Source organism: Halichoerus grypus, chromosome 10 (assembly GCF_964656455.1).
Source record: "Halichoerus grypus chromosome 10, mHalGry1.hap1.1, whole genome shotgun sequence".
NCBI classification, from domain to species: domain Eukaryota; kingdom Metazoa; phylum Chordata; class Mammalia; order Carnivora; family Phocidae; genus Halichoerus; species Halichoerus grypus.
Window position 1 is genome coordinate 91,172,565 of NC_135721.1, and position 72,089 is coordinate 91,244,653.

The 72,089-nt window shown below is 43.0% G+C and overlaps 3 protein-coding genes and 1 pseudogene across 3 annotated transcripts in view; 2 read left to right on the forward strand and 2 right to left on the reverse strand.

The window, feature by feature from the left end:
* Positions 1 to 2,710, reverse strand: part of LOC118534879 (cystatin-9-like) — a 3,358-nt gene extending 648 nt beyond the window's left edge. The window contains exons 1-2 of the mRNA XM_036090957.2: positions 2,369 to 2,710; positions 497 to 610 (exon numbers count right to left, since the gene is read on the reverse strand). Of these exons, the coding sequence (XP_035946850.1) occupies positions 497 to 610; positions 2,369 to 2,632 (378 nt within the window). The 5' untranslated portion in view covers positions 2,633 to 2,710. The remainder of the gene's footprint in view (positions 1 to 496; positions 611 to 2,368) is intronic.
* Positions 2,711 to 5,499: 2,789 nt separating this feature from the next.
* Positions 5,500 to 8,579, forward strand: LOC118534878 (cystatin-9-like). The gene is given in 4 exon segments (XM_036090956.2): positions 5,500 to 5,692; positions 7,491 to 7,600; positions 8,492 to 8,520; positions 8,522 to 8,579. Coding segments are annotated over 4 exon segments (390 nt in total).
* Positions 8,580 to 21,606: 13,027 nt separating this feature from the next.
* Positions 21,607 to 30,979, reverse strand: LOC118534875 (cystatin-13-like). The gene is made up of 3 exons (XM_036090955.2): positions 30,752 to 30,979; positions 26,025 to 26,138; positions 21,607 to 21,690 (listed from the first exon to the last, which is right to left on the reverse strand). Exons 1-3 carry the CDS (start codon positions 30,977 to 30,979, stop codon positions 21,607 to 21,609), a joined length of 426 nt encoding a protein of 141 aa, XP_035946848.2.
* Positions 30,980 to 46,619: 15,640 nt separating this feature from the next.
* Positions 46,620 to 47,353, forward strand: LOC118534882 (small ribosomal subunit protein uS12 pseudogene; annotated as a pseudogene).
* The last annotated feature ends 24,736 nt before the right edge of the window (positions 47,354 to 72,089 follow it).

A 72,089-nucleotide genomic window follows, 5' to 3' on the forward strand; every position in this document is an offset into this window, starting at 1 on the left:
GGTCAGGACATAGGAGAAAGGGCAGTAAGCCCTTCCTTAAACCCCACCCCTTCAGACTGTTGACAGAACCAAGGGGAACTCCAAAATAGTCAGTGAGGCAAAGGTGCTGTAGGCCACCTTAACATGCCCCTATTCCTGGAGGTCAGGAAGGGAAGTGGATAAAGCTCAGAGAAGAGAATCCTGTCTCAGCCCCAGGAGACCTGGACGCTCATTGCCAGGACCAATCTGATACCAGTGTGGCCCAGGGCACAGGGAGCTGGAATGGAGTGAGTGGGCAGACTTGGTTCCCAGATTGGCCAGGAGACTGCAAGGGGAACTTGGGGCTGGCTGGCCCACTTGGGTTCCTACTGCAGCACCAGCAGTGGACATGGCAGTGTCTGCAGCTCCCTCACTCGTCTGTGTCCCTAAGAGTGACACTGTCATTTGCTTCACCTCCACATCTGTCCCAAGCTGCATCCTCAGCTGTGTGACCCAAGGGATCTGCTGTGTGTCTTACATTGTTCAGCTCTGGACTTTCTTGAAAGGGACAGTTGTCAATGTCTTCATCAAATTTCTCACATTCAGTTCTGCGAAGCTTTATCTCCATGGAGAATGTCAGGATGTCTTCTATCTGTGGTACATGGAGACGTTACAGTCTCAACCCACCTCTTGGTTTGCTTGAGCAACTACTAGTGTAGATCCATGCAATGTGGGGAGAGCCCCAAACACTCCTCCACACAGGGAGCTGCCTCTGGGCCTTGGTCAGCTTGCTGGGGGTAAAGCCAACTTGGGGAATTCAGAGCAAAGAAGCCTGAGGTTGTTGAGGCCAGGGATAGATGTCGGCTGAGTCACACACCATTCATATATCACACCTTGCAGCATTATGTCCCCAGATACGCCAGGGAGACCCAACCTGACTTCCATCACGTTTCTGAAGCTACAACGCACTCTCAGGAGACAGGTGCCAAGTGCCTGGGAAGGTGTTGGCTCTGCAAGAGTTTTGCTGAGTAATGTCAGCCCCAGAGTAGGAGACTCATTTATGACTCCACTGGCACACCTTTCACCTGCCTGAGAACAGGAAAATGTCCTGCATGTTGCTGGAACACTGAGCACATGAGCGCACACACACACACACACACACACACACACACACACACACAGACATACATACACCAACTATGGCTTCTGGATACCTCTTGTCCTATTACAAAGTGCAGCTGGAATTTTCTATACTCTTCTCCACTCTGTCTACTTCATTCCATTCTATATCCCCCACTCCACCCTCCATTACTCCCCACACCCTAACTCAGTGTGAGTGCAGATCTAGGAGCCCAGAGCAGAACTCAGAGAGAGCTTAGGCAGCAGAACCAGCCGGGATGTGACCCAGCAGTGGTCACAGAGTCTGGAGCTCTCTGCAGGGTGGAGCTCCCACTGCCCTTCCCTCAGGGTCTCGGGGCAGAGGTCCAGAGGGAGAGAAAGGAATGGCCCAGGCCCTAACACGTGCACACATGCACACACACTCACAGACATACACTCAGACACACATATACACACTTTCACACACTCACTCCTACACACTCACACTTGCACACATACTAACACAAACTCACTCACCCACTAACACACACTCACTCACATCCACATGTACATACAGACACACACAAAGAGACACACACTCACTCAACTCACACTTTCACATACACACACATACTCATTGACACAGTCATACCTACACCCTCTCACCGCCCAAACACACATGGCCATATATGCTCCTGATGCAGCCCACGTGAAAACAGCATTCTTGGCTGCATTCTGTAGACACTCCATTATAAGGACAATGCTCTAGGATATTGAGAACCATGGTCTGGGAAGAGTATAGAATAGCATCCATCCCCATAGGTGGAGACCACAGGGAGGAGCCCAGAGAAGAGGCCCAGAGGTCACAGAGGCTACTCTGGTTGAGGGAGAATCCTTACTGCCCTGACCCTCAAGCCCTGCTCCCTCCCTCTCTCTCAGTGTCTGCTCTCTGTTTTCTAATCATCTCCTTGTATTTGTTCCTTAGAATATTTCCTCAACAGATCTCATCTGTGGATCTTTTCCTTGGTCAGGATCTTTATCACTTCATAGGTTATATTTTGAGGTCATTCATCATTAATGTTATAAAATGATGAAGATTGAAAACACACCTTATATGAGAGTAGATGTTGTCTGAGGTATTTAAATTTCCAAATTTTTTATTTTATAAAACTGAATCTAACTGGACAGGTTGTATTTTCCCTGTTTTATGGACTTCAGATGGTGAACAAGATCCCTCAATAAGACCCCTCCTCCCACAACACTGACTTTATAGCAAGTGCAGGTCATCAGGCAGGAAGATGTGGTCACCTACCTGTTCCTTCCAGGAATTCAGGATGCGCACCAGCCTGTAGGCCATTGAGTCCTTGCTCTGTAGGTTGAATATGTGTAAGGCATACTCCACAGTGGCAGGGAAATGACGTTCTATGTCCCTTTGTTCATTATTGTCCCTCTTCTCTTGGGAACTCCAGCTGTGAGTCACCAGGAGTTGGGAACTTAGTAGTAGCAGGAGCAAGGCCCAGGGCAGAGCCCATCTGAACTGCCAGTGCAGCATGGCTGCAGGAATCTGGGCACCCATGGCCTTTGCCTTCCCAGCTCAGGCTCCTACCTGAGCCTCCCTGGGCATTGGTCCAGTATAATAGCTTCAGAACAACTCCTCCTCTGTATATCCTCCCTGCTATCACACATTGTCCCTTCCCACACGTCACCCTGCCTCCCCATTCCAAGCTGCATAATTGCCTCCTATCCAGAGACAGGAACAAGCCCAGGCAGGGTGGGTTGGAAAGAACCAGCAATGGGAGGGAGGGGTCCCCTGTAGCTGAGTCCCTGCCACAACATCCCTCTCAGCTCTTCGCTGGGCAGAGATATTATTTGGATGCCCCAGAATCAGAGGCTGAAACAAGGACACAAGAGCAAGAGGTGGAAGTGGAAGGTGACCCCAGGACTTAGCAGTAGGGGGAGGGCCACTGAGATAAGGACAGAGCCAAAAAGGACGAGTGATCAAGAGCCAAATTTGGGGGAGACAGAGGCAACCTGCACAGAGATAATGGGTATCTTTGGAAGAAAGAAGCACTGAGGTCTTGATGAGTACAAGTGTCTGTGTCCTCCTCAGCTCCCCAGCCCCCCTTGAGTAGTAGAGCAGAGAAGGCTCACTGGCTCCTGGGATGATGCCAGGCCAGGGGAATTCAGGGTCCTGGAACCAGAAGCTTCCAGCCGAGCTCACTGCATCTCCCTTTGCACTTCTTGGCCCCTGGATGTGCTGCCATGTGCTCAGCCTGGGGCCTGGCTGGATGATGCAAGCACATGTTCTCCAAAGGTGTTGCAGCAGGGGTGAGCCTTGACACACACTGGGCCTATAGATCCCTTTGTAGGAGTTTGCTCTAGAAGAGGGAGGGTGGAGTGAGGGAGAAACAGACACAGAACAAAGCCAGTGAGCTCCCAGGGATGGCTGAGCTGTGACCATTAGGTGAGCATCAGTGCCCTCTCGTGGTGAAGGTCCTCAAGGCTCAGTGGACACAATTCCTGTGTGCAGAGTCTGGGTTCTAGAGAGGGACCCTCACAGCCTCCATCTGGAGCAGCAGATGGGGCTCTGGAAGGACTAAAGAGCACATCTTTCCAAACGAGGCTTCAGCTCTGTGCTTGTGAAAGGCTTCAGCATTTGTCTGCCACTACTTGTGAACTCAGGGGGACCAGGATGCCCTGAAAGGCCTGTGGACACCCAGAGTCTTGGGCCTTTCCCCAGCCAGAATTCTGACCCAGTCAGTCAGGCAGCCCTGGAAAGTTTGCATCTTCACCTCCTCCCAGGGACTTCACCTGCTCCCAGGGGATGCTGATGGTCCTAGTCTCTGGACCACATGTTGAGGAGCACAGTTCAGAGTGAGTCCCTGAAGGTGGGGGTGGGGGATGCAGCTAAATCACCAGGAGAAGTCACTCAAGTGTAAGGCAAGGTCTGGGGCTGAGGATGGTGTGTGGGGGCCACACTGGATCAGGGAAGGGGTCAGAACTCCATGTCTAGTGCAGGGTTTGTAGACCTCCCAGGCATCAGTGACCAGATGAACCTACAGACAGAGAGAAGACTGCTTTGAAGCTGACAGCCTGTCCTCACTGCACAAAGGTCCTCAGAGCTGGCATCCTTCCCAGGAATGGGGCCTCTCAAAACTCATTCTCACATTTAATCAATGCCCAAGAATTGATTGATTCTTGTTTTTCTATTTTCAGTTATTGTGATAAGTGTTGTATTGTGTATTTCTTTTCTATGTATTTATTTTTATGCCTGATTATTCCTTCTTTGTAAGCAAATTTCCCAGGTATTAAATTGCTTCTTCTATATTGTTTCACTTAAGAATTTTGAATTCACATTGTGTAAATGTCCAATGTAATTGTTCTTAAAAATTGTTTTCAATTCTTATATTTATGATGATTCTATCTACGTTGGCTTCTCCAGACATTAAGCAATTGCTTTATCTTCTGATAAGCCCCAATCTCAATGACTCCCCTTTCCAGAAATGCTCTGTACCTGTTCACCCATCCTGGAAGCCCCTCTATCCTTGAAACAGGTCACTTGGTGTTATTTTCCCCCTTCAAAGTTATCCTATGGCTTTATGCTGCCATATATGTTTCTATGTCATGGAAGTATTCTTATTTTCTTCAGGAATGTGGGGGGGTCATGCTGAGGCTCCCCCACAGGGCAGGAACTTTGGGCAGCTGAGGTAGGTCCCTGTGTGCATCACTGGACAGTTCCCCTCCCAACCCTGGGCTCCCACCCCTGTACTCCCCTAACATGGTATCATCCCAAGAGTCAGTGAACCTGGTCTGCTCCACTACTCAAGGGGGCTGCGACCCAAGGGGGACAGAGTCACCTGGACCTGTCAAGTGTTCAAAACCTCTGGTCCTTCTGATGAGTATGCATTTTCCCTAGGGAGGTTGCTTTCCATCTCCCACAAGGCTGGCTCTTGGCAATTCTTCCTTTTCAACTCTGTCCTTATCTCAGTGGCCTTCACCCTACTGTTGTGTCCTGGAGTCACCTTCCACTTCTACCTCTTAGTCTTGTGTCCTTGTTTTAGCCTCTGATACTGGGGCCTCCAAATGATATATCTCACCAGTGAGGTGGTGATGGAGGGGTTGTGGCTGGGACTCAGCTACAGGGGACCCCCTCCCTCACATTGTGGTTCTTACCAACCCACCCTGCCTGGGGCTGGTCCTCTCCCTTGGAGAGCAGGCACATTTTGCAGATTTGGTGGAGAAGGCAGAGTAACAGATTGAAGGAACAGAGTGTAATAACAGAGAGGAGGCCTGGAAGCAAGAGTTATTTTGGAGCCAGTGAATTGGAACAATGCCTAAGGGACACTTGGGTAGGGCCCTGAGCTGGGAAGGGCAAAGGCCATGTGTGCCCAGACCCCTGCAATCATGACACACTGGCAGTGTAGGTGGGCCCTGCCCTGGACCATGCTCCTGCTTCTCTTAGTTTTCCAGCTCCTAGTTATTCACAGATGGAATTCCCAAGAGGAGAAAGACAGTGACATGGAAAGTCATTTCCCTGCCACTGTGGAGTATGCCTTACACATATTCAACCTGCAGAGCAAGGACACGAAGGCCTACAGACTGGTGCACATCCTAAATTCCTGGAAAGAGCAGGTAGGTAACCATATTTTTTGACATAATGACCTGCATTTGCTATAGTCAAGGCCAGGGGATCTTGTTCACCGTCTGAAGTCCATAAAATACAGTGAAAATACAACTGTCCAATTAGTGTTAGTTTTATAGAAGAAATAATTTGGAAATTAAACACCCTAGTCAGGGTCCATTCACATGTAAGACATATTTTCAATATTCATCATTTTATGACATTATTTAATGACTAATACCTCAAAATCTGGACTATGAGGTGATAAAGATCCTGAGTAAGAAAAGGCCCAAAGAGGAGATCAGTTGGGGAAATATTCTAAGAAAACAAATACAAAAAGATCATTAGCAAACAGAGAAACAGACATAGAGAGAGGTGGCTTGAGAATCCAGGGAGTGAGGATTCTTCTTCATCCAGAGCAGAGCTTCTCTGGTCTCTTCCCTATGGTCTCCACCTAAGGGAATAGATGTTACTCTACACTCTTCCCAGAGCATTGTCCTTGTAATGGGAGTGTCTACAGAATGCATCCAGGAATGCTATTTTCACATGGGCTACATCAGGAGCAGGTCTAGTCATTTGTGTATAGGTAGGTGTGTGTAAGTGTGTGTGTGTGTGTGTGTGTGTGTGTGTAAAGGTGTGTGTAAAGGTGAGTATGAGTAGTTATGAGTGGGTATATGTCCATGAATGAGTGTGTGTATGAGTGTGTTTGAGTGTACCAATGAGTGTGAGAGTGTATATTGTAAGTATGAGGTTTTGAGTGAGTATGTGTCCGTGAGTGGGTGTGGGTGTAGGTGAGGGTGTGTCAGTGAGCATGTATAGTATTGTGAAAGTGTGAGAACGTGTGTAAGCACACCCATTTTGTGTTAATGTGAATGTGTCTGTGAGTGTGTGTAGGTGTGGGTGTGAGTGTGAGTGTCAGTGAGCATGTGTATGTGTGTGTGTGAGTGTGTATATGTATGTCCTAGTGTGTATGTGTGAGTGTGCTTGTGTTGGGGGCCCAGGGCATTCCTCTCTCCCTTTGGACCTCTGCCCTGAGAGTCTGAGGAAAGGACAGTGGGAGCTCCATCCTGCACGGAACTCCAGCCTCTGTGAACACTGCCAGGCCAGGTCCTGTCTGGGTCTGCAGCCTGAGCTCTCTCAGGCTGGACCTCTGCTCTGGGCTCCCTAGATATGCACTCACACTGAGTTTGGGGTGGGGGAGTAGTGGAGGATGGAGTAGCGGTATGGATGGAATGAAGTAGAATGGGGTGGAGAAGAGTACAAAAAATTTTAGAAGGCACTTTGTAATAGGACAAGAGGTATCATTGTGTGTGTGTGTGCGCATGTGTGCACATGTGAGTGTTCCAGCAGCACTGCAGGGCATCTTCCTGTTCTCAGGCAGGTGAAAGGTGTCACAATGGGGTTGTAGAAGAGTCTCCCACTCTGGGGCTGGCACTACTCAGCAAAATCTTGCAGAGCAAACACCTTCCTAAGCACTCAGCACCTAACCCCGGGGAGTGCTGTTGTAGCTTCAGAGGCATGCTGGAAGTCAGGATGGGTCTCCCTGGGGCACTTGCGGACATGGGGCTTTAGGGTGTGATGTATGAATGGTGTGTTCCCAGGCCAGCATCTACCCTGGGTCTCACAGCAAACGCGGGCCTCTTTGCTTGAATTCCCCAAGCTTGGCTTTACCCCCAGGAAGCTGTTCCAGGTCCAGCTCCCTACGGGGAGGAGTGTTTGGGACTCTCCCTACACTGCATGGATCTACACTAGCAGCTCTTAATGGAACCAAGAAAGGTGTTCCCACTGTAATGTCTCCATGTACCACAGATAGAAGATGACCTGGCGTTCTCCATGGAGCTGGAGCTTCGCAGAACCAAATGTGGGAAATTTGACGAAGACATTGACAACTATCCCTTTCAAGAAAGCTCAGAGCTGAACGATGTAAGACACACAGCAGATCCCTCGGGTCACAGAGCTGAGGCTGCAGCTTGGGACAGACGGGGAGGTGAAGCCATTCCTAGGGACACAGATGAGTGAGGCTGCAGGCCCTACCTTGCTCGCTGCTGGTGCTGCAGTAGGAGCCCAGCCAGACAGGGACAGGCCATCTTCAGGGTGCACTTGTAGCCCCTGGTCAATCTGGGAACTAACTCTGCCCACTCACCTCATTCCAGCTGCCTGGCTCCCAGGCCACACCAGTGTCAGATTGCTCCTGGCCATGAGGGTCTAGGTCTCCTGAGGCTGAGACAGGATGCCCCTTCTCTGAGCTTTATCCACCTCTCTTCCTGCCTTCAGGAGAAGGAGCATGTTGGGGTGGACAACATCACCTTTGCCCCTGTGGCTCTTTTGAGGTTTTGCTGGCTCTGTTGAGAGCCTGAGGTTATGAGGGTTGAGGAGCAGCCCATTGCCCTCCCTCTCATGCCCTGACCTGGGTCCCACTGATTTATAAGCTGTTGCTCCAGGGGAAAAGGTCAAGGTGAACCCCAACTCTGGGCCACCCCACCTAGGGTGAGGGGTTCCTCTGAGTGAGATAGCACCCCCTGGGAAAGAGCACCCCAATGCTGTACTAGGGCATAGGTCACACTGGGTCAGCCTAAGTGTTGCCCTGGAAACCACAGGGCTAACGATGAGGAATTGGCACAGAAGCCCCTGAGGTCAGGACAAGGTCCCAGGTCCAGAACAAGCAGGATTCAGGTGGGGCTGCACCTGACGGCCACAGCCTGCCTTCCCAGGTGCTTACCCCAGGATGGGTGTTTGGGATGTGTGCTGTGTTCAGAGTTGGATTGTTTCCCACTACTCTCCACCCACCCTCCATCCCTGTGCTTGTCCCCTCAGACTTTCAACTGCTTCTATACCATTGGTACTGTGCTGGGAAACAACCTTCTATCTCCTGCACAAGACCTGCTTAGAGGGCTTCCACTGAATGATACCATACCCTGCCTGGCTCTGACTGTTCTCCTGGATCCAATGTTTCTCTGTAGGTGTCTCTTCAGTGGCTGTGCAACACCAGGCTCTGTTTGTTCTCTGTCTGGGTCTCTGTTCTCTGTCTGGGTCTCACTCCAAGGCATTATGGAAATTCTTCATTGTCCATTTTCATCCTGTAGAATAGATCATTAAACATTAGCATTTCAAGAAGCTTTGTGTGGCATTGGTTCCAGACAGAGGGGCTGGGTAAGTGAAGGACTCATCTTAACAGGGAAGTCAGGTGGGCCCAGGATGGGTTCTCTTCCCTCTCAGACCTCCGGGGTCATCTTCCAGGTGGCCCAACCTGGAAGCCCAGGTGCTTCTGTTTCTGGGCTCACAGAGGTACAATGACCATGACCCAGCAGAGTACTCAGAATGCAAGATAGACTCAGACAAGCCCTCATGCCCTCAGGACACATGTGGCCCTTGTCTTGGGAATCTTCTAAAAGAGGACTTGGGAATCTTCTAAAAGAGGACTTGGCAAACTTTTTCTGTAAGTGTAACTATTTTGGCCTTTTCGGGCCATATGGCCTGTTCTCAACTCCCTAATGTTGCCTTGAAAGTACCATAGACAATACGAACACAAATAAGAGTGTTGTGTTCCAGTCAGACTATATTTATACATACAGACAGGGGCAGCGCTTGGTCTGGGGTCATGGTTCCCCTCTTCCAACCAGCCATCCCTCTGGTGTCCATGCAGTTGGACCACCCAGTACCTAACACTTCCCATTCCTCCTCAAGATCTGCATCTCCCCCAAGTTCTGCTCAGGGCTTTCCATCTGCAGAGTCAGCACACCTCATTGGAGAGACATAGGGCTCAAGGACGACACTCCAACCCCAGGTAGGATGGCGACAGACTCCCAGCTCCACAGAGGTTGTCAGAGGGAAGATCCAGAGGGTTCTCACACATTCCAGTAGGACAAAACCTATGGCTGCTCAGTGACACATAACAACAGCCACGTTGACTTTCTCCCTCCTCTGTCTCCCTTCCCCTCTGTGCCTCTGTGACCATCTCCCAAATGAACTACTTGCACCCCCCAATTTGCATCGCAGGGTCTCCTTGGGGACTTAGAGCAGACATGTGGTGTTAGATATCTTTAGGGCTCATTCTCCATAGAGACCTGGATGGGCTTCCCAGGATTCCAGGCAGAGCCATGGGAAGACCCTAGGGGTGGGTATCCTCCCTGATAGCTGAGCATCACTAAGCATGGACATAGCTGTGCTCTTGTCCCATAGCCATCCTGCCTGGTCCCAAACTTCAGGAGATTTCTGAAGACCCTCCCACCAACCACCCTCCTGTCTACTCCCACACTGGTCTGTCCCAAGTTGTGCCTCAATCAGCAGAAGGAAGCATAAAGGGCGCTCTTTACCCAATGTGATCCCAGCATGTTTTCCATAGTCAATCCCACTAATTCTACTGAAGTCCCACAAGGTAGCTCCAGGAGAGGGTCTCCTGTGCGTTCAGCCCAATGGTGGGGGGACCTGTCCAGGCCCTTTTGTGGGCTCACCTTACTTCCTGGGGCTGGGGAAGCAGAGCCCACAAGGCGGGTATCAAATCATGGCTCCTGGTAAGGACTCACTAAATCCTGCCTCAGATCACACTTGTGGGGCTTTGTTAATGGTTCCACCCCTCCCCCTTCCCATGGAAATCTACAGAAAGTTGGGGTTTTGAGGGAGGGGGGAAAGATGGCGGAGGAGTAGGGGACCGTATTTCACCTGGTCCCCGGAATTGAGCTGGATATCTACCAGACCACTCTGAGCACCCACGAAACCAGCCTGAGATGTAAGAAGATCTGGATCTCTACAAACAGAATATCGCAGGCAGTTGGTTTTGAGGTACGAAGCGGAGAGCCGTGATTCTGCGGGCAGATATTGGAGGATAAACGGAGGCAGGAGGGTGCCTGGACGTGGGGATCCTACACCGCCGGTGAGTGACAGCCTCGCACGCTGCGGACGGGGCACAGACTCGCAGACCGGTAGCGTCGGGAAAGAACTTTAGGGCAGCCCCCGGGGTGGAAAACCAGACCGGAGGGGTCGCGCGCACGTGAACTGCAAGCCCCCCGGACAGAAACCGGAGAAACGGTCACGCGCATGCAAACTGCAGCCTCTAAGATGGAAACCCGGTGCGCCGGGGTCGCGCCGGTGAACTGCAACCCCCGGGAGTGGAAACCCCAAGCGGCGGAGTCGCGCATGCGCGAATTGGGAGCGGCTGGCGGTTTTAGAATGCACAAAGGGCAGAGACATGCCCCGAACTGGAGGCAGGACTGGGAGCGCTGCGGAGGGGCGCACAACCCAGGACGCTGCAGTTTATAGCAGCACAGACAGAAACGGAGACAGTGTGGCCTGGAGAGCTCACTGAAGAACAGACTGAGGTCTCTCTGCTCTGAGGCAGAGGGTTGGAAACGGTCTCTTCTGCTCTGACTTGAGGAAGAGATGCGGAAAACCGCCAGGGAAAGGTGCCAGAGAACAAAAGCCCCAAAGACTGATTCCCACTGAGCCCATCCCCCGCCACAGGGGCGCAGGGCAACTCCGCCCAAACAGGGTTGCCTGAGTAACAGCGCAACAGGCCCCTCCCGCAGAAGACAGGCTGGGAAAACAAGAGGCCAGCAACCCTAAGGTCCCAAGAAAACAGGTGCATCTTGCTTGGGTTCTGGTCAATAATTTCAACTCTATACATTCCCTCAAACACCCATCAACAGAATGACTAGGAGGAGGAGCCCCCAAAACAGAAAAGGCTCAGAGATTATGACTTATGCTGCAGATTTACAAATGGATGCAGATATAACCAAGATGTCGGAGATGGAATTCAGGCTAGCAATTGTGAAGACAATGGCTAGAATGGAGAAATCAATTAATGGCAACATAGAGTCTCTAAGGGCAGAAATGAAAGGGGAATTGGCAGGACTTAAAAATGCTATCAATGAGATCCAATCCAATCTAGATAATCTAACAGCTAGGGTAACTGAGACAGAAGAGAGAATAAGCGATCTGGAAGACAGTATAATAGATAAAAAGGGAGGGGCGCCTGGGTGGCTCAGTCGTTAAGCAACTGCCTTCGGCTCAGGTCATGATCCCAGGGTCCTGGGATCGAGCCCCACATCGGGCTCCCTGCTCCGCAGGAAGCCTGCTTCTCCCTCTCCCACTCCCCCTGCTTGTGTTCCCTCTCTAGCTGTGTCTCTCTCTTGTCAAATAAATAAATAAAATCTTTAAAAAAAAAAAAAAAAGGGAAAAGAGGAGGCCAGGGAAAAACAACTCAGAATCCATGAAAATAGAATCAGAGAAATAAGTGACACCATGAGGCGTTCCAATGTCAGAATAATTGGAATCCCGGAGGGAGTGGAGAGAGAGAGAGGGCTAGAAGATGTATTTGAGCAAATCGTAGCTGAGAACTTCCCTAATCTGGGGAATGAAACAAACATTCGAGTCCTAGAGGCAGAGAGGACCCCTCCTAAGATCAAGGAAAACAGGCCAACACCCCGGCATGTAATAGTAAAACTTGCAAATCTTAAAACCAAGGAAACCATCTTAAGGGCAGTTAGGGGGAAGAGATTCCTTACGTACAGAGGGAGGAACATCAGAATAACGTCAGACCTATCCACAGAGACCTGGCAAGCCAGAAAGGCCTGGCAAGACCTATTCAGGGTACTAAATGAGAAGAACATGCAGCCAAGAATACTTTATCTGGCAAGGCTTTCATTTAGAATGGATGGAGAGATGCAGAGCTTCCATGACCGGCAGAAGTTGAAAGAATATGTGACCACTAAGCGGGCCCTGCAAGAAATATTAAGGGTGGTTCTATAAAAGGAGAAGACCCCAAGAGTGATCTACAACAGAAATTTACAGGGACAATCTATAAAAACAATGTCTTCACAGGCAACATGATGACAATTAATTCATATCTTTCAATAATCACTCTCAACGTGAATGGCCTAAATGCTCCCATAAAACAGCACAGGGTTGCAGATTGGATAAAAAGACAGGACCCATCCATATGCTGTCTACAAGAGACTCATTTTGAACCTAAAGATACATCCAGACTGAAAGTGAAGGGATGGAGATCTATCTTCCATGCCAGCGGACCTCAAAAGAAAGCTGGGGTAGCAATTCTTATATCAGACAAATTAGATTTTAAACTAAAATCTGTAATAAGAGACACAGAAGGACACTATATCATTCTTAAAGGGTCTATCCAACAAGAAGATCTAACAATTGTAAATATCTATGTCCCCAACATGGGAACAGCCATCTACATAAGCCAACTGTTAACCAAAATAAAGAGTCGTATTGATAACAATACGTTAATTGTAGGAGACCTCAATACTCCACTCTCAGCAATGGACAGATCATCTAAGCAGAAAATCAACAAGGAAACAAGAGCTTTGAATGATACGTTGGCCCAGATGGACCTCATAGATATTTACAGAACATTCTACCCTAAAACAACAGAATACTCATTCTTCTCGAGCGCACATGGAACTTTCTCCAGAATAGACCATATACTGGGTCACAAATCAGGTCTCAACCGATACCAAAAGTTTGAGATTATTCCCTGCATATTCTCAGACCACAATGCTCTAAAACTGGAACTCGATCACAAGGAAAAATTTGGCAGAAATTCAAACACTTGGAAGCTAAAGACCACTCTGCTCAAGAATGTTTGGGTCAACCAAGAAATCAAAGAAGAACTTAAACAATTCATGGAAATCAATGAGAATGAAAGACATCTATAAAAGGAGAAGACCCCAAGAGTGATATACAACAGAAATTTACAGGGACAATCTATAAAAACAATGTCTTCACAGGCAACATGATGACAATTAATTCATATCTTTCAATAATCACTCTCAACGTGAATGGCCTAAACGCTCCCATAAAATGGCACAGGGTTGCAGATTGGATAAAAGATAGGACCCATCCATATGCTGTCTACAAGAGACTCATTTTGAACCTAAAGATACATCCAGACTGAAAGTGAAGGGATGGAGATCTATCTTCCATGCCAGCGGACCTCAAAAGAAAGCTGGGGTAGCAATTCTTATATCAGACAAATCAGATTTTAAACTAAAGTCTGTAATAAGAGACACAGAAGGACACTATATCATTCTTAAAGGGTCTATCCAACAAGAAGATCTAACAATTGTAAATATCTATGCCCCCAACATGGGAGCAGCCATCTACATAAGCCAACTGTTAACCAAAATAAAGTCGTATTGATAACAATACATTAATTGTAGGAGACCTCAGTACTCCACTCTCAGCAATGGACAGATCATCTAAGCAGAGAATCAACAAGGAAACAAGAGCTTTGAATGATACATTGGACCAGATGGACCTCATAGATATTTACAGAACATTCCACCCTAAAACAACAGAATACTCATTCTTCTCGAGCGCACATGGAACTTTCTCCAGAATAGACCATATACTGGGTCACAAATCAGGTCTCAACCGATACCAAAAGATTGAGATTGTTCCCTGCATATTCTCAGACCACAATGCTCTAAAACTGGAACTCGATCACAAGGAAAAATTTGGCAGAAATTCAAACACTTGGAAGCTAAAGACCACTCTGCTCAAGAATGTTTGGGTCAACCAAGAAATCAAAGAAGAACTTAAACAATTCATGGAAATCAATGAGAACGAAAACACATCGGTCCAAAACCTATGGGATACTGCAAAGGCGGTCCTAAGGGGGAAATACATAGCCATCCAAGCCTCACTCAAAAAAATAGAAAAATCCCGAATTCACCAACTAACTCTACACCTTAAAGAACTAGAGAAAAAGCAACAACGATGCCTAAGCCACGCATTAGAAGAGAATAATTAAAATTAGAGCAGAAATCAATGAATTGGAAACCAGAAACACAGTAGATCAGATCAATGAAACTGGAAGTTGGTTCTTTGAAAGAATTAATAAGATTGATAAACCACTGGCCAGACTTATCCAAAAGAAAAGAGAAAGGACTCAAATTAATAAATTTATGAATGAAAGGGGAGAGATCACGACTAACACCAAGGAAATAGAAACAATTATTAGAAATTATTATCAACAGCTATATGCCAATAAACTGAGCAATCTGGATGAAATGGAGGCCTTCCTGGAATCCTATAAGCTGCCAAGACTGAAACAGGAAGAAATTGACAACTGAATAGTCCAATAACAGTAACGAAATTGAAGCAGTGATCAAAAACAAGAGTCCAGGGCCTGATGGATTCCCTGGGGAATTCTACCAAACATTCAAAGAAGAAATAATACCTATTCTACTGAAGCTGTTTCAAAAAATAGAAACAGAAGGAAAACTTCCAAACTCATTCTATGAGGCCAGCATTACCTTAATCCCCAAACCAGGCAAAGACCCCATCAAAAAGGAGAATTTCAGACCCATATCCCTGATGAATATGGATTCCAAAATCCTCAACAAAATCCTAGCTAATAGGATCCAACAATACATTAAAAGGATCATCCACCACGACCAAGTGGGATTTATCCCCGGGATGCAAGGGTGGTTCAACATTCGCAAATCAATCAACGTGATAGAACACATTAATAAGAGGAGGGAGAAGAACCATATGGTCCTCTCAATTGATGCAGAAAAAGCATTTGACAAAATACAACATCCTTTCCTGATTAAAACTCTCCAGAGTATAGGGATAGAGGGAACATTCCTCAAGCTCATAAAATCCATCTATGAAAAACCCACAGCAAATATCATCTTCAATGGGGAAAAGCTGAGAGCCTTTCCCTTAAGATCAGGAACACGTCAAGGGTGCCCACTCTCACCACTGTTGTTCAACATAGTGCTAGAAGTCCTAGCAACAGCAATCAGACAACAAAAAGAAATAAAAGATATTCAAATTGGCAAAGAAGAAGTCAAACTCTCTCTTTTCACAGACAACATGATACTTTATGTGGAAAACCCAAAAGACCCCACCCCCAAATTACTAGAACTCATCCAGCAATTCAGTAATATGGCAGGATACAAAATCAATGCACAGAAATCAGTTGCTTTCTTATACACTAACAACGCAACTGTAGAAAGAGAAATTAGAGAAATGATTCCATTTACAATAGCACCAAAAACCATAAGATACCTCGGAATAAACCTAACCAAAGAGGTAAAGGATCTATACTCTAGGAACTACAAAACACTCATGAAAGAAATTGAAGAAGACACAAAAAGATGAAAAATATTCCATGCTCATGGATCGGAAGAATAAACATTGTTAAAATGTCTATGCTACCCAGAGCAATCTATACCTTCAGTGCCATCCCGATCAAAAGTCCAATGACATTTTTCAAAGTGCTGGAACAAACAATCCTAAAATTCGTATGGAATCAGAAAAGACCCCAAATCACCAAAGAAATGTTGAAAAAGAAAAACAAAGCTGGGGGCATCACGTTGCCCGATTTCAAGCTATATTACAAAGCTGTGATCACCAAGACAGCATGGTACTGGCACAAAAACAGACATACAGACCAATGGAACAGAATAGAGAACCCAGATATGGACCCTCAACTCTATGGTGAAATAATCTTTGACAAAGCAAGAAAAAACATGCAATGGAAAAAAGACAGTCTCTTCAATAAATGGTGCTGGGAAAATTAGACAGCCACATGCAGAAGAATGAAACTCGACCCTTCTCTAACACCATTCACAAAGATAAACTCAGAGTGGATGAAAGACCTCAATGTGAGACAGGAATCCATCAAAATCCTAGAGGAGAACATAGGCAGTAACCTCTTTGACATCGGCCACAGCAACTTCTTTCATGACACATCTCCAAAAGCTAGTGAAACAAAAGCAAAAATGAACTTTTGGGACTTCATCAAGATAAAAAGCTTCTGCACAGCAAAGGAAACTGTCAACAAAACAAAGAGGCAACCCATAGAATGGGAGAAGATATTTGCAAATGACACTACAGATAAAGGGCTGGTACCCAAAATCTATAAAGAACTTCTCAAACTCAACACCCAAAAAACAAATAATCAAGTCAAAAAGTGGGCAGAAGAGATGAACAGACACTTCTCTGAAGAAGACATACAAATGGCTAACAGACACATGAAAAAATGTTCATCATCATTAGCCATCAGGGAAATCCAAATCAAAACCACACTGAGATACCACCTTACACCAGTTAGAATGGCCAAAATGGGCAGGGAAAGAAACAACAAATGTTGGAGAGGTTGTGGAGAAAGGGGAACCCTCTTACACTGTTGGTGGGAATGAAAGTTGGTACAGCCACGTTGGAAAACAGTGTGGAGGTTCCTCAAAAATTTAAAAATAGAGCTACCCTATGACCCAGCAATTGCACTCCTGGGTATTTACCCCAAAGACACAGATGTAGTGAAAAGAAGGGCCCTATGCACCCCAATGTTCATAGCAGCAATGTCCACAATAGCCAAACTGTGGAGAGAGCCGAGATGCCCTTCAACAGATGAATGGATAAAGAAGATGTGGTCCATATATACAATGGAATATTACTCAGCCATCAGAAAAGATGAATACCCAACTTTTACATCAACATGGATGGGACTGGATGAGATTATGCTAAGTGAAATAAGTCAAGCAGAGAAAGTCAATTATCATATGGTTTCACTTATTTGTGGAACATAAGGAATAACATGGAGGACATTAGGAGAAGGAAAGGAAAAATGGGCAGGGGGAATTGGAGGGAGAGATGAACCATGAGAGACTATGCACCTGAGAAACAAAGAGGGTTTTAGAGGGGAGGGGGGAGGGGGGATTGGTTAGCCCGGTGATGGGTATTAAGGAGGGCACATACTGCATGGAGCACTGGGTGTTATACGAAAACAATGGATCGTGGATCACTACATCAAAAACTAATGATGTATTGTATGGTGACTAACATAACATAATAAAATTAAAAACTACAAAAAATAAAAATAAAAATAAAAAGAAAGTTGTGGTTTTAGGGGCACCTGGGTGGCTCAGTCGGTTAAGCGTCTGCTTTTGGCTCAGGTCGCAGGGTCCCCGATCCCAGAGTCCCAGGATCAAGCCCCATGTTGGGCTCCCTGCTCAGTGGGGAGCCTGCTTCTCCCTCTGCCCACAGCTCCCCCTGCTTGTTATATTTTTCTCTCCCCCACACACACAAATAAATAAATAAAATCTTTAAAAATAAAAAAAAAAGGAGAAAAAGAAAGTGGGGGTTTTGCCCCAGTTCCCACTGTGTCCCCAGGACCCTAAGGATGAGTACAAGTTTCAGGTGCTCCAGCTTTGTAACAGGTATAAGACTGAGGGACCAGTTCTTGTGGGAAGGCCCCTCTCCTTTGCCCTGTCCATCCTTGTTGGCTTGGGGTGGTCCTGCCTGCTTCTTTTCTGGAGTTTGTGTGTTGACGGAACAGGGAAGCGGTTTCTGGATACTCAGTGTCACCCTGAGGTAGGTCCCTGGGCAAAGCCCTGCCAGAGGCAGAGGCAAAAGCAGGGGCTTGCTAGAAACACACACCAGCTACCTGGCCAGGCCCCAATTCCCAGAGAGGAAAAGAGGCCCAGCTAGTGGCTCAATCTCAGGAGAGCTCCCTCTTCCCCCGAAATGTGAATCTAGTGTTAACTCTGCTGCCCTAGTACTGGCCTGTTGGCCTCAGTCTCTGGGTCAAGGCCTGCAACTGGGAAAATAGCTATGCTGGTTATCAAATGCTCTACCATGTTCTGCTTTGTGGCCACTTCCTCATCTGTCAGGAGACAGTGGACACTTTCCTCAACTTTCCCAAGGTGTCAGGGTCACGATATAGCCTGGGCTCAATAAATACAGGACTGAACACAAAGTAACAATGAAGTGGAAAACTTGGGATGGCATTGGTGGATGCCCAGGCCTCTCCCATGGAGGCCAGAGGAAGGAGGAAGGGGTCTGGGACCTGGGGTAGTTGGAGCTGGCAGGTGACATACACGGAGAGCTACCCCAGCAGCCTGCAGTCTGCCCTGTGAGTGAGCCTCAGCATGACCCCACACATTTCAGAGTGGTCCCTGATGTCCCTGATCCTCCAACTCCCCTCGGATCCCAATACCTGACGTGGGATGCAGACCTGGATTTCTCCCTGGCCCTAGTGTAGCCCAGTAAGGGAGTGTGTCTTGCTTGGAAGCTACATTTTTGAGTCTCTCTTTTTTTCAAAATTCTCATGATCAAAGGGAAAATGAGGACATGGTGACAAAGCCAATGCTTCTGTCATCCGTGTATCTTCTAAAAAGCACAATTTCTGCAGAGGAGGGTGGAGGCAGGATAACTTCTCACAGTCAGCTGGTCCCCCAGGTGGCCCAGGCTACAGACTTGGCCTTAATGACACTTTGAACTTTGGAAGGGAATGGGCCAATACTGAAGGTGCCTCAGAGTTCTCTTCAGGCTCGCATATGACACTGACAACTGTGGGCAAATAAAAACTCAGAAATCTGGAGCCCCTGGGTGGCTCAGTCAGTTAATCATCCGTGATTAAGCATCTGCCTTCGGCTCAGGTCATGATCTTAGGGTCCTGGGATGGAGCCCCACATCGGGCTCCCTGCTCAGCAGGGAGCCTGCTTCTCCTTCTCCCTCTGCCCCTCCCCCTGCTCATGCATGCTCTCTCTCTCTCTCCTAATAAGTAAAATCTAAAAAAAAAAAAAAAAAAAAAAAAACCCCTCAGAAATCTCATTAGTCAATATAACTGTTTTGATACTGATTCTTCATTCTGACTAACTCAGTGCATCAGAAGGGCCCAGATAGTTCTGGAGAGTTAAACCCAAAGCAATATCCCACTAATACTAGACAGCTGACCTTGGGTGTGGTCAGTAAAGTCTAGTTTGTCCCAGATGCTTGCAGGATTATGGATAAGATGGCAACAACCAGCCTAGGGTATGTCAATGTGTTAGGTCCCTCCAGGTGTGGAACCACATTGTCAGGGCTCAGAGGAGAAAGCCCTAGGGGCTGCTCATGGGACCAGATGGGGCTGGCCAACTCCAGCTATAGAACAAGAGAGCAAATGCCGTGGCCGTGGTTGGGGGCTGAAGGGCAGAGGTGGGCAGAAAAGTGAAAGCTACAGGTGCCGTTCGCATAGGGATCCCCATCCCAAGGTGGGGGAGCAATGTGACAAGAACTGGTCTGCCTCTGTTCCTGGAACTCCATGACTACATGGAGGAGGGAGGTCTGGGCATGCCTTCCCCAGAACATGGTTGCTGGCTGAGGTGAGAAAATGCAAGTGTGTCCTGTTGCCTGATCTCCCCCAGTTATGCCCCAGGTGGTCCCAGGCTGCCCTTCACAGTAGATCTGGGCTCCACTATGAGGTTGCTTCCTCCAGAAGCTCAGCTTGAGACAATAATTCAAGTGCAAGTGGTTTATTTGGAGGGGATTATAGAAAATACCAGAAGGGCAGTGAGGAAGTAAGAGTGGGAAGCAACATGTCAGAGAGAGCAGATGACAATGTGGGAGGTTAGGGCTCTGTCTTGCTGGGCACATCTCAAAAACTAGATAGGACACACCTCAGTGTTACTGTCCAAGGGTCTGGAGGCTGGGGCGTTCCCTCCCCAGCACTCTAGCCACGTCCCATAGGTGGAGAGAAAGGCTTCAGGCAGCAAGGCTCAGGTACAGGGAGTGTTTCCTTGTCAGCCAGGTGACACCCGAGCTTTACCGTCTCTTACATGTCGAAGATGGCATGCATGCCCTTGTTCCTGTGTTACTGTTGACACTGCCCTGGCTGGACTTGACCTGCACACCAGTGCTGTAACTTCCATATCCAGGTTTCAGAAAGTGCCTCTTTCTGGTCATGTTAACCATCTTCATCATCATATCCTACCTCTCCACACATGTACACATACACGCACACACAAACACATATGCACATGTGCGCACACACAGTGGTAGCCAGCCTCCAAGATGACATCCACTGATCCTCATCTCCTGGTCATCATACCCTTGTACAGTCCCTTCCCACACTGAGCCAGAGCTAATCTGGGGGACGATTAACACAAGGAAGAAGTGATGGTGTATGACATCTGAAGCTAAGTCACAAAGAGCAGTGTGGCTTCCATCTTAGTCTCTCAGAACATTCTATCTGGAGGAAGCCATACCAAGCACCCAGCGGCTCTGTGGAGAGGCCCACATGGAGAACAGAGATCTCCTGTCAATGGCCAACACCAACTTGTAGTCATAAGTGTGAGCCACCTGGGAAGTGGATTCTCCAGAGCCAAACTAACCCTCAGATGAGGGCAGTGTAGTCAATGTCTGAGTGTATCCTCAACAGACAATGACATCTGGAACCACCCCACCAAGCCACCCTCAGATCCCTGACCCACAGACACCATAAGAGATTTAAATTGCTTAAGCCATTAAGGGCAGAGTGATTAGTCATGCAGCATTAGATAACTGATATATCCCACTGTGCACACACGCACACTCATTCATGCACAAAGCAGCCTACTATCCATGAGCCATCAATCACCCCTACATTGTTTCTGCTTCACTTCAGAACCAAAAGTACACTGCAAATACACAAATAACCCAACTATCTTCCAGTTGGGTCAGTTGTCTAAAACTGTTTTTAAGCGAATGGGCTGTGTCTTCCCTGGAGTCCTAGGCAGGGAGATTTCTATGGAAATCCATGGAAGGAACACTCTCAAGGCAGCCAGACCCCTCAGAATCTTGCAGAAACAATCCATCAGCTCAAAACAGTTGAGGACTGCATCCTCCAGTTAGTTCTCCAGAAACAGCTGCCAGTGAAAAGTAATCTGTGCTCAGAGTTCAATGAGATAAGGAAACAGGTTTACAGTCTCTTCCATCTACTGGTAGCAGATTGTCCCACTAGTAGACGAGTGAGTCAACTAGAAGAGGCTGACCAACACTGTAAAAAGGTATCATGTTCTCAGTATCAGCCCCTGAAGGGCACACAAAAAAGCAAAAAGGCCACAAAAATGAAGTCAATGGGTCAGCTTATTTAAATGTTTTGCAGGTGTATTTCCTTCTTTAAAATGGAAGTGAAAACAGTCGAACATGCTAGAAGATAATTAGACCTCTTCGCATTGTTTCTTCAGCATAGTGAACTCAAATTTCCAAGGTTTGGTTGCAACAATAAAGGTGCAAAGAAACATCTAAAAGAGACAAAAAGAATAATCAGTTTGTAAGAAAGAAAAATGAAAAACAAACAGAAGTTTCTATTTCTGGGTGCTGGGATTTGGCTTCAGGGTGGCTAAAGGCAGCCTGAGCCAGTCTTGCCCCTGCAGTCCCTGAACTGTTAGACCTGAGACCGGATGGCAGGGGAGCTAGCCTCACTCACCAGGATGGACCCCTGCCAATTCACCTCTCTGTGATCTGAAGCCATCATGGATAGCAGGAGCCCAGAAACTGGTTATTCTCAGAAATCCTCATCTCCAGCTCTGGCCCTCATCCAGCCACGCTGACTCCCTTGCAGCCTACTGAGACTGCATGCTGCCTGAAGGGCCTGGTGAGTCCTTCCCAGAAGAGGCAGGAATACTACAGAGTCCTGCATGTCTTGGTGGGGCAGGTCAAGGTCTGGCCAGAGACAAGAAGCAAAACTTGCAGCCAGGGAACTGAGGGGACACATAGAGCTCTTTCCCAGGGCCTGCAGAATGAGCGAGAGTTTCAGGATCCTGGTGTGGGATGAGTTCACTTGTATCCCTCCTCTCACCCCTAAAATTTTTATTCAGTTAGAATAAAAATATAAATGAGGAATACCACTCCTACATCAATGGAAACATGAATGGCAACATCAAACAGAATTGAAGTTGTATAAGATACAAATACTGAGGGATCAGCTTGAGGAAGAAAATAAGACCAAGCTACCAGCAATCCAGACAGGCCATTGGAGAACTCTGGCCGGCCCAGAGATTCATCCTGGCTGGAGGGGCATCTGGGCCGGGCTCAGCTGTTTCTTGGCAGTAGTAGGAAGGGGAGGAAGTGGGCTTATCAGAGTCGACTAATAGCTTAACTTCTGGATCAGCCAAAGTAGACAGGAAAAAATCAGGAAACAGAGGAATTAAAAACCCAATTATCAGGATCAATCCTAGAGGACATATATTAAAAATCTTTAAGAAGTGAAAAAATACTGAGTAATTCAACTTCCAGGAACTTTGCCTACAAGGAAACAATAATCACACAAAGAGAAATAAAGAAGAATATTTATTAAAGCACTGTTCATAATAGCTAAAAGTTAGGAAAACTTAACCAATTCTCAGGGATCGGTTAAGTAAAATGTGGAACACAAGTAAATGAAATCACAGTTTCACTATATAATGCTCTCAAATAATTCTACAATTATACAATTATTTCTAGTAAGGTTGAAATATTTTAATATCCCTAGTAATCATCCATGTTTTCACTTCCAGGCCTTGCTTTTTAATGTCTTTTTTTTTTTCCCCCTGGAGCAACCAGAGGGCCCCTGTCAGGAGCCACAGTCAAGTCACTGGAAACCCCTAACCTCAACTCCTCAGCTTCCCACTTCCTGTCTGTCTCCCCTTGGCCAAACTCAACTGCAAGCCAGAGGGTGCCCATTGATGCGATCTCTAGAAGTCAGAGGGCATAAAGCACTGTTCATAATAGCTAAAAGTTAGGGCATGTTAATAGTTAGGGCAAAAAGCATGTTAAATACGCATTCCACTCCCCTCTCTCTAAGATAAACACTCAAATTGTTGAGAAGTGTTCCTACCCATTATAATAATATAAAAATATTTAGAAATCCTTATACTTTGTTATTAAATGAAAATCTAGGTTATAGAACAGTATACAGTATGATCCCAACTACACAAAAATACAAATATAAAATACAGAAAAGCAGGTATAAATAACGATATATTGACAGTGGTAAACTTTACATAAGGGTATTTATAGTTGATTTTAAGTGACTTTTGAAAGTTCCAAATTTTCCACATGAAATGAGTCAAGTTAATAACTATTTAAAATCATATCAAGTTTTAAATTTATATTCCAAGGAGCTCAGATGTTTGCCTTTTCTTCTTTTCTAAATCCCAATAAATAACTAAAGAAAGCAGATAAGGTCAAATCTATAGGAGCTCTGAAATGGGAAGCGACGCCATGCAAGGACAGAGACAGAGAAGACTCTCCTCATGATAAGAAGTGGATGCAATCAAGGTGACGAAGTCTACTGAATGCCAGATGTTCTATGTAGAAGATGAAAGCATGAGAGAAAACCAAGAGAGAGAACTGCCTCAAAACCCCACAAACCTTGAAGACATCCTCAGCTCTTCTCCTCTCACTGTCCATGGCCAATCCATCAGCAAATTTCAACCAAGCCTTTCAAAGACATCCAGAACTGAGTACCTCCACCATCCCAAACAGCATCATCTCTCATCTGAGCTAGTCCATTAGACTCCTAACAGACTCCTGTTGATCTTGCTGTCTCCACCCCCTGCCCCCATGCTGGCTTTTCTCCATGTGTCTCTCCATGTCTGCATTCCTTCTATTTTTACCTGGAGTGTCTTGAAAGACCAATGACTTCAGTGGGCTATGCCAACGGGCACACTTGCTCTATAGCTTCCACTGTCTGTGTCAATGGGCACTCTGCCCTCTGACTTCTAGAGAGGGCACCCTCTGGCTTGCAGTTGAGTTTGGCCAAGGGGAGACAGACAGGAAGTGGGAAGCTGAGGAGTTGAGGTTAGGGGTTTCCAGTGACTTGACTGTGGCTCCTGACAGGGGCCCTCTGGTTGCTCCAGGGGGAAAAGAAAAAAAGACATTAAAAAGCAAGGCCTGGAAGTGAAAACGTGGATGATTACTAGGGATATTAAAATATTTCAACCTTACTAGGAATCAGGGAGCAACCAAGTGAAATGGTGGGGAGATCACCTTTCACATATATCAGAATGAAAACATTTAAGATTCAACCCCAAGTGCTGAGGGAAAATGAACAACTGTGCACACCACTGAAGGAGGGTGTGCTGATTCAACCACTTTGGAGAGTAAAACGGAGATTGCGAGTCACGTGTGGTAGCCCCACCAGCGCTGAAGCCGCACGTGTGGCTAAATGGTGGACCCACTTCCCAGGGCACTCCAGAGGAAAGCTCCGAATCTGCTCAGTCTGCATGCACCCTGTCACTGCTGCATTATGGTTAAAAGTGAAATTTTAAGATGACCACAAATAGCAAGATGGTCAAATATGACATAATACAGCCATATAAGAGCTTAATATGCAATAATAAAAACAATTTTGCCTGATTTATATACACATTAAATGGCCCAAGAAATCATTTGGCATAAATAAATACTAACAGATTGTACCAACATAATAAATTTCAAAGCATACTGTTGAGTGGAAAAGAAAACAAGAGGAAGTTCCAAAATGTATGTACATTTTGAAAAACACACAAAACTCTGCACAGATTAATTTTTTTTAATGGGTAGGAACACTTCTCAACAATTTGAGTGTTTATCTTAGAGAGAGGGGAGTGGAATGCGTATTTAACATTTCACTGGTTGAAATAAGCGTTTTAAATTAATGTAATAAAATGACAACAGTTATAAAATCAAGCACATGGGTATTTGATATATCATTCTTAGTATCTACCAGAATTTTAAAAATGTTACTTAATTGAAAACTAGTTCCAGTAACTTATAGCTTGCTCCCTAGATGTAGCCATCCACTTGCATTTGGTGCTCTGCTGTGGTGCCCACTATTCATTCATTAGAATATGAAGATGTATTTTATTTGCACATGTCTGGGCAATTTTCAGGAACCACTAATCTGCCATTATTTTTGCTTAGCCATGTCTCATGCCAGCTTTAGGTATATACCAAATAGGTGAAGAAAATACATAAGACACAGACATATACATACTTGTGTATGCACCTTCAACTATGAAAGAGAAAAACTGGAAGTAACTTCTATGAAAAGATCACCAAGACAAATCTGCCCAGCCAAACCCAGCCCAGCTTTGCAGAATAGTGAGAAATAGTGAACGGGTGTTGCTTTAAGCTACTAAGTGTCTATGTATGTGTTGGCAGGAGTGAGGGGTATCAGCAAAAATTGATAGAAACAGTGCTCTATGTTTAGAACCTGGCTGTCCTTTGTCCTGAATATGATTAGAATATGGTTTAAAAAGGAAACTAGCATTAGGAGAAGGAAGGGAAAAATGAAGGGAGGGAAATAGGAGGGAGAGATGAACCATGAGAGACTATAGACTCTGAGAAACAAACAGAGTTTTAGAGGGGAGGGTGGTGTTGGATGGGTTAGCCCAGTGATGGGTATTAAGGAGGGCACGTATTGCATGGAGCACTGGGTGTTATATGACAATGGATCGTGGAACACTACATCAAAAACTAATGATGTATTGTATGGTGGCTAACATAACATAATAAAATTTAAAAAAATAAAAAATAAAAATAAAAAGGAAACTAGCAGGGTTGGTCCTATCGGTTTTTTCTGTCTGGTACACAGACCTGACCAAGGCCATACCTTTTGCATTTGGCGATCCTGTTGTAATAAGCAGTTTTCATTTTCTCCTGAAATTTTCTTGCACATTGTTCGGGCAATTTTGACTTCAAGAAAGTAGTCCAAACTCTCTGTGACCTGTCAAGGAGTAATTTAAAAATTAGATATCATAGGGGCACCTGGGTGGTTCAGTCGGTTGTCTGCCTTTGGCTCAGGTCATGATCCTGGGGTCCTGGGACTGAGCCCTGAATCGAGCCCTGCATCGGGCTCCCTGCTCAGCAGGGAGTCTGCTTCTCCTTCTCCCTTTGCCCCTTCCCCTCACTCGTGTTCTCTCTTTCTTTCTCTCTCAAAATAAATAAATAAAATCTTTAAGAAAATAAAAAATAAAAATTAGATATCATAAATGAATACATGATATCAATTGTCATCTCTGATAAATACACATGTCATTGACTGCTTAGGGCAAAGAACGTCTCCCCACCACCCTCCTTCCCGTCTATATTTTCCTTGCCAGAAATTTTGGGGTAACTGGAGGGGAAGAAATTCCTCCCTTGATCTCTCTTCCTCTGTCTATCTCTCATCATGGTATTGAATGTTAAATAATGACAACTGTCCCCAAGATAAAGCAAGAAAACTATTCCCCAAAGAATGTTTTCCTGGGAAAGGTAATGGTTTGCTTATTGGAGCTTGGGAAATAAACAGCAGAGTCTATAACAGCTTCATACCTAGTCAATATTGGGAGAAGAAGACATGCCAGAACTGAAATTTGCTTGGAAGGTATTGCTTTTCTAACTTCCTTCCTTGGCAATTTTAGCAATCCAACCCTATTCCACATGATACACCCTCCCAAGTCCCTGATTTCAGGGACTCTTCCTCTCCCATGAAGAGCCCCCCACCAGCCCTTGTATTCCAGAGGGCCCTATGGGGAAATGGAGATGCACAATGGCAAATGGAGACTTTTATTATTTAAAAATGAGAACAAGGTAAGATTTTACAAAACTTAAGGGAGAGAATGTATTAAAGAGAATGACCAAGTTAAACACAATAACTGACCCTAGAAGAGTAAGAGATCATTTTGAAAACATAGGAAACATTTTGGACATTCTCGAGAAGTTGCCTGGGCATTGAACAAAATGGTAGTGGTTGGCAGAATTCTAGGAACGGTTTCTTGAATATCATATATACTTTAAAATTTTCCAGTTATGTGTGTAAGTGTATATAAAGTGTCTGGAAGGACAGCCAACTGCTTCTGGGGGTGCCCTCAGGAAATGACGAGTCAGATTGGAAATGCAAGAAATTGGGTCATCGTTTCTATTTTTCAACTCAATGACTTCCAGACATACTCCTAGAACATTTTTTATGACTGGATAACAAGTTTCTCAACCTCAGCACTATTGACATTTGGTGCTGGATCAGTCTTTGTGGTAGGGGCTATCCTGGGCACTGTAGGGTGCTTAGCAGCGTCCTTGGCCTCTGCCTGCTAAGTGTCAGTTAGTGGCCCCCTCTGGTTGTAATAACGAAAAATCCCTCCAGGTATTGCCAAAAGTCCCCTGCCAAGCAAAATCCATGCCCACTTGAGAACCACTGCTTTATATTTGAGTAATATTTCCAAGTTAAAATTATCATAAAAACAAACTGCTCTGAATCATGCTCAACAACCACCAACTGACCATTAGCCCTAGCTTGACCCCTAATTGCCCAGAAAAGGGAAGAGGATAGGGGTCCTGGCTGCTGAGGCAGCCCTTCACTGTTTTCACAGACAGGGTTTCTGACTCTCCTGACCTTCCATGACCTCTTTCCTCTGGCTGCAATGTCCCACCACTTTACTCCATCCATATCACTCAGGCAGTAACATGTGCTCATTCACAACAGACAGCCTGGGTTTAAATCTTGGCTCTTCTACATAATAGCTGTGTGTCCCTGGACAAAATACTAAACCTCTCTGTGCCTATATCCTTTTCAAAGTGGAAGAAAACAGTTCCTACATAATGAGTTGTAAGATCTGAATGAGCATATGAAAAGCAACCAGGTCTGGCACAAAGTAGACTGTATATACAGTTGACCCTTGAACGACATGGGGCTTACAGGCACAATCAAAAATCCAAGTGGAACTTATAACTCCTCAAAAACTTAACTACTAATAGCCTACTGTTGACCAGAAGCTTTACCAATAACATAAACAGCCAACTAACACATATTTTGTGTGTCATATATATTATATACCGTATTCTTGAAATAAAGTAAGCTAGAGAAAAGAAAATTTTATTAAGAAAATTATAAGGAAGAGAAAATATATAAATATAGCACTGCACTATATTTCTTGAAAGAAATTAGCATATAATTGGACCCACGGTGCTTATTTTTACCATCATTCACCTCGCACAGAATCTGCAACAGAGTCTCAGTCAACTATGAACTAGAGCAGGTAGCTGCAAACTTTTTCTTTAAGGACTCAGAACACACAATCTTGTCAGTGCGGCACAAAAGTAGCCCTAGACTGCACTCAAATAATGCGGGTGGCAATGTTCTAATAAAACTTTATTTATAGACATGGAAATTTAAATTTTATGTAATTTTCATGTCACAAAATATCCTTTTTTAATTTCTTGTAACTATTCTTAGTTCAAGGGGCATACAAAATAAGCAGCAAGCCAGACTTGGCTGCAGGCTATAATTGTCCAGCTCCTGATAGAGAGCTTTGTACTTTTAAGTTACATCAACCAATAAGATATAGATAGTTGTTCTCTTTATATAGAGCCTGTGTGTGTGTTACTAAATTTAATCTGAATTATCACCAAGCATTTTTCTTCTTGCTTTTGTTTTGTTTTGAGTTAATTTTATTTGGGGGGGGGGTGTTTCATTCTTCCTTACCTTTTTCTTCAGTGTGTTTTCCAGTGGTATGTAGATGGAAGGTCAAGGAATTTTAAATACCTCTGTTCTAGACTCTTTTTGAACCTGTTTCTACCTGATTCTTTTGAATTCTTACCTGCATTCAAGAGTTTACAGTGAGCTGAGAAATAAAATGTACATTCCTGAAAAAACTAGCACACAGTACAAAATGATGTATAATTTTTGAGACATGAGAATTCGGTGTACTTTTGATTAAATAAAGCAGAACCATCTATTTTTGGAACTGAAAAAGCATAGATAAAGACAAGTCTGTGAAAGTGGAATAGTTCACTATTAATTAGTTTACTACATATAAATGAGCCCCCAGGGCAGTTGATGTTCCTGAGGCTTTAACTTGGCCACCCAGTGATGACAAACATCCTGGCCCCAGGTGTCCACTATCCAAGAAACACAAACAACATAACCAGGGTCACACAAAAGAAAAGGAGGAAGCCAAGACCCACTGAGTGTGGAGGACGGCCAAGGGGCCAAATGTCCCAGCCTCATAGGGACATGAACCTGCCAAATGAGCCTTCTCTCCTGACCCCATTAAGAAAACAGGAACCTCAGCAGATTACTGGTGACCTGGAGGGATGGACAGCAAAGGCTAGAGAGCAGAGGGTGGAGAGGAGACAGGGCTAGTGAAGGAGGAAGAGGAGCACAAAGACTGTCCCTGTACAGCATGTCACTCCGATGTTGCAGGGTAGCCCCCTTTTCCCATCAACCCCTCTCTCTTCCCTTCCTTAAACTCCAGCCAGACTGGCTGAACCTCCATTCCTTCTGTGCACCTACTGATTCCTCTCTGGGGTCCCCCCAAACCACAGTCCAATCAATTTTCTTGAGAAACATTGATGCAATGCTCTCTTCTATGATATGGTCCGTATTTCAATTCCCCCAACTACATCTTTTATAGGGTTTTTTTTTTTTTTTTAATCCAAGGGATAATACAAGACCACATATTGAATTTAGTTGTCATGTTTCTTATACCTCCTTTAATCAAGAAGTTTCCCTGTTTTTTCTCCTGGTCTCTCATGACCCTGATAGTTTTAAGAGGTCTTACAGAATGCCCCATAATATGGATTTGTTCCTCATGATTTCCTTCAGGGGGTGGATTTTAGACAAGCCTACCATGCACAGGTGATGCTATGTCTTTTCCATGACTTCACATCAGGGGCACATGATGTTAGTTTGTCCCAGTGTTGGTGACAAGCATTTGGTGAACAAGGCATTTGTCAGATTTTCTGATTGTAAGGGTATCTTTTCCCTATTGTAATTAATTAATGAAAGAATCCCTGCAGCAATTTGTCCTCCACCACTCTCCCACCCAGTGGGTGTAGGACTCATTGATGATGTTTGCCTGAAATAGTTATTGCCATGATGCCATGATGATTTCCTACTTACACAGTCTTATATCTACAGGTAGGTGTTTTTCTGTAAAGAAGAGCCTTCCCTTCCTTTTTTCAGTGAAAGGAGAGGATGCAAAAGCAGCAGGGCCAGGACTTGCACTTTCTTTGCCTTTTCACTGTGTTATAATTCATACCTATAATGACTCATTCGATGAAATCAGCCCAAATTGTCCCAGACTTGGCCCCCTCAACAGCCTTCTTAGACTCTCACCTATGCTTTCTGATATGACTGTAATCAATTTTAAGTTATTTTAATGGCTATTTTATAATAGAATAATAAAAGATGAAGTGTAACTAATTTTCCTCCAAAAACCCCTAAAATAAAATTAATATATATTTGGCTAAAGGCATCTCTCAGCTGTTTTCCACTCCCTGGGGTCTGTGCCCTCTGTGGATAATGGGCCCCCTCATGACCGCATCTTGGAGAGAAAAAGCAAAGAGAACATGCTCACCAACCTGCTCCTGGGATTTCAGGACCTTTACCACCTTGAAGGTGTACTTGTCTTTGCTGGTCTTGTTATACTCTTTCATGGCAAACCACAGGGCCTGCTGCACATAGACGTAAGTTTCCGGGATGTCTTGGAACTTCCTCACCACCTTCGACCTGCCCCAGGTGTGGACACCTCTGGACACAAGGGTCACAGTGGCCACCAGGAACAGCAGGCTCAGGCAGAGTCTGGCCATGGTACTTAGCCAAGGGGGTATAGGCTTTGTTCCTTCTATCCTTCCAGGACTGGGGCAGGACATGGGCTGGGCTGGCCCTGCTGCTTCTACACCCTCAGGTCTTCCTGGCACTGCTAGGGACAAAAGGGGGAGAACTTCTGTTAGTTTTGTGTCCTATGGTCTTCTCTTTCTCCTTCCTCAAAGAGAGGTAGAGTAAGAATTGGGCAGTCACAATTCAGACCATTTTCCCATCTTTCTGGAGGGAATGCTTGCCTCCATGCACTCACACTCCTTTCCTTCCCTACCAACTGACCCCTGCCTCTTTGCCTGCGAGGTTCCCACACATCTAGTGCAAGTGTCTCTCTGTATCCGGTCTCAGTGCACAAGAAGGCACAAGAACCTGAAACAGAAGCACTGCCACAGGAAGAACATGGGTCTCGAAACTCATCTTGTTTCCTCTTCAGGAGCATGTATGAAAATCCTCAGCTGAGCCTTTGTCTGGCCTCAAAACTGCCCCCACCATCTCTCCCATTTCCAGTTAGGCTCATTAGCCATCACTGGGATCTGTTTATGGAGTATTATTGAGTCTTGCCAGGCCCTATAATAAGGATATCACATGTTTCTCTTATTTAATTATCTCCCTTGGGGCCACATAATGAGTAGTCCCTTTTACACAGGAGGAAAGTAGGTCTCACAAAGAGGTCAAGTAAATGCCTCGGGCTACCTGTCAGAGCTTTACTTCATTGCCTGAAACACACCTTTAGACCTACCTCAATCTAACAGATGAGTAAGTGTAGATCACAGCTTGTGATGTGCATTTGCTCTTGAGGAGATTCCATTCTCCTATAAAAGGTGAATCAGGATGTAGTTCATGAGACAGAGGCACAACAGTTAATGTGTTAAGTATAGATAATGAAGAAGCAAATAGCCTGACAAGTGTAGGGGCCAGGGGCAGGCCACATCAAGGAAGCCACCTGGGCATGAAGATTATTTTGATTTAAAAAACAATCAAAACCCAGCAGATTCAGGGAAATTTCTTTACCTCCTCACCTCCTCCAGCCACCTAAAAAGAATTTAGAGGCCCTGCTCCAGGAAGAGAGCTATCACCACAGACAACTACATTATGATGTGAACATGGTATGGTAGACAGGGGGGAACCTAGTAAGGCCTGTTGGATCAAACTCCTCTCTTTGTCTCATTGTTTCCATGGGGCCAATAAGTATTTGTTTACCAAATATCAATTCTTTTTCTTTCTTCTTGAGGATTACATTTCTTCCCTTTGAAGTCCCAGACTCCACCCTCCTTTTCCTTAGTTCAGAATGACTTATATACATCAGTTTGCCTGACTGTCTTTGGAATTTCTATGTCTGTGTGGATTCCCCATATGTATGAAATTACATTTGATTTTTCTCCCGTTAATCTGTTGCATGTCAATTTGATTCTTAGTCTGGCTGGAAGGACCTTGAGGGAGACAGGAAATTTTTCCTCCCCGACAGAGACAAAGGCAGAATCCAAAGGTTGTGTTCACCACAGACAAGTGCTAAGTATAGCTTGCCTAAGTTGAGCAAGGAATGTGGCAGCAGAACCTAAGGACAACTGATATCCATCAGACACTAACTACACATGAGATACATGGAGCACAGAATATTCATAAGGTCTTATGTCAACCAACCAGCGATGATGCCATCATGGCCCCATGTGTCCTCACCCCAGGAACCACCAACCAAATCCTCAACATGTCCAGCTGTGCCAGGCAGACTTACCTGTGTCTCTCCTCAGGGCCAGTGGGTGTTTCCGACACGTTGCACAGGCTTTGCTCAAACCCCCGCTCTGGGTCCCGTAACCCCATCAGCAAGGAGACTGAAGCAGCAGAGAGTATCACAGGTCCAGGGTCTGGGCAACATGGCCTTTGTGTCTCCCCAGTTTGCACCCATATCTGAAGTGTGTTAAATTGCTTCATTTCCCCACCTAGCCTCTTGCCCGATGGTTTGATGGTTTGCACTTACTTGATATACATGGGATTTGCTTGAACGGCTAACTTTGGCCTGTGAGACTTTCTGCTCCATAATGTCTGAATATGTTGCCCAGGGCACACTTGGAGGCCATCCTGGCATTATAGGCCTTCCCCACCCAGTACAGCTATACCCCAGACCCACCTCAGAACCAAGTTCTTCACCACACTCCTGCTTGCTGAGACTTGAGCTGGCTGTGCTCACCCACAGGTGGTATCTTTCTCCTTCTGAGGACTTGAGCTTTGACCAGCTCCCCTCATGGGCCACTCTCTGTCCCAGCACACTTAGTTCTTGCCCCTACACCTGGTCAGAGTGTTAGTTAGGCCTGAGTCAGGGGTGCTTCTGCCCTCTGGCTACACTCTCTGGCCAGGTGGTCACATCTATGGGCCCTTTGTGAGGTAAGCCCAGCCCCTCTGATGCTGTTCAAGGGCAGGGCACCTCTAACAGGTCCCTCAGCTCTCAGAGCCCCACAGGCCCAGCAAGACCAGCAGTATCTGCCCCTAATGCAGAAACCTTGCTTGTTTCACACCTCTTGGCTTTCTAAATTCCTGGGCTTAGGACTGAAATCCTTGGAAATGAAAGCAACCTCCATGGTCATTTCTGTCAGGGTTCTGTTATATGACTCCATAGTCCTAGAGGCAGGATGAGGCACCAAATGGCCAGGTCAGGGAATCTGGGACTGAGAGGCACTTGGGGAGGTGGTGCCTATGGCTAGCAAGAGCTGCCCCCAGAAACACCAAGCAGAAGACATCATTTGGCAATGACAGTACTGGCATAACATACCTCTGTGGGATGAATGAATGAGCAGATCCCCACAGACCCATTAGCCATATGTACCTCCATTGTGAACCTTGTCCCAAGTAAACATTCCCCATTCTGCCTCCCTCTCCTTTGGGGGGGTTCCCTCTCCTGGTAGTGATTCTTAGGCCCAAACCAGGCTCCTCCCACTCTGCAGTTAGAGCCTAGCAGTAACAGGGAGCTCCTGGGAACTCAGAAACCTGGGGATTAATATTTGTCTTTCCAGAGAAAATATAGATCAGCATAAAGAGGATCTTACCTGAGATACATAAGATAAAACTCCAAACAGGAAGTCAGACTCTTGGGCTTGTAAAACCTGAGAGTGCCTGGCTGAGGGTTCAGATGTTTGAGACAAAATTGTGTGCTCGACCTGAGGAGCACTTTCTAAGCAGGTATAAAACACAATCACCAAAATGGGAAGTAATAATTAATTTGGCCACACATTTTGTTGCTCGCACACACATGCACATATAGGCAAAGTCAAGAGATGAATGGGAACACAGAATAAGTTATTTGGAAGATATTTGGTATTTGGCAAAGGACTAAATTCTCTTTTCTGGAAAACTCTTTTTAAATCCAAAAGAAAAAAGACAATTTCCTCCTTTGTCTTGATTCAAAGTGAGTCAAGAATTTGAGCAGACAACACATCCAAAATGAACCCATTTCCCCTCTTGGCCACACATCAACTGTTTGAAAACAACTGGCCTGTGGTAAGAACTCTCTCTAGCTGCCCCTGTTGATTCACTTTCTACCTGGTATCTGTGTCCAGAGGAAGTTGCACAATGTAAAGCAGAGAGACACCCACACCCTTCTCTGTGACTTCCACAGGTCTGGACAGGAGCCCATTTGTGATGCCACTTCCTCTCAAAGAAGGTGGTCCTGGGAAATAAAAGGGAGTGGGGGAGTTGCTGAATGCTGTGGTGGATGTGGACCCACAGATCTGAAGGGGAAGGGGCTCCATCAAGCCAGAGTCCTGGGGCCCATCCTCAGGTCTCCACCCCTCCCCCCAAAAACCCTCTCCTCCCAACAAATCACTCTATCTACTTTGGAGTCACCAGAAACCACAGATGCAGATTGTTCCAGAAGCTATTGCCATCCAAAAAGCCTTTCTTTTTGCTCATGACTGCAGGCATCAGGATTTCAAGAAGGGATCAACAGGGTGCTTGTCACTCAGGGTATCCCATGGATTTGGAGAGCAGCTGGGACGCACCTAGGCTCATTGCTCATGTTTAGGGTGATCTTTTAAGCAACTTTATTAAATCTAATTCCCATACCATTCGTCCATGTAAGTACACAGTTCAACGGCTGGTAATGTTTTCAAGGGTCATTCATGTTATAGCGTATCTTGCTACTTCATTTCTTTTTATTACCAAATAATATCCCATTGTATGTGTATACCACATTTCATTTATCTATTCACCAATTTGCGCACATTTGGGTTGTTTCCACTGTTGAAAAGAAAACCACAGGCCTAAATGGCATCACTTAGGTTAAGGCCCCAAGTCAGTAAACCAAGACTTAATAACTAACCTAACTACAGTGTCAACCCCCCAGAAATGTAATCTTTAACCAGTAAACATGGAATTTCCTGGTAAACACTAGGAAATTAACTGATAGACTCCTTTTACTCCCCTTAGAAGGGCAACTTTGCTTAAACAACGCATCTCTTGCTAATAAATTCCTTTCTTCCTCTTCTTCCTCTTTCTTCTCCCCTTTCTTCTCCCCTTTCTTCTTCTTCTTCTTCTTCTTCTTCTTCTTCTTCTTCTTCTTCTTCTTTCTTCTTTCTTCTTTCTTCTTCTCTCCTTCTCCTCTGCCTCCTCCTACCCCTTCCTCCTCCTCCTTCTTCTTGTAATGCCCTCTCTATGCTTTTAAAAACCCTTTTCTGTTTGTCTGTTTATTTAGCTCAGTGAATTTCCCTTCTACTTTTTAGATAGGATGCTGCCTAATTCACGAATCATTTAATAAAGCCAATTAGACCTTCAAATTTACTCATCAAATTTTGTTTTTTAACACCATTTTTTGGCTATTATGAATAATACTGTTAGAACCTTTATGTTCCAAGATTTGTGTAGACACTTAAGTATATACCTAAGAGTGGAATTATTGGGTTGCATGGTAACTCTATATTTAACATTTTGAGGAATTACTGGATGGTTTTCCAAAGTGGGTACACCATATTACATTCCCACCAGCAGTGTACGAGGGTTCTAATTTCTCTACATCCTTGCCAACACTGGTTATTATCTGTCTTTTTTGATTATAGTCATCCTAATGGGAACAAAGTAAGACAAGTGCTAAGAATTTGACAAATGTGACACAGTAAATTTTAATTTTCATAATACCAAAGTGCTTTTATGAGTAATTTTTTAAGACAAAAATCCAATAGGAAATTCAGAGAAAAGTCATGAACACACAAATCACAGAAAAAGAAATATACATGTCTATAATACTCATATGGAAATATGCTTAACATCCTCAACAATAAAAATTCAAGTTAACCCAAGAATGAAATGTCACTATTCTTCTACACACTGGGAAAAAAATTAAACACAATGATAATGCTCCATTGATAAGGAACTTTCATCAGCATTGACAGAGTAGGAATCGAACAGTCTTTGTTATAGCAATTTAGCAATCCCCGTTAAACATTTAAAAGTTACATATTCTTCAGCACAGTGTTCCACATCTAGGATTTTGTCTCACAGAAATGCTTGCCTACAGGCACAAAATTGACTGAAAATTATTCACTACACTACAGTTCCTAGTAGTTAAAAAAAAAAAGACATGAGGAAAACAGCCCAAATATGTATCTATAGTAGGTTATTAAATAAAATGTGTAATATTTTGTACCCACTGTGGAAAACAGTATGGAGATTCCTCAAAAAATTAAAAATAGAATGACCCTATGAGCCAATAATCACACTACTGGGTATTTGTCCAAAGAATACAAAAATACTAATTCAAAAGGATAAATGCACCCCTATGTTTATAGCAGCATTATTTACAAGAGCCAAATTATAGAAGCAGCCCGTGTCCATTGATAGATGAATGGATAAAGAAGATGTGGTGTATATATACAATGGAATATTACTCAGCCATAAAAAGAATGAGATCTTGCCATTTGCAACAACATGGATAGAGCTAGAGAGTATTATGCTAAGTGAAATAAGTCAGTCAGAGAAAGACACCATATGATTTCACAAATATGTGGAATTTAAGAAACAAAAGAAATGAGTAAAGGGAAAAAAGAGAGACAAACCAAGAAACAGACTCTTAACTATAGAGAACAACCTGATGGTTCCCAGAGGGGAGGTGGGTGGGGCAATGGGTGAAATAGGTGATGGGGATTAAGGATCACACTTGTCGTGATAAGCACCAGGTGATGTGGAGAATTGTCAAATCACTATATTGTACACCTGAAACTAATATAACACTGTATGTGAACTACACTGGAATTATAATAAAAAACTTAATAAAATTTTAAAAATATGTAATATCCATGGAATGAGATCTAAAAAATTAACCAAAGCATGTGCATGTACTGACAAGGAACAATATCTGCTCTGGATAAATAAGCAAGTTGTAAAATATTAAGCAGAAAAAGATCAGGATTTGTTAAGAATAAATAATGATTTGTTAAGCTCAAAAAAAGGAAACCTTGGGATTTTGAACCATTCATAGGCTTGTGCCTGAAGGATGGGATTACATAGGAATGTCACATTCTAAGTTAATTATTTCCATAATGCTCTAGCTCTTAATAATAAAATAGAACTAATAATAAAATAAAATAATTTCTATAAAAATTTGAAAGCTCCACAGTGAAAATTAAATGTAGAGAAGACCTTAAGATGATGAAAAGCAAGTGCCTACTCCACTCTTTACCTCTCGGTTCCATTCCACAGGACTCATAAAAGATATTGTGAATCCTTGATATGAAAGATGAGGATTTGGCTCACATGCTAACTCTTTATATTCCTCTTTCTTCTCACTATTTGGATGGATGGATGGATGGATGGGTGGATGGATAGACTGATGGATTGATCAATCAATAGATATTCTACTAGTTATTTGTATAAGTTTAAAAAATATAATTAAACCTCTTCTGATTCATCAACCTCCAGGATCTCCTTTTGAACCTATCTCTGTAGGATAAGGGCGTTAGTAGCCTCGTCTATTCCATTACCTCCTTTATCCCCATATCCCACTCTCTGTTGTGCAAATCCTCAGTCATCCTTCCTCCCACAACTGTGCTTTCCCCATTAGATGACTGAAGAACTTGCAAAACAAAACAACAAATGCTTAAACATGGGGGTCTAGCAGACTGGCATAAGATTTCTAATTTTCTAAATATGATTAACTGTATGATGACAGACTATTAATTGAAATAAGGCAAAAGTGGTGGAAGCTAGATTCTCAGTTAAAAGGCTGTTGGGATATTGCAAATGGGAGGAGGTGGCTGCTACTGGGGTATAAGCAAATGAAGGGGAAAGTAATGCCCAGAGTTATGAGCTGGTTGAGCTAACCAGTCCTAGAGATAGAAGAGTCAAAAGTCAAAGGTGACCCCAGATAATAAGTGGCTTAAGCAGTAGGCAGTGTGTCATGTGCTGGGGTGGAGAATGGAGGAGAAGGTTTCGGCAGGAAATGTGAAGAGTTGAACATGGGGCAAATGAAATGTTAAGTACCTGCATGATACACCTGTCTCAGGTAGTTCTCACCCTCCGCTTCCACCTGCCAATCAGTCTGTAGCCCACTAACCCATTCTATCAAATACTGGGAATATCTTTCAAATACTGGGAATAATCTTATTAATTTGCTCATTGGTCTATGATTTGCCCCCTCCTTCTTTCCCCATCATATAGACACCTGTAATGGCTGAATAATGTCTCAGGATTGATTTAGTCTAGACTCTATTTTGAACACATGTCATCTGCATCATTGCTGGTATTAGCAGCATAATAATTCTGTGCATATCTCTTTGTACATAACCAAATTCTTGCTTAAATGTGATTTTCTTGAAAAATCACATAGTCAACATGCATGCAAATGTAATAAGCTGAATCCCCCCCAAGCCCTGTAAAAGAATCTGTGTCTGTGTGTGTGTGTTTGTGTGTGTGTGTGTGTGTGTTTGAGAGAGAGATAGAGAGAACACAAATTTTCTATAATTAATTAAATTCCTAAAACCAGGAAGCAAAGATTCTGTACATAGACTTAGTGATTGACATATACCTCGTTCCCACATCAAGGCCCATGGAGAGATGAGAGGGAAGTGGAAAAAGAAATGAGAGAAGAGGAAAAGAGAAACCAGAAGGAAAGTATAAACCAAAGGGAAGCAAGCAGGAACAAGAGGCTGGTTCTGAGTTGAGGTGAGGTTCCAGTGAGGCCTGGGAGCTCTCAAAGGGCAGGACAGAGACCAAAGAACAGGCATGTGTCCTGTACCTTCCAAGGCTTTGGATGTTCCTCCTCCCCTCACTGACGTCAGGGAGGCTGGGCTCTGCTCTTGCTCCTTCTCCTGCTGCCCTGAGCCTATAATCAGTCCCCAACAATGGGCTGGAGCCTCCTGAAAAATGGGTCCTGGTCCCACAAACCCTCTCCAGGAGGCTCTACCTGGGTGCCTCCTTTTTTGGCCTTCCTGGCTCAGGGCCACGTGCTCTCATTCATTAGGACAGGTGACTGCAGAAATGTCCACGATCACTGGGGCTGTGTCTTTGCCACCTGGTGGTTCTGATGACTCCTGCTCTATTTTGAGGCATATATATATATAATTTGGGGTGCATTTGAGTTCAGAATTATTACGTTTTCAGAATGAATCATCTTTTATGACATTAAGTAGTGGCTTTATTTAAACTCCAAGAGATATTTTCTGAGGTCTTCTTTGTGGCCTCCACTGTTCTACACATGACAGCCAGGGCTGGGCTTCCACAGAGCATGGAAGGTGGGGAGCACACCTGCTCAGGTAATTTCTATGGGTACAGTGACTGAGTGTGCTTTTCACCCAACTCTCTTGGATTCTCCAGAAAAACAATCATAGAGAAAGAGATTGCTTCTTATCCTCTTTTCTAGTGTTTGCATCAATTCTTTCCTCATTACATTTTCTAAAACATTCTAGACCAGCATCATTTCTAGTTCCTGAGACCTATTTTCATCCATCTATTCACATATAATCTTATATTCGCATATATAAGGCCTTGTGTAGGCCCAGTGTAGCTAGAGCTAGCTAGAAGTTGTGTAGTGAGGCTCTGACAACACCCCAACAGGTTAGGCTCTTTTTAACTAGTTTCCCCTGAGGGTGGGACTCGTTAAGAACAGAGGGCTTGTATGGTGATTAACATAACATAATAAAATTAAAAAAAAAAAAAAAGAAAGCATCTTTCAATAAAATATTTTTTATTTAAAAAAAAAGAACAGAGGGCTTTGGGATATTTCAAAATGGTTCCTGCCCAAAACAGGAGGGGACTTTTCTCTGATATTTACTGTGGGAATATGGCTGAATTGCCAGTGGTAAATCTCACAATACTGTGGGGACATCTCCCCCACACTGCAATACCTGGGCTTCCCTGGAGTTTTTCTGAGTTGTCCTCACTGAGCCTCCTGCAATTTCTCAGTTGAAGTTTAGGCTTGCCTGCTCTGACAATGGTTCCCACAGTGGTTTCTGCTAGTCTCTGCTCTGGTAAACCATGACCCCTGTACTCGCCTCTGTGGCTCTCCAATCGTGGGGGCAGCAGTTTGCCCTGTGTCCTCCAATCTCTTATAAATCTATTGTCAGTCTATTCAGCTTGTTACTTGTTAGAATGGAAAGGTGACTTCCAAGCTCCCGGGACTTTTTAAAAACTTTTCTTTGGAGCGGGGAAAGATGGCGGAGGAGTAGGGGACCCTATTTCACCGGTCCCTGGAATTGAGCTGGATATCTACCAGACCACTCTGAGCACCCACGAAACCAGCCTGAGATGTAAGAAGATCTGGATCTCTACAAACAGAATATCGCAGGCGGTTGGTTTTGAGGTACGAAGCGGAGAGCCGTGATTCTGCAGGCAGATATTGGAGGATAAACGGCAGTGGGAGGGTGCCTGGCCGTGGGGATCCTACACCGCCGGTGAGCGACAGCCTTGCACCCTGTGGACGGGCACAGACTCGCAGACCGGTAGCAGCGGGGAAAGGACTTTAGGGCAGCCCCTGGAGCGGAAGCCCAGAGCAGCGGGGTCGCGCCTGCGAACTGCAGCCCCCAGGACAGAAACCCAGAGCAGTGGGGTTGCGCGCACGTGAACTGGGAGCGGCTGGTGGTTTTAGAAGCACAAAGGGCAGAGACGTGCCCGGACCTGGAGGCAGGACTTGGACCGCTGAGAAGGGGCGCACAACCCAGGATGCTGCAATTTATAGGAGCACAGACAGAAATGGAGACAGTGTGGCCTGGAGAGCTCACTGAAGAACAGACTGCGATCTCTCTGCTCTGAGGCAGAGGGTTGGAAATGGTCTCCTCTGCTCTGACTTGCGGAAGAGACGCGGAAAGCCGCCAGGGAAAGGCGCCAGAGAACAAAAGCGTCAAAAACTGATTCTCACTGAGCCCATCCCCCGCCACAGGGGCGCAGGGCAACTCCGCCCAAACAGGGTTGCCTGAATAACAGCGCAGCAGGCCCCTCCCACAGAAGACAGGCTGGGAAAACAAGAGGCCAGCAACCCTAAGGTCCCAAGAAAACAGATGCATCTTGCTTGGGTTCTGGTCAATAATTTCAACTCTATACATTCCCTCAAACACCCATCAATAGAATGACTAGGAGGAGGAGCCCCCAAAACAGAAAAGGCTCAGAGATTATGACTTATGCTGCAGATTTACAAATGGATGCAGATATAACCAAGATGTCGGAGATGGAATTCAGGCTAGCAATTGTGAAGACAATGGCTAGAATGGAGAAATCAATTAATGGCAACATAGAGTCTCTAAGGGCAGAAATGAAAGGTGAATTGGCAGAACTTAAAAATGCTATCAATGAGATCCAATCCAAACTAGATAATCTAACAGCTAGGGTAACTGAGGCAGAAGAGAGAATAAGCGATCTGGAAGACAGTATAATAGATAAAAAGGGAAAAGAGGAGGCCAGGGAAAAACAACTCAGAATCCATGAAAATAGAATCAGAGAAATAAGTGACACCATGAAGCGTTCCAATGTCAGAATCATTGGAATCCCGGAGGAGGTGGAGAGAGAGAGAGGGCTAGAAGATGTATTTGAGCAAATCGTAGCTGAGAACTTCCCTAATCTGGGGAATGAAACAAACATTCGAGTCCTAGAGGCAGAGAGGACCCCTCCTAAGATCAAGGAAAACAGGCCAACACCCCGGCATGTAATAGTAAAACTTGCAAATCTTAGAACCAAGGAAATCATCATAAGGGCAGTTAGGGGGAAGAGATTCCTTACGTACAGAGGGAGGAACATCAGAATAACGTCAGACCTATCCACGGAGACCTGGCAAGCCAGAAAGGCCTGGCAAGACCTATTCAGGGTACTAAATGAGAAGAACATGCAGCCAAGAATACTTTATCTGGCAAGGCTTTCATTTAGAATGGATGGAGAGATGCAGAGCTTCCACGACCGGCAGAAGTTGAAAGAATATGTGACCACTAAGCAGGCCCTGCAAGAAATATTAAGGGTGGTTCTATAAAAGGAGAAGACCCCAAGAGTGATCTACAACAGAAATTTACAGGGACAATCTATAAAAACAATGTCTTCACAGGCAACATGATGACAATTAATTCATATCTTTTAATAATCACTCTCAACGTGAATGGCCTAAACGCTCCCATAAAATGGCACAGGGTTGCAGATTGGATAAAAAGACAGGACCCATCCATGTGCTGTCTACAAGAGACTCATTTTGAACCTAAAGATACATCCAGACTGAAAGTGAAGGGATGGAGATCTATCTTCCATGCCAGCGGACCTCAAAAGAAAGCTGGGGTAGCAATTCTTATATCAGACAAATCAGATTTTAAACTAAAGTCTGTAATAAGAGACACAGAAGGACACTATATCATTCTTAAAGGGTCTATCCAACAAGAAGATCTAACAATTGTAAATATCTATGTCCCCAACATGGGAGCAGCCATCTACATAAGCCAACTGTTAACCAAAATAAAGAGTCATATTGAGAATAATACGTTAATTGTAGGAGACCTCAATACGCCACTCTCAGCAATGGACAGATCATCTAAGCAGAAAATCAACAAGGAAACAAGAGCTTTGAATGATACATTGGACCAGATGGACCTCATAGATATTTACAGAACATTCCACCCTAAAACAACAGAATACTCATTCTTCTCGAGCGCACATGGAACTTTCTCCAGAATAGACCATATACTGGGTCACAAATCAGGTCTCAACCGATACCAAAAGATTGAGATTGTTCCCTGCATATTCCAGACCACAATGCTCTAAAACTGGAACTCAATCACAAGAAAAAATTTGGCAGAAATTCAAACACTTGGAAGCTAAAGACCACTCTGCTCAAGAATGTTTGGGTCAACCAAGAAATCAAAGAAGAACTTAAACAATTCATGGAAATCAATGAGAACGAAAACACATCGGTCCAAAACCTATGGGATACTGCAAAGGTGGTCCTAAGGGGGAAATACATAGCCATCCAAGCCTCACTCAAAAAAATAGAAAAATCCCGAATTCACCAACTAACTCTACACCTTAAAGAACTAGAGAAAAAGCAACAAACGATGCCTAAGCCACGCATTAGAAGAGAAATAATTAAAATTAGAGCAGAAATCAATGAATTGGAAACCAGAAACACAGTAGATCAGATCAATGAAACTGGAAGTTGGTTCTTTGAAAGAATTAATAAGATTGATAAACCACTGGCCAGACTTATCCAAAAGAAAAGAGAAAGGACTCAAATTAATAAATTTATGAATGAAAGGGGAGAGATCACGACTAACACCAAGGAAATAGAAACAATTATTAGAAATTATTATCAACAGCTATATGCCAATAAACTGAGCAATCTGGATGAAATGGAGGCCTTCCTGGAATCCTATAAGCTGCCAAGACTGAAACAGGAAGAAATTGACAACCTGAATAGGCCAATAACAGTAACGAGATTGAAGCAGTGATCAAAAACCTCCCCAAAAACAAGAGTCCAGGGCCTGATGGATTCCCTGGGGAATTCTACCAAACATTCAAAGAAGAAATAATACCTATTCTACTGAAGCTGTTTCAAAAAATAGAAACAGAAGGAAAACTTCCAAACTCATTCTATGAGGCCAGCATTACCTTAATCCCCAAACCAGGCAAAGACCCCATCAAAAAGGAGAATTTCAGACCCATATCCCTGATGAATATGGATTCCAAAATCCTCAACAAAATCCTAGCTAATAGGATCCAACAATACATTAAAAGGATCATCCACCACGACCAAGTGGGATTTATCCCCGGGATGCAAGGGTGGTTCAACATTCGCAAATCAATCAACGTGATAGAACACATTAATAAGAGGAGGGAGAAGAACCATATGGTCCTCTCAATTGATGCAGAAAAAGCATTTGACAAAATACAACATCCTTTCCTGATTAAAACTCTCCAGAGTATAGGGATAGAGGGAACATTCCTCAAGCTCATAAAATCCATCTATGAAAAACCCACAGCAAATATCATCTTCAATGGGGAAAAGCTGAGAGCCTTTCCCTTAAGATCAGGAACACGTCAAGGGTGCCCACTCTCACCACTGTTGTTCAACATAGTACTAGAAGTCCTAGCAACAGCAATCAGACAACAAAAAGAAATAAAATATACTCAAATTGGCAAAGAAGAAGTCAAACTCTCTCTTTTCGCAGACGACATGATACTTTATGTGGAAAACCCAAAAGACTCCACCCCCAAATTACTAGAACTCATCCAGCAATTCAGTAATGTGGCAGGATACAAAATTAATGCACAGAAATCAGTTGCTTTCTTATACACCAACAATGCAACTGTAAAAAGAGAAGTTAGAGAAATGATTCCATTTACAATAGCACCAAAAACCATAAGATACCTTGGAATAAACCTAACCAAAGAGGTAAAGGATCTATACTCTAGGAACTACAAAACACTCATGAAAGAAATTGAAGAAGACACAAAAAGATGGAAAAATATTCCATGCTCATGGATCAGAAGAATAAAAATTGTTAAAATGTCTATGCTACCCAGAGCAAACTATACCTTCAATGCCATCCCGATCAAAAGTCCAATAACATTTTCAAAGTGCTGGAACAAACAATCCTAAAATTTGTATGGAATCAGAAAAGACCCCGAATCGCCAAGGAGATGTTGAAAAAGAAAAACAAAGCTGGGGGCATCACGTTGCCCGATTTCAAGCTATATTACAAAGCTGTGATCACCAAGACAGCATGGTACTGGCACAAAAACAGACATACAGACCAATGGAACAGAATAGAGAACCCAGATATAGACCCTCAACTCTATGGTCAAATAATCTTTGACAAAGCAGGAAAAAACATGCAATGGAAAAAAGACAGTCTCTTCAGTAAATGGTGCTGGGAAAATTGGACAGCCACATGCAGAAGAATGAAACTTGACCATTCTCTAACACCATTCACAAAGATAAACTCAGAGTGGATGAAAGACCTCAATGTGAGACAGGAATCCATCAAAATCTTAGAGGAGAACATAGGCAGTAACCTCTTTGACATCGCCCACAGCAACTTCTTTCAAGATACATCTCCAAAAGCTAGCGAAACAAAAGCAAAAATGAACTTTTGGGACTTCATCAAGATAAAAAGCTTCTGCACAGCAAAGGAAACTGTCAACAAAACAAAGAGGCAACCCACAGAATGGGAGAAGATATTTGCAAATGACACTACAGATAAAGGGCTGGTATCCAAGATCTATAAAGAACTTCTCAAACTCAACACCCAAAAAACAAATAATCAAGTCAAAAAGTGGGCAGAAGAGATGAACGGACACTTCTCTGAAGAAGACATACAAATGGCTAACAGACACATGAAAAAATGTTCATCATCATTAGCCATCATGGAAATTCAAATCAAAACCACACTGAGATACCACCTTACACCAGTTAGAATGGAAAAATTGGACAGGGAAAGAAACAACAAATGTTGGAGAGGTTGTGGAGAAAGGGGAACCCTCTTACACTGTTGGTGGGAATGAAAGTTGGTACAGCCACGTTGGAAAACAGTGTGGAGTTTCCTCAAAAATTTAAAAATAGAGCTACCCTATGACCCAGCAATTGCACTACTGGGTATTTACCCCAAAGACACAGATGTAGTGAAAAGAAGGGCCCTATGCACCCCAATGTTCATAGCAGCAATGTCCGCAATAGCCAAACCATGGAAAAAGCCGAGATGCCCTTCAACAGATGAATGGATAAAGAAGATGTGGTCCATATATACAATGGAATATTACTCAGCCATCAGAAAAGATGAATACCCAACTTTTACATCAACATGGATGGGACTGGATGAGATTATGCTAAGTGAAATAAGTCAAGCAGAGAAAGTCAATTATCATATGGTTTCACTTATTTGTGGAACATAGGAATAACATGGAAGACATTAGGAGAAGGAAGGGAAAAATGGGCGGGGGGAATTGGAGGGAGAGATGAACCATGAGAGACATGGACCTGAGAAACAAACAGGGTTTTAGAGGGGAGGGGGGAGGGGAGATTGGTTAGCCCGGTGATGGGTATTAAGGAGGGCACATACTGCATGGAGCACTGGGTGTTATACGAAAACAATGGATCGTGGATCACTACATCAAAAACTAATGATGTATTGTATGGTGACTAACATAACATAATAAAATTTAAAAAATAAATAAATAAAAAATAGGGGCGCCTGGGTGGCTCAGTCGTTAAGCGTCTGCCTTCGGCTCAGGTCATGATCTCAAGGTCCTGGGATCGAGCCTCACATCGGGCTCCCTGCTCGGCGGGAAGCCTGCTTCTCCCTCTCCCACTCCCCCTGCTTGTGTTCCCTCTCTCGCTGTGTCTCTCTCTGTCAAGGAAATAAATAAAATCTTTAAAAAAAAAAATAAATAAATAAATAAATAAAAAATAAATCACAAATCATCACCATCTCTAAAACTCTAAAAAAAAAAAAAAAAAAGATGAGCAGGTGTCGCGGTCTTTGTACTGCCAGGAGGTTCCATAGCCACCAAAGAGATCAGAAGTGGCATGATAAACAGTACAAGAACATCCATTTGGGCACAGCCCTGAAGGCCAGCCCTTTTAGAGGTGCTTCCCATGCAAAGGTAATTGTGCTCGAAAAAGGAGGGATTGAAGCCAAATGGCCAAATTCTGCCGTCAGGTCTTGTGTCAGGGTCCAGATGATCAAGAATGGCAAAAAAAGTCAAAGCCTTTGTACCCAATGATGGCTGTTTGAATTTTATGGAGGAAAATGATGAGGTTCTGGTTGCTGGATTTGGTCACAAATGTCATGCTGTCAGTGACATTCTTAGAGTTCGTTTTAAGGTTGTCAAAATAGCCAGTGTCTCTCTTTTGGCCTCTTACAAAGGCAAGAAGGAAAGACCAAGATCCTAAGTTTTGATGGTGAAAACATGACAATAAGTTCTGAAAAAATATGCCAAAAAATTACATCTTTATACATGTGTACCCATTAACACAGATTTGTTATTTTTAATGTATTTGTCTTTTAAATCCTATGGGAAATAAAAAGTGGAGTTATGAACCAAAAAATAAAAATAAAAATAAAAAAATAAAAACTTTTCTTTAAATTAATCTTATTTTGAGATAACTCCAAATCCACCTGCAGTTGTAAGAAATAATACACAAATTCTGTGTATCCTTTACCTAGTTTCCTCCAATGGTAACATCTTGCATGAGAGTCCAATATCATGACCAGGATATTAACAGTGATGCAGTCAAAATATGGAACATTTCCATCCACAGGGATTATGTTGCCTTTTTTTTTTTTAATATTTTATTTATTTGACAGAGAGAGACACAGCGAGAGAAGGAACAGAAGCAGGGGGAGTGGGAGAGGGAGAAGCAGGCTTCCCACAGAGCAGGGAACCCGATATGGGGCTCGATCCCAGGACCCTAGGATCATGATCTGAGCTGAAGGCAGACGCTTAATGGCTGAGCCACCCAGGCGCCCCATCCCTTCTGTTGACTTTTATAGCTGCATCATGCTTCCATCCCCACCTCCATCCCTGGAAGCCATTAATCTGTTCTTCCTTTCTATAATTTGTCACTTTAAGAATGTTATATAAGTGGAAACACTCGATAAATACCTTTGTTTGTTTGTTTCAATTATAATTCTCTGGAGATTCCTCCAGGTGGTTACCCATGTCAATAATTTGTTTCTTTTTATTCTTCGGTACCCATGGCATGGATGTACCACTCATTGAAAAATACCTGAATGGTTTCCACTTTGGGGCTATTATGAGTACAGCTGCCATAAACATTCATATTCAGGTCTTTGTGTGGATACAAGTGTTCATTTTCTGGGGTAAACACCAGGAGGGAAATTGTTGGGTCCTGTGGTAATTGCAGATCTAATTTTTGAAGAAACTGCCAAACAGTTTTCCAGAGGGGCTCTCCAGTTTTACCTTCCCACAAGCAATGTTTGAAAGACCCAGTTTTCGGGTGTGGAGCAAGATGGCGGAGGAGTAGGAGACCTGGATTTTGTCTCCTCTCAGGAATTCAGCTGGATAGGGATCAAACCATTCTGAACACCTACAAACTCAACAGGAGATCGAAGAAAAGAATAGCAACAACTCTCTGAACAGAAAAGCGACCACTTTCTGGAAGGTAGGACGTGCGGAAAAGTGAATCCGAGGCGATATTCGGGAGGATAGACGGCGGGGGAGGGGCCTCCGTCGGCTGCTTCTGGCAAGTGATAGAGCCGCGGAGCACAAAATCGGAACTTTTAGAAGTCAGCTCCGCTGAGGGACGTCACTCTGGTGGCGAAGTGGGGGGTGGAACCCTCGCGGGACAGTGTGGTCTCAGGACCCTCGGGGTCACAGAAAGACCCGGGGTGCCTGAATGCGGCAGAGCTCCCAGGTATCGGAGCAGGGAAGCCGGCTGCAGAGACGGAGCCCAGGCGCGGGCTCTCAGCTCAGGGTTGTCATAGACCGTGATCCGCGGCACAGTCGGGCCACTGCTCCTCCAGCAGGGACCCAACAAGCGACAGATCCGGGGAGACTCACCTTCTTCCCCCGGGAGGAGAGGTGCGGGAGCGCACCGCGGGGATCTGCTGGGTTTGGAGACTCCACCCGGGCTCGGGTGCCAGATAGAAAGGCGCGGTCACAGGCCGGGTGAGCGCGGAGTGTGGCCAGAGACCGGGGAGATGGGAGTGACTGACTGCTTTTCTCTGGGGGCTCGCTGAGGAGCGGGGCCCCGAGTTCTCGGCTCCTCCGGGGCGGAGACTGGGAGGCCGCCATTTTCACTCTCCGCCTCCAAAGCTGTACGGAAAGCCTGCAGGGAACAAAAGCTCCGGAGAGCAAACCCGAGCAGATTACTTAGCCCGGACCGGCAAGGGCGGGGCAATTTTGCCTCCGGCAAAGACATTTGGGAACCACGGCAACAGGCCCCTCCCCCAGAAGATCAGCGAGAATAGCCAGCCAAGACCAGGTTTACCGATCAATGAGAACGGCAGAACTCCAGCGCTAGGGGAATACTGCACATAGAATTCATGGCTTTTTTACCATGATTCTTTAGTCTTTCAAAGTTAATTATTTTTTTTAACTGTCTTTTTTTCTTTTTTCTTTTTTCTTTTTTTTTGAATTTTTCTTTTTCCCTTTTTCAACCAACATCTTATCAATCCCTTTTTAAAAAAAAAAACATTTTTATTTTTCATTTTTAAAGTCATATTCTATCCCTTCATAGTAGTTACCCGTATTTTTGGCATATATATATAAGTTGTTCTCTCTTTAAAATCTTGAGATAGTTTCTTCTAACACATCAAAATATACTCTAAATCTCTAGTGTATGGTTTTTTCCTACTCCCCTGCCTGATCACATTCTCTCCCTTTTTTCTTTCTTTTTTTTTATTTTATTTTTTTTAATCCTCTTCTTTCTTTTTTCAAACAACTTATCAAATCCTTTTTAAAAATTTTTTATACTTTCCATCTTTACAGTCATATTCCATCCCTTCATCATATCAACCCTTATTTTTGTACATATATAAGTTTTTCTTTCTTTAAAATTTTGGGAGGGACTTTCTTTTAACAGACCAAAATACACCCAAAAGCTAGTGTGTGGCACTGATCTATAAACCAGCCTGATCATATTTGATCACATTCTGTTTTTGTTTTGTTTTGTTCTGCTTTTGTTTGTTTTTATCTTTACCTTTATCTTTTTCTTTATTCTTTTTTTCTTTCTTTTTCTTTTTTCTCTCTTTCCCTTTCTTTTCCCACTGCTTCAGGTCTTTTCTGATTTGTTTAGAGTATATTTTCTGGGGACGTTGTTACCCTGCTAGCATTTTGTTCTCTCCTTAATCTATTCTCCTCTGCACAAAATGACAAGACGGAAAAAATCACCTCAACAAAAAGAACAAGAGGTAGTACCGACTGCCAGGGACCTACTCAATACGGACATTAGTACGATGTCAGATCTAGAGTTCAGAATCATCACTTTAAAGATACTAGCTGGGTTTGAAAAAAGCATGGAAGTTATTAGAGAAACCCTTTCTGGAGAAGTAAAAGAACTAAAATCTAACCAAGTAGAAATCAAAAAGGCTATTAATGAGGTGCAATCAAATATGGGGGTGCTAACTGCTAGGATAAATGAGGCAGAAGAAAGAATCAGTGAGATAGAAGACCAAATGATGGAAAATAAAGAAGCTGAGAAAAGAGAGGTAAACAACTACTGGATCACGAGGGCAGAATTCGAGAGATAAACGATACCATAAGACGAAACAACATTAGAATAATTGGGATCCCAGAAGAAGAAGAAAGAGAGAGAGGGGCAGAAGGTATAATGGAGCAAATTATAGCAGAGAACTTCCCTAATTTGGGGAGGGAAACAGGCATCAAAATCCAGGAAGCACAGAGAACCCCTCTCAAAATCAATAAAAATAAGTCAACACCCCGACACCTAATAGTAAAACTTACGAGTCTCAGAGACAAAGAGAAAATCCTGAAAGAGGCTCGGGAGAAGAGATATGTAACCTACAATGGTAGAAACATTAGATTGGCAACAGACTTATCCACAGAGACCTGGCAGGCCAGAAAGGACTGGCAGGACATATTCAGAGCACTAAATGAGAAAAATATGCAGCCAAGAATACTATATCCAGCTAGGCTGTCATTGAAAATTGAAGGAGAGATAAAAAGCTTCCAGGACAAACAAAAACTAAAGGAATTTGCCAACAAGAAAACAGCCCTACAAGAAATCTTGAAAGGGGTCCTCTAAGCAAAGAGAGAGCCTAAAAGCAACATAGACCAGAAAGGAACACAAACAATATACAGTAACAGTCACTTTACAGGCAATACAATGGCACTGAATTCCTATCTTTCAATAGTTACCCTGAATGTAAATGGGCTAAATGCCCCAATCAAAAGACACAGGCTATCAGATTGGATTAAAAAACAAGACCCATCGATATGCTGTCTGCAAGAGACTCATTTTAGACCCAAAGACACCCCCAGATTGAAAGTGAGGGGGTGGAAAACCATTTACCATGCTAATGGACACCAAAAGAAAGCTGGGGTGGCAATCCTTATATCAGACAAATTAGATTTTAAACCAAAGACTGTAATAAGAGATGAGGAAGGACACTATATCCTACTTAAAGGGTCTATCCAACAAGAAGATCTAACAATTGTAAATATCTATGCCCCTAACATGGGAGCAGCCAATTATATAAGGCAATTAATAACAAAAGCAAAGAAACACATCAACAACAATACAATAATAGTGGGGGACTTTAACACCCCCCTCACTGAAATGGACAGATCGTCTAAGCAAAAGATCAACAAGGAAATAAAGACTTTAAATGACACACTGGACCAAATGGACTTCACAGACATATTCAGAACATTCCAGCCCAAAGCAACGGAATACACATTCTTCTCTAGTGCCCATGGAACATTCTCCAGAATAGATCACATCCTCGGTCATAAATCAGGTCTCAACCGGTACCAGAAGATTGGGATCATCCCCTGCCTATTTTCAGACCACAATGCTTTGAAACTAGAACTCAATCACAAGAGGAAAGTCAGAAAGAACTCAAATACATGGAGGCTAAAGAGCATCCTACTAAAGAATGAATGGGTCAACCAGGAAATTAAAGAAGAATTAAAAAAATTCATGGAAACCAATGAAAATGAAAACACAACTATTCAAAATCTTTGGGATACAGCAAAGGCAGTCCTAAGAGGAAAGTATATAGCAATGCAAGCCTTTCTCAAGAAACAAGAAAGGTCTCAAATACACAACCTAACCCTACACCTAAAGGAGCTGGAGAAAGAACAGCAAATAAAGCCTAAACCCAGCAGGAGAAGAGAAATAATCAAGATCAGAGCAGAAATCAATGAAATAGAAACCAAAAGAACAGTAGAACAGATCAATGAAACTAGGAGGTGGTTCTTTGAAAGAATTAACAAGATTGATAAGCCCCTGGCCAGACTTATCAAAAAGAAAAGAGAAATGACCCAAATCAACAAAATCATGAATGAAAGAGGAGAAATCACAACCAACACCAAAGAAATACAAACAATTATAAGAACATATTATGAGCAACTCTATGCCAGCAAATTAGATAACCTGGAAGAAATGGATGCATTCCTAGAGATGTATCAACTACCAAAACTGAACCAGGAAGACATAGAAAACCTGAACAGACCTATAACCACTGAGGAAATAGAAGCAGTCATCAAAAATCTCGCAAAACACAAAAGCCCAGGGCCAGATGGCTTCCCAGGGGAATTCTACCAAACATTTCAAGAAGAATTAATACCTATCCTTCTGAAACTGTTCCAAAAAATAGAAATGGAAGGAAAACTTCCAAACTCATTTTATGAGGCCAGCATTACCTTGATCCCAAAACCAGACAAAGACCCCATCAAAAAGGAGAATTACAGACCAATATTCCTGATGAACATGGATGCAAAAATTCTCACCAAAATACTAGCCAATAGGATCCAACAGTACATTAAAAGGATTATTCACCACGACCAAGTCGGATTTATCCCTGGGCTGCAAGGTTGGTTCAACATCCGCAAATCAATCAACGTGATACAATACATTAACAAAAGAAAGAACAAGAATCATATGATCCTCTCAATAGATGCAGAAAAAGCATTTGACAAAGTACAGCATCCTTTCTTGATCAAAACTCTTCAGAGTATAGGGATAGACAGTACATACCTCAATATCATAAAAGCCATCTATGAAAAACCTACAGCGAATATCATTCTCAATGGGGAAAAACTGAGAGCTTTCCCCTTAAGGTCAGGAACACGGCAGGGATGTCCACTATCACCACTGCTATTCAACATAGTATTGGAAGTCCTAGCCACAGCAATCAGACAACAAAAAGAAATCAAAGGCTTCCAAATTGGCAAAGAAGAAGTCAAACTCTCACTCTTTGCAGATGATATGATACTTTATGTGGAAAATCCCAAAGACTCCACCCCAAAACTGCTAGAACTCATACAGGAATTCAGTAAAGTGGCAGGATATAAAATCAATGCACAGAAGTCAGTGGCATTCCTATACACCAACAACAAGTCAGAAGAAAGAGAAATTAAAGAGTCGATTCCATTTACAATTGCACCCAAAACCATTAGATACCTAGGAATAAATCTAACCAAAGAGGCAAAGGATCTGTACTCAGAAAACTATAAAATACTCATGAAAGAAATTGAGGAAGACACAAAGAAATGGAAAAACGTTCCATGCTCATGGATTGGAAGAACAAATATTGTGAAGATGTCAAACCTACCTAGAGCAATCTACACATTCAATGCAATCCCCATCAAAATACCATCCACTTTCTTCAAAGAAATGGAACAAATCATCCTAAAATTTGTATGGAACCAGAAAAGACCCCGAATAGCCAGAGGAATGTTGAAAAAGAAAAGCAAAGCTGGCGGCATCACAATTCCGGACTTCCAGCTCTACCACAAAGCTGTCATCATCAAGACAGTATGGTACTGGCACAAAAACAGACACATAGATCAATGGAACAGAATAGAAAACCCAGAAATGGACCCTCAACTCTATGGTCAACTAATCTTTGACAAAGCAGGAAAGAATGTCCAATGGAAAAAAGACAGTCTCTTCAACAAATGGTGTTGGGAAAATTGGACAGCCACATGCAGAAGAATGAAACTGGACCATTTGCTTACACCACACACAAAAATAGACTTCAAATGGTTGAAAGACCTCAATGTGAGACAGGAGTCCATCAAAATCCTAAAGGAGAACACAGGCAGCAACCTCTTCGACCTCAGCCGCAGCAACTTCTTCCTAGAAACATCGCCAAAGGCAAGGGAAGCAAGGGCAAAAATGAACTATTGGGACTTCATCAAGATAAAAAGCTTTTGCAAAGCAAAGGAAACAGTCAACAAAAGCAAAAGACAACTGACAGAATGGGAGAAGATATTTGCAAATGACATATCAGATAAAGGGCTAGTATCCAAAATCTATAAAGAACTCATCAACTCAACACCAAAAGAACAAAGCATCCAATCAAGAAATGGGCAGAAGACATGAACAGACATTTTTCCAAAGAAGACATCCAAACGGCCAACAGACACATGAAAAAGTGTTCAATATCGCTCGGCATCAGGGAAATCCAAATCAAAACCTCAATGAGATACCACCTCACACCAGTCAGAATGGCTAAAATTAACAAGTCAGGAAATGACAGCTGTTGGCGGGGATGCGGAGAAAGGGGAACCCTCCTACACTGTTGGTGGGAATGCAAGCTGGTGCAGCCACTCTGGAAAACAGTATGGAGGTTCCTCAAAAAGTTGAAAATAGAGCTACCATATGATCCAGCAATTGCACTCCTGGGTATTTACCCCAAAGATACAAAAGTAGGGACCCGAAAGGGTACGTGCACCCCGATGTTTATAGCAGCAATGTCCACAATAGCCAAACTGTGGAAAGAGCCAAGATGTGCATCGATAGATGAATGGATAAAGAAGAAGTGGTATATATATACAATGGAATATTATGCAGCCATCAAAAGGAATGAGATCTTGCCATTTGCAACGACGTGGATGGAACTGGAGGGTGTTATGCTGAGCGAAATAAGTCAATCAGAGAAAGACATGTATCATATGACCTCACTGATATGAGGAATTCTTAATCTCAGGACACAAACTGAGGGTTGCTGGAGTGGGGGGTGGGGTGGGAGGGATGGGGTGACTGGGTGATGGACACTGGGGAGGGTATGTGTTCTGGTAAGTGCTGTGAATTGTGCAAGACTGTTGAATCTCAGATCTGTACCTCTGAAACAAATAATGCGATATATGTTAAGAAAGAAAAAAAGAAGAAGAAGAATGTAGCAGGAGGGGAAGAATGAAGGGGGGGAAATCGGAGGGGGAGAAGAACCATGAGAGACGATGGACTCTGAAAAACAAACTGAGGGTCTAGAGGGGAGGGGGTTGAAGGATGGGTTAGCCTGGCGATGGGTATTGAGGAGGGCACGTTCTGCATGGAGCACTGGGTGTTATGCACAAACAATGAATCATGGAACACTATATCTAAAACTAATGATGTAATGTATGGGGATTAACATAACAATAAAAAAATTAAAAAAAATAGATATTTTTCCCTTTTTAATATTTCTCTGTGAATAGTACAGGCTGCAAAGACACTTGAACCAAGAAGTCTGTATTTGGCCTGTGAATGTGCCATTTATTCTTGCTCTGAAGCCAATGACAATGAAGTGTCCAATATGCATGAAACTACAATTCTCATAAAATGACTTGAAAATAGATGGCTGAGAATTTATAGCTCTCCTATGACTCTTGTTTGAGGACCTATTCTAATACCCACTTATATGTAATCAGATGGACTTTATGCAACCTCATCTTGTAAATGGACCATGTGAATGTTTCCCTATTATCGCTGCCATAGCTCACAGACTGCATGAGAGTTGCTAGTCATTCTGCACTGAAACAAATTGCTACTCTAACAATAGAAATTACAATGGCCTTCACATAAATCATGCCTCTATAATGTGGAGAATAATAAAAAAAAAAAAACTGTTTAGGAGTTGTAGAATTCACCCATTAAATTGTCTTCTCTGTTAAAAAAAAAAAAAAAGAAAGAAAGAAAGACCCAGTTTTCAGCATCCTTAGCAGTATTTGGAAGTATCACAATTTTTCCCCAGCCATTCTGATAGTGTGTAGCAACATCTCATTGGGGCTGTAATTACAATTTCCCTAATGGCTAATAATGTTGAACACCTTTCCTTATTTGCCATCTACATATCCTTCAGTTGAGTTGTGGTAGTTTGTGTTTTTTGAGGAATTGGTTCATTTCATCTAAGTTGTCAAATGTATGTAAATAAAGTTGTTTATTCCCTTATTCTTCTCATAGTTGTGTCTGTAATAATATCTTGTTTCACTCCTGATAGTAATTTCTGTCTTTTCTAATTTTTTTCTTTGACGGTCTGGCTAGAAGTTTGTCAATTTTATTGATCTTTTCAAAGAAGAACTCTGTTTCATTGATTTTTTCTATTATTTTTCTGTTTTCAATTTCATTTATTTTGCTCTTCATTATTTCCTTCTTTTTGCTAGTATTGGGTTCATTTTGCTCCTCTTTTTTTAGGTGCTTCAGGTGAGAATTTGGGTTATTGATTGGTGACTTTTCTTCTTTACCTATATGTTCATTTAGTGCTATAATTTTCCCTCTCAGGACTGTTTTTGCTGTGTCTCACAATTTAAATATGTTGCATTTTCATTTTAATTCAGTTCAATGTATTTTTTTATTTTCATTGAAAATTTTTCTTTGTCCCATGAATTACTTGGAAATGTGTTGTTTAGTTACCAAGTGTTTGGAGATTACATAACATAATAAAATTTTAAAAATGTAAAATAAAAAAATAATAAAAAAATGAATATTGATTATTCTTATTGGCCAGGGATATTGGGTTTTTCTGTATCCTTGCTGACTTTATGTCTAGTTTTTGTTTCAATTGTTCTGTCTATTGTTGACAAAAGGGTGTTAAAGTCTTTAACTACAATTGTGGATTTATGTATATCTCTTTTTAATTCTATTGGTTTTCTTCACATAATTTGCAGCTCTATTGTTTGGTATGTACACAGTTGGGATTGTTTTGTCTTCTTGACTCTTTTGTCATTACATTATGTCCCTCTCTGTCTCTGTTATTTTTTTTTCTCAGAAGCCTACTTTCTCTGATATTAATATAGCCGGTCTTATTTTCATCTGCTTAATGTTTGCCTGATACATTTTCTCCATCCTTTACTTTCAACTTTCCTACATCATTATATTCAAAGTGAGTTTCTTTCAGACAGCATACAGTTGAGTCATGCTTTTTTTAATTGTTATGTTAATCACCATACATCACATCATTAGTTTTTGATGTAATGTTCCATGATTCATTGTTTGTGTATAATACCCGGTGCTCCATGCAGTATGTGCCCTCTTTAATGTGCAGGCTAACCCATCCCCCCACCCCCCTCCCCTCTAGAATCCTCAGTTTGTTTCTCAGAATCCATAGTCTCTCATGGTTTGTCTCCCCCTTCAATTTCCCCCCCTTCATTTTTCCCTTCCTGCTATCTTCTTCTTATTTTTTTTATTTTTTAACATATAATGTATTATTTGTTTCAGAGGTACAGGTCTGTGATTCAACAGTGTTACACAATTCACAGTGCTCACCATGACACATACCCTCCCCAAAGTCATGCTTTTAAATCCACTCTGCAAGTTTCCATCTTTTAATCTGTGTATTTAGGCCATTTAAATTTAATTTAATTATTGATGTTAAGACTTAAGTCTGCCATTTTATTTTTTGTTGTCCATTCTCTCTGTTTTTTTTCTGTTTCATTGATCTTCCTTCCTACAAACTATTTGAAAAATTTTTTTGAACTTCATTTGTACTTACCCATAGTGTTTTTGAATGATATCTCAAAAGAAGTGACAGCTTCTTTAGTGGTTACTGTAATTACGTATACATAACTTATCACAGACTGCTGGTGCCATCATTTTACCATTTTACCAGCTCAAGTGAAGTATAGAAACATTACCTTTCTTGGAACCCTCCTACACTGTTGGTGGAATGCAAGCTGGTGCAGCCACTCTGGAGAACTGTATGGAGGTTCCTCAAAAAGTTGAAAATAGAGCTACCATACGATCCAGCAATTGCACTACTGGGTATTTACCCCAAAGATACAAATGTAGGGATCCGAAGGGGTACGTGCACCCCGATGTTTATAACAGCAATGTCCACAATAGCCAAACTGTGGAAAGAGCCAAGATGTCCATCGACAGATGAATGGATAAAGAAGAAGTGGTATATATATACAATGGAATATTATGCAGCCATCAAAAGGAATGAGATCTTGCCATTTGCAACAACGTGGATGGAACTGGAGGGTGTTATGCTGAGCGAAATAAGTCAATCAGAGAAAGACATGTATCATATGACCTCACTGATATGAGGAATTCTTAATCTCAGGAAACAGACTGAGGGTTGCTGGAGTGGGGGGTGGGGTGGGAGGGATGGGGTGGCTGGGTGATAGACATTGGGGAGGGTATGTGCTATGGTGAGCACTGTGAATTGTGCAAGACTGCTGAATCACAAACCTGTACCTCTGAAACAAATAATGCAATATATGTTAAAAAAAAAAAAAAAAGAAGAAGAAGAAGATAGTAGGAGGGGAAGAATGAAGGGGGGAAATCGGAGGGGGAGATGAACCATGAGAGATGATGGACTCTGAAAAACAAACTGAGGGTTCTAGAGGGGAGGGGGGTGGGAGGATGGGTTAGCCTGGTGATGGGTATTAAAGAGGGCACATTCTGTGTGGAGTACTGGGTGTTATGCACAAACAATGAATCATGGAACACTACATCAAAAACTAATGATGTAATGTATGGTGATTAACATAACAATAAAAAATTTTTAAAAAGAAAAATATTACCTTTCTCTACATCTCATTATCCTCTCCACTTAATATATTGTCTTAAATATCTCCTCTACATATATACATATATTTAGAACCACTTCAGACAATGTTATAATTTTACTTCAACCATCAAATAACTCAAGGGGTGCCTGAGTGGCTCAGTTAAGCATCTGACCTCGACTCAGATCATGATCTCGGGGTCCTGGGATGAGCCCCACATCAGGCTCTGCACTTACCTGGGAGTCTGCTTGTCTTTCTCCCTCTCCCTCTTTCCTTCCCATGAGCTCATTCTCTCTCTCTCTCAAATAAATTAATAAAATCTTTATTAAAAAAAAGAAAGAAAACTCATGAGTGGAAGGAAAGCTTTTTTACTTACCTAGTAACATTTTTGTTTTTCTTTTCTGATTTTCTGAGATTTTTTTTCTTTTTCTGTTTCTTTTATGTTTAGAGAACTTCCCTTAGCCATGATTTTAGGGTACAAATTTTCTTAGTTTTCCTTCATCTGAGAAAGACTTGATTCTACCTTCATAACTGAAGGATTTTGTTTTGCTGTCTATAGGATACTGGGTTTACATGCTTTGACAGAAAAAAACATTTTACCAGTTCTTTCTTGCTCCAGGTTTCTAATAAATCTGCTGCCCCTCAAATTGAGTTCCCTCTACAGGTAGAATGCCATTTTTCTCTGACTGGTTTAAAGATTTTTTTATTTGTCTGTAGTTTCCAGAAGTTTAAAGGTGGATTTTTGTGTAGATTTTGTTGGAATTATTCTGTTTGTGATTTGCTCAGTTTCTAGAATCTGTGAATTCATATCTCTAGCCAAATTTAGGGAATTTTCAGCCATTTTCTTTTAAAGGCCTTTATTCCTGTCCTCTGTCCCCCTTTCTCAGACTCTGATGAAACAAACTTTAAACCCTTTTAGAATCATACAGGTCCCTGAGGCTCCATTCTTTTTTTATGCCTATATTCAATCTGAACAACTGCATGATTTCTATTATTCTATTTCCAGCTTAGTGATAGTTTTCTCTGCTCCCTCCATCTGCTAGTGAGCCCAATCATTCAGTGTTTTTTTTTCTTTTTAATTTCAGCTATTATATTTTTTATTTACAAAATTTCCATTTTGGCTCTCTTTTACACCTTATATCCTTGCTGAGATTTTCTATTTCTTTTCTGAGGCTTTCTATTTTTTTTTTTTTTTAGGAGTGTTTCATTTGTGTTCATAATTGCTTCTTGGACCACTTTATCTCAGCTACTTTAAAATCTTTGTTAGATATGCCTAACACCTCTGTCATCTGAATGTTGGCATTTATTGATTCAGTTTGAGAGATTCCTGGTTAGTATGAAAACAGATTCTTTTGTTAAAGCCTAAACATTTTCATATCATGTTATGTGACTCTGGATCCTATTTGAACTTGCTGTTTTAGCTAGCCTCTCCAGCAAGAGAAGCAGAGGCACTGCCTGATTCCTGCCTTGTGGAAGTAGTTCAGGAGCCTCTCTACTGCCAGGTGGGAGTGGAAGTCCAGACTCCCCATATCATCTCCACAGACACCAGGGAGTGGAGAGCCTCATTATAGTCTCCATAAGGATGGAAATCTAGGCTCCCCACTAAGGTTTTAGTGACATATGTGAGGATGAGATCAGTTTTTTCTTGACTGGCATAGAGGAGTTAGTATCTAAAGTTTTCTATCTTGTTAGACTGTCCCACCCTGGACCTTTGGCTAAAGAGAGTGGACTTCTGTTGGAATGAGAAATAACAAACCTGGGGCACCTGGAGGCCCAGTTAAGCATTTAACTTGATTTCAGTTCAGGTCATGATGTCAGGGTCGTGAGATTGAGCCCTATATCAGGCTCTGCACTCAGTGGGGAGTCTGCTTGAGGTTCTCTCTTTCCCTCTCCCTCTGCCCCTCCCCCAGCTTGTGCTCTCTCTCTAAAATAAATAAGTCAATCTTTAAAAAAAAAAGCAAATAACAAACCTTTTACAAAATGGCAGTCACCGTCTTCACTAAGTTTTTCAATACAGATCAACTTTGACATACTAGGCAGGGTTTAGGTGAAGGAAAGGGCATCCAATGGATAGTGCTAACCCATATCAAAGGTTGTGCTTAAGGAAGGAGACTGGTCCCAGTCAGAAGCATGGTGGGCTGTGGTGGGAGCCAAGGCCCTTGACAGCCTCTGTCTCCATGGTTATATCCATCAGTAGCTCCTCCACTTGATATGAACAATTGTATCTTTCTCATTCCTCTATAAACTGTGGGAAAGCAGATCTAGACAAGTCTTCTAACTCCACTTCCCTCCAGATTGCTATGGGTGAACATTTCCTTTGCAAAAATTCTGGAGCCACCCAGGCTATAGGACCAGATAACGTTACTAAATTAAGTTGTTTAGTGATTTATTTCTCCCTCTCTCTCCATACCTCTTTCCCTCCACTCTGACCTCCATGAAGCCTTCTCTACCTGCAGGATTGAGGATCTGCTCAGGGGCACAGATGCCAGCCATTTCACAGAAAGAGACACGCATGAAAGGCTGTGCAATGAAGGATTCAAGGTCTGCCTCAAGGGAGCCCTGTTCCATTTGGATTAATGACCTTGAAAAGCAAATAAGCCTGGGAAGGAAAGTGGTCCCATCACCCATTCCTTCATCTCATCCATTATTTATTGGCCATTTGCCAAGACAGAGGCTGAGCTGCAGAAGCAGCAATAGCCAGGGATGTTGCCAAGCCAGCAAGACACATGAGACATCAGCCCTGGAGTCAGGACACCTGGCCTCTTGTCTCATTTTGGAAAAGTTGCTTATCCTCCCTGGCATTCATCTGTCTCTGTGGAGCAGATAGGCTTGTGTGACTTGTAATTCCAGCCATGATAGCCTGATGTGGTGTTTCTTTTTATAGCAGTGCCCTTAAGTCTTACTCCCGGGTGGCTGAATTGGGAAAGATCCTGTAGAAATCACCCTCATTTCAAATCAAATCTCTTTTTGTCAGGAAGAAGGCCAAAGCTGTTATTACCAGGACTTTAGGGCAATTCTCTGACCTGTAGCCTATCTTGGGGCCTTCTCTTATGGGTGAATTTGCTGTAACACTGAGCAAGTTGAAGCTAGTTCCACCATAGATCAGGCTCCCCATCTTGGCAATGGGAACAGTCCCACATTCCTGCTTTTTCCAGTGGCAAGGTGAGGCTGAGTGATTAAGTACAGAAGGGGCTTCTTTTGCATGTACACTGAGCAACCAGATGTAGGCCATGAGTTCCCAGCAGAACAGGGCAGAGCAAGCTAGGCACCTGTACGTGTGCATACCTTGGGGTGAACCTGCTGTGTTAGAAAGCTCTGGAGGCCCATCACTGCATTGTCCAAGGTGGGAGGATGTGTGGGGTGGGGAACGAAGTCATTACCACCCCCGGGGCAATTTTTTTCTAAGAGTGGCCCCACAGATTCACATTCCCGTTCACATGGATGAGAGGGTGCATGCTACATATGCACCATTGTGTCTAAATAAAAGCTGGAGGTCTCCCAAATTCAAGCCCTCCCTATTGCCAATCCAAGGACTCTCTGTTCTTTGACCAAGAGCATTGCAGTATGTTTTGTCCCTGGCCTACTTTGAAGTTGCAGCAATCAAACTCTGTGTCAGCTCAAGAATAAAGGAGATGATTGAACTAACATTTTTCAACTCTTTGATGGGATAAGGTGTACAGTGAGCAAGTGGGAGGAGGCAGAAGGGGCAAGGACTCAGATCTTGCCACTTCTACCATCTGTGCCCAAGGCCACTGCTCTGGCCCCAGTCTATTTGTGACTCACAAATTTAAGTGTCCTAACAGATCCATAGCCAGACAGGTGTGGAGCAGAGGAGGGCCTCCTGGGAGAGAATAAAATAGCTCTAGGCAGAGGTGGAACTGTAAAAGGGGGGACTGTGCAGTCCCCACCACCAGGCCTGCAGAGGGTCCGTCCAGGCACTGAAAGTCCCCTCTCCTTCCTGACAAGCCACACCAGTGGGACCCACAGGAGAGGTACAGTTCCTCAGGGAGGACTGCAGGGCCTCTCTCACTGGCCCTGGATGAGGTCGATGGAAGCAAGTTGACCCAGCCCCAGCACATCCTTTGAAAGGCTAGTGAACACGGGTAAGAGAAGACTTTTGTCATGTCCCTTTGTCCTATAGAAATCAACATCTAATTTTGAAAGTGAAGAAAATGCATTAAGTAACAACAGAAATGGTACTGGTTATGCACAATTGCCCTTGATGGCCCTTTAATACTTGAGAGAATGGTGTCATGACAAGAATTACACGGTTGGCACTGGCTGAGCTAGGAGGTGCTGGGGAAGGAGACCAGGAGCCATTGGAACATACCACTTCTGGTCCAGTTCCCGCCAGAAAATCAGGGGCACACTCCACAGGAGACTTGGGGACAGTTATAGGAAGTACCATTTACCAGGGAAAACCAACAGGGAGGACAAAGGACCCACAGTCAGAAGAAGGGTTATATTTTCCACCCCTCAACCCAAAGGGGTGTCATCTGGGGTCTTCTGGCCATTCTCCCTGGCCACAGTCCTGGGCTTCATTCTCTCTCCCTTCCTTCTTCCCTCAGAGTAGAGCCAAATCATTTTTATGCCCCTTGGAAACAAAATGGTCTCATTATTTTACTTACTTCATCTAGTTCCTTGATTTTCCTCCTACTTGACGTGCTAACTTCTGAAAGATTTCTCATTTTTCTACTCTATTTGTGATTTCATCATTTCCATAATATTGGGAATAGGTGTCTGTCATGGCCGTTGTATTTGTATTTTCTTGGTATCTTAGAATAAATTTTCTAGGGAAAGACTTCTTCACTCCACTTAACACTCTGCCTAAATTCTACTATCCCTGATATTAATATTTTCTCTCCTGCTTTTGTTAATTACCAGTTCTTTGGTATATCTTTATCCATAAACAAATTTTCAACATGCCAAGATTGGTGTGTGGTAGCTGTGTCCCTTATGAAAATCCTATGGGTTTGACAGTTGTTAGAAAACAAAATTCAGGGGCGCCTGGGTGGCTCAGTCGTTAAGCGTCTGCCTTCGGCTCAGGTCATGATCCCAGGGTCCTGGGATCAAGCCCCGCATCGGGCTCCCTGCTCCGCGGGAAGCTTGCTTCTTCCTCTCCCACTCCCCCTGCTTGTGTTCCCTCTCTCGCTGTGTCTCTCTCTGTCAAATAAATAAATAAAATTAAAAAAAAAAAAAAGAAAACAAAATTCAACTATGATCTTATTGGCTTTATTCAGTGTTTCATGAATTGAACAGCATCCAATCGAGCAGATAGAAAGGAGCTCAGTGGAGCAGTACAAGATGAAAGACTTTAATAGGCAGGAGGGAGCAGGAACAAGAAGGTTACAATGGAGAAAAAAAGCCAGATTGGTTATCACTAGGCTACTTTCCTTTAGGGGATGGCAGGCAGATTACCTCAGTAGTGCTGATGAGGTGATTCCCAATTGACTGGTTAAGATTCCGTTTCTAGGAGAACCCAAACGATAATTAAAACTAAATCTCCGAGGGAGGAGCAAGATGGTGGAGGAGTAGGAGACATGGATTTCATCTGGTCCCAGGAATTCAGCTGGATAGGGATGAAACCATTCTGAACACTTACGAACTCAACAGGAGATCGAAGAAAAGAATAGCAACAACTCTCTAAACAGAAAGGCGACCACTTTCTGGAAGGTAGGACGTGCAGAGAAGTGAATCCGAGGCGATATTCGGGAGGATAGATGGCGGGGGAGGGGGCCTCCGTCAGCCACTTCTGGCAAGTGATAGAGCAGCGGAGCACAAAATCGGAACTTTTAGAAGTGGGCTCTGCTGAGGGACGTCGCTCCAGTGACTAAGCGGGGAGTGGAACCCTCACAGGGAGAGTGTGGTCTCAGGACCCTTGGGGTCACAGAAAGACCGGGGGTACCTGAGTGCAGCAGAGCACCCAGGTATCGGAGCGGGGAAGCCAGCAGCAGAGACGGAGCCGAGGCGCGGGCTCTCAGCTCGGGGTTGCCATAAACCATGATCCGTGGCACAGTTAGGCCACTGCTCCTCCAGCAGGGACCCAACAAGCAGCAGATCCAGGGAGACACCCCTTACTCCCCCGGGAGGAGCGGTGCGGGAGCTCACCGCAGGGATCTGCTGGGTTTGGAGATTCCACACAGGGTCGGGTGCCAGAGATAGAAATGCTCGGTCACAGGCCAGGTGAGCACGGAGTGCAGCCAGAAACCGGGGAGATGGGAGTGACTGACTGCTTTTCTCTGGGGGTCCACTGAGGAGCGAGGCCCCGAGTTCTCAGCTCCTCCCGGGGGGAGATTGGGAGGCCACCATTTTCACTCTCGGCCTCCAAAGCTGTACTGAAAGCTTGCAGGGAACAGAAGCTCCTGAGAGAAAACCCGAGCAGATTAATTAGCCTGGACCCAGCAAGGGCGGGGCAATTCCGCCTCCAGCAAAGACATTGAGGAACCGTGGCAGGAGGCCCCTCCCCCAGAAGATCAGCAAGAACAGCCAGCCAAGACCAAGTTTACTGATCAATGAGAACTGCAGAACTCCAGCACTAGGGGAATACTGCACATAGAATCCATGGCTTTTTTTACCATGATTCCTTAGTCTTTCAAAGTTAATTTTTTTGTAATCTTTTATTTTTTTTTTTTGAATTTTTCTTTTTTCCTTTTTCAACCAACATCTTATCAATCCCTTTTTTTTTTAAATCTTTTTTATTTTTAATTTTTAGAGTCATATTCTATCCCTTCATAGTAGTTACCCTTATTTTTGGCATATATATGTAAGTTGTACTCTCTTTAAAATTTTGGGATACAGTTTCTTCTAACAGATCAAAATATACTCTAAATCTCTAGTGTATGGCTTTTTCTAGTCTCCTGCCTGATCACATTCTCTCCCCACTTTTTTTTAAATCCTCTTCTTTCTTTTTTCAACCAACTTCTTATCTTATCAATTCCTTTTATAAAATCTTTTATAATTTTCATCCTTACAATCATATTCCATCCCTTCATCAAATTAACCCTTATTTTTCTACATATATAAGTTTTTATTTCTTTAAAATTTAAGGAGGCACTTTCTTCTAACAGAACAAAATACACCCAAAATCTAGTGTGTGGCACTGATCTATGCACCAGCCTGATCATATTTGATCGTATTCTGTTTTTGTTTTCTTTTGTTTTTTGTTTGTTTGTTTTTATCTTTTTCTTTTTCTTTCTTTTTTTCTTCTTTCTTTCTTTCCCTTTCTTTTCCCACGGTTTCAGGTCTTTCCTGATTTGTTCAGTATATATTTTCTGGGGATGTTGTTACCCTGTTAGCATTTTGTTCTCTCATTCCTCTATTCTCCTCTGGACAAAATGACAAGACGGAAAAAATCACCTCAAAATAAAGAACAAGAGGCAGTACCGACTGTCAGGGACCTAATCAGTATGGACATTAGTAACAGAACTAGAGTTCAGAATGATGATTTTAAAGATACTAGCTGGGCTTGAAAAAAGCATGGAAGTTATTAGAGAAATGCTTTCTGGAGAAAGAAAAGAACTAAAATCTAACCAAGTCGAAATCAAAAAGGCTATTAATGAGGTGCAATCAAAAATGGAGGTTCAAACTGCTAGGAAAAATGAGGCAGAAGAATCAGTGATATAGAAGACCAAATGATGGAAAATAAAGAAGCTGAGAAAAAGAGAGATAAACAACTACTGGATCACGAGGGCAGAATTCGAAAGATAAGTGATACCATAGAATGAAACAACATTAGAATAATTGGGATCCCAGAAGAAGAAGAAGGAGAGGGGCATCAGGTACATTGGAGCAAATTATAGCAGAGAACTTCCCTAATTTGGGGAAGGAAAAAGGCATCAAAATCCAAGAGGCGCAAAATCCTCTCAAAATCAATAAAAATAGGTCAACACCCTGACATCTAATAGTAAAACTTACGAGTCTCAGAGACAAAGAGAAAATCCTGAAAGCACCTCAGGAGAAGAGATATGCAACCTACAATGGTAGAAACATTAGATTGGCAACAGCCCTATCTATCCACAGAGACCTGGGAGGCCAGAAAGGACTGTCATAATATATTCAGAGCAGTAAATGAGAAAAATATGCATTCAAGAATACTATATCCAGCTAGGCTGTCATTGAAAATAGAAGGGGAGATAAAAATCTTCCAGGACAAACAAAAACTAAAGGAATTTGCAAACACAAAACCAGCACTACAGGGAATATTGAAAGGGGTCCTCTAAGCAAAGAGAGAGCCTAAAAGTAACATCGACGAGAAAGGAACACAGACAATATACAGTAACAGTCACCTTACAGGCAACACAATGGCACTAAATTCCTATCTTTCAATAGTTACCCTGAATGTAAATGGGCTAAATGCCCCAATCAAAAGACACAGGCTATCAGATTGGATTAAAAAACAAGACTCCTTGATATACTGTCTGCAAGAGACTCATTTTAGACCCAAAGACACCCCCAGATTGAAAGTGAGGGGGTGGAAAACCATTTACCATGCTAATGGACACCAAAAGAAAGATGGTGTGGCAATCCTTAGACCAGACAAATTAGATTTTAAACCAAAGACTGTAATAACAGATGAGGAAGGACACTATATCATACTTAAAGAGTCTATGCAACAAGAAGATTTAACAATTGTAAATATCTATGCCCCTAACGTGGGAGCAGCCACTTATATAAGCCAAATATAACAAGAGCAAAGAAACACATCAACAACAATACAATAATAGTGGAGGATGTTAACACCCCCCTCACTGAAGTGGACAGATCATCTAAGCAAAAGATCAACAAGGAAATAAAGACTTTAAATGACACACTGGAACAAATGGACTTCACAGATCTATTTAGAACATTCCATCCCAAAGCAAGAGAATACACATTCTTCTCTAGTGCCCATGGAACATTCTCCAGAATCGATCACATCCTAGGTCACAAATCAGGTCGCAACCAGTACCAAAAGATTGGGATCATTCCCTGCCTATTTTCAGACCACAATGCTTTGAAACTAGAACTCAATCACAAGAGAAAAGTTGGAAAAAACTCAAGTACATGGAGGCTAAAGAGCATCCTACTAAAGAATGAAAGGGTCAACCAGGAAATTAAAAAACAATTTAAAAAAAATTCATGGAAACCAATGAAAATGAAAACACAACTGTTCAAAATCTTTGGGATGCAGCAAAGGCAGTCCTAAGAGGAAAGTATATAGCAATACAAGCCTTTGTCAAAAAACAAGAAAGGTCTCAAGTACACAACCTAACCCTACACCTAAAGGAGCTGGAGAGAGAACAGCAAAAAATGCCTAAACCGAGCAGGAGAAGAGAAATAATAAAGATCGGAGCAGAAATCAATGAAATAGAAACCAAAAGAACAGTAGAACAGATCAATGAAACTAGGAGGTGGTTCTTTGAAAGAATTAACAAGATTGATAAACCCCTGGCCAGACTTATCAAAAAGAAAAGAGAAATGACCCAAATCAACAAAATCATGAATGAAAGAGGAGACATCACAACCAACACGAAAGAAACACAAACAATTATAAGAACATATTATGAGCAACTCTATGCCAGCGAATTAGATAACCTGGAAGAAATGGATGCATTCCTAGAGATATATCAACTACCAAAACTGAACCAGGAAGAAATAGGAAACCTGAGCAGACCCATAACCACCAAGGAAATTGAAGCAGTCATCAAAAATCTCCCAACAAACAAAAGCCCAGGGCCAGATGGCTTCCCAGGGGAATTCTACCAGTCATTAAAAGAAGAATTAATACCTATTCTTATGAAACTGTTCCAAAACATAGAAATGGAAGGAAAACATCCAAACTTGTTTTATGAGGCCACCATTCCCTTGATCCCCAAACCAGACAAAGACCCCATCAAAAAGGAGAATTACAGACCAATATCCTTGATGAACATGGATGCAAAAATTCTCACCAAAATACTAGCCAATAGGATCCAACAGTACATTAAAAGGATTATTCACCACGACCAAGTGGGATTTATCCCTGGGCTGCAAGGTTGGTCCAACATCCACAAATCAATCAACGTGATACAATACATTAACAAAAGAAAGAACAAGAATCATATGATCCTCTCAGTAGGTGTAGAAAAAGCATTTGACAAAGTACAGCATCCTTTCTTGATCAAAACCCTTCAGAGTATGGGGATAGAGGGTATATACCTCAATATCATAAAAGCCATCTATGAAAAACCTACAGCGAATATCATTCTCAATGGGGAAAAACTGAGAGCTTTCCCCCTAAGGTCAGGAACACGGCAGGGATGTCCACTATCAACACTGCTATTCAACATAGTATTAGAAGTCCTAGCCACAGCAATCAGACAACAAAATGAAATAAAAGACATCCAAATTGGCAAAGAAGAAGTCAAACTCTCACTCTTTGCAGAAAATATGATACTTTATGTGGAAAACCCAAAAGACTTCACCCCAAAACTGCTAGAACTCATACAGGAATTCAGTCAAGTGGCAGCATATAAAATCAATGCACAGAAATCAGTGGCATTCCTATACACCAACAACAAGACAGAAGAAAGAGAAATTAAGGAGTCGATCTCATTTACAATCACACCCAAAACCATAAGATACCTGGGAATAAATCTAACCAAAGAGGCAAAGAATATGTACTCAGAAAACTATAAAATACTCATGAAAGAAATTGAGGAAGACACAAAGAAATGGAAAAACGTTCCATGCTCATGGATTGGAAGAACAAATATTGTGAACATGTCAATGCTACCCAGAGCAATCTACACATTCAATGCAATCCCCATCAAAATACCATCCACTTTTTTCAAAGAAATGGAACAAATCATCGTAAAATTTGTATGGAACCAGAAAAGACCCCGAATAGCCAGAGGAATGTTGAAAAAGAAAAGCAAAGCTGGTGGCATCACAATTCCGGACTTCCAGCTCTATTACAAAGCTGTCATCATCAAGACAGTATGGTACTGGCACAAAAACAGACACATAGATCAATGGAACAGAATAGAGAGCGCAGAAATGGACCCTCAACTCTATGGTCCACTAATCTTTGACAAAGCAGGAAAGAATGTCCAATGGCAAAAAGACAGTCTCTTCAACAAATGGTGTTGGGAAAATTGGACAGCCACATGCAGAAGAATGAAACTGGACCATTTCCTTACACCACACACAAAAATAGACTCAAAATTGATGAAAGACCTAAATTTGAGACAGGAATCCATCAAAATCCTAAAGGAGAACACAGGCTGCAAGCAACCTCTTCGACCTCAGCCGCAGCAACTTCTTTCTAGAAACATCGCCAAAGGCAAGGGAAGCAAGGGCAAAAATGAACTATTGGGAGCTTTTAAAAGCTATTAAAGCTATTAAAAAGCTTTTGCACGGGGAAAGAAACAGTCAATAAAACCAAAAGACAACCGATAGAATGGGAGAAGATATTTGCAAATGACATACCAGATAAAGGGCTAGTGTCCAAAATCTATAAAAACCTAAATGAGATATCACCTCACACCAGTCAGAATGGCTAAAATTAACAAGTCAGGAAATGACAGATGTTGGTGGGGATGCAGAGAAAGGGGAACACTCTTACACTTTTGATGGGAATGCAAGCTGGTGCAGCCACTCTGGAAAACAGTATGGAGGTTCCTCAAAAAGTTGTAAACAGAGCTACCATACGACCCAGCAATTTCACTACTGGGTATTTACCCAAAGATACAAATGTTAGGGATCTGAAGGGGTACGTGCACCCCGATGTTTATAGCAGCAATGTCCACAATAGCCAAACTGTGGAAAGAGCCAAGATATCCATCAACAGATGAATGGATAAAGAAGAAGTGGTATATATATACAATGGAATATTATGCAGCCATCAAAAGGAATGAAATCTTGCTATTTACAACGACGTGGATGGACTGGAGGGTATTATGCTGAGCGAAATAATTCAATCAGAGAAAGATATGTATCATATGACCTCACTGATATGAGGAATTCTTAATCTCAGGAAACAGACTGAGGGTTGCTGGAGTGGTGGGGCATAGGAGGGATGGGGTGCCTGGGTGATAGACATTGGGGAGTGTATGTGCTGTGGTGAGTGCTGTGAATTATGTAAGACTGTTGAATCACAAACCTGTACCTCTGAAACAAATAATACATTATATGTTAAAAAAAAAAAAAAGAAGAAGAAGATAGCAGGAAGGGAAGAATGAAGGGGGGAAATCGGAGGGGGAGACGAACCATGAGAGATGATGGACTCTGAAAAACAAACTGAGGGTTCAAACAAACAAACAAACTAAATCTCTGTTTAGTGTCAGGGGCTTAGCATAAGTGACCCATTTGGGGGCCTCTTTTCTTGTTTTTAACATAATCTTAGAAAATTCAAGAGTCTCCATTTCATCAATCTTCAAATTCCAAACACATTTTGATTTTCTCTTTTTTTAATTTTTTTACTGTTATGTTAATCACCATATATTACATCATTAGTTTCAGATGTAGTGTTCCATGATTCATTGTTTGTGCATATCACCCAGTGCTCCATGCAGAAGGTGCCCTCTTTAATACCCATCAACAGGCTAACCCATCCTTCAACCCCCCTCCCCTCTAGACCCTCAGTTTGTTGTTCAGAGTCCATCGTCTCTCATGGTTTGTCTCCCCCTCCAATTCCCCCCCTTCATTCTTCCCCTCCTGCTATCTTCTTCTTTTTTTTTTTTCTTAACATATATTGCATTATTTGTTTCAGAGGTACAGATCTGAGATTCAACAGTCTTGCACAGTTCACAGCGCTTACCAGAGCACATACCCTTCCCAGTGTCCATCACCCAGTCACCCCATCCCTCCCACCCCACCCCCCACTCCAGCAACCCTCAGTTTGTGTCCTGAGATTAAGAATTCCTCATATCAGTGAGGTCATGTGATACATGTCTTTCTCTGTTTGACTTATTTCGCTCAGCATAATACGCTCCAGTTCCATCCACGTTGTTGCAAATGGCAAGATCTCATTCCTTTTGATGGCTGCATAATATTCCATTGTATATATATACCACTTCTTCTTTATTCATTCATCTATCGATGCACATCTTGGCTCTTTCCACAGTTTGGCTATTGTGGACATTGCTGCTACAAACATCGGGGTGCATGTACCCCTTCGGATCCCTACATTTGTATCTTTGGGGTAAATGCCCAGTAGTGCAATTGCTGGATCGTATGGTAGCTCTATTTTCAACTTTTTGAGGAACCTCCATACTG

Bases quoted from the DNA above. Each gene is read 5' to 3' on its own strand.
- LOC118534875 (XM_036090955.2), bottom strand. From the start codon at position 30,979: ATGGCCAGACTCTGCCTGAGCCTGCTGTTCCTGGTGGCCACTGTGACC. The intron at 26,139-30,751 runs GTTGGTGAGCAT...ACTCCTTGACAG, and splicing joins TCCTGAAATCCCAGGAGCAG to GTCACAGAGAGTTTGGACTA. The intron at 21,691-26,024 runs GTATGGCCTTGG...TGTCTCTTTTAG, and splicing joins AGGATCGCCAAATGCAAAAG to ATGTTTCTTTGCACCTTTAT.